The sequence below is a fragment of the Rhipicephalus microplus genome, chromosome X (genome assembly GCF_043290135.1).
Source record: "Rhipicephalus microplus isolate Deutch F79 chromosome X, USDA_Rmic, whole genome shotgun sequence".
Lineage (NCBI taxonomy): Eukaryota > Metazoa > Arthropoda > Arachnida > Ixodida > Ixodidae > Rhipicephalus > Rhipicephalus microplus.
This window is the reverse complement of record NC_134710.1, coordinates 330,566,110-330,638,198: the sequence shown is the minus strand read 5'-3', so window position 1 is coordinate 330,638,198 and position 72,089 is coordinate 330,566,110. Positions and strand designations below refer to the sequence as shown.

Here is a 72,089-nt window from a genome sequence, read left to right as displayed (position 1 = left end):
AGTCATTTCAGTTTTTGCACACTCGGAGTGATGTGGAAAGTTTGTTAAGCAGCACGATACAATGGTCAACCCATTCATTTGCACTGGACCACTTTTTATTCTTTTCGCTCTTGTTACGCGAAGCATCCCGCGAATGTGTTTTTCACTGTGTTCGCACCTTTCTAGCTGTTTGAACTCCCAGGCGAAGTACCATGATTGAACTTACTCAAGCAGTAATTTGGTCGACCGAGGTAGGCGTTCTGCGGGGACACGCACCGAGAAGCCCACGACTCGGTCGCTGACTGGCGAATGGTCCATGGATTTCTTGGCGTTTCGCCTGCAAAGGAATAAAAACAAGTAAAACAAACACGTCCATCAAAGACACGCCAGTGATATTGGCTTGGTTGTTTTTTAATGACCTCAAGAATATCTGACGAGCACAGTTAGCCACGATATAAATGTTAAAAAATATTCCTACAGTTATTTGCGTTAATTGCAGACTAGGAGTGATGTGAAACGTATTTTAAGCAGCACAATACGATGGCCAAGTCATTCATTTGCTCTTGACCATTTTTTCTTTATTTCGCTCTTGTTGCGCGAAGCATCCCGCGTGTGTGTTTGCACTCTATTCGCACCTTTCTAGCTGTTTGAACTCCCAGGCGAAGTACCATGATGGACCTTACTCAAGCAGTAATTTGGTCAACCGAGGTAGGCGTTCTGCGGTGAACCGCACCAAGATGCCCACGACTCGGTCGCTGACTGGCGAATGGTCCATGGATTTCTTGGCGTTTCGCCGGCAAATGAAAAAAAAACAGGTCAAACAAACACGTCAATCAAAAATACGCCAGTGATATTGGCTTGGTTGTTTTTTAATGCCCTCTAGAATGTCTGACGAGCACACTTAGCCACGATATAAATGTTACAAATATTCCTACAGTTATTTGCGTTAATTGCAGACTAGGAGTGATGTGAAACGTATTTTAAGCAGCACAATACGATGGCCAACTCATTCATTTGCTCTTGACCACTTTTTCTTTATTTCGCTCTTGTTGCGCGAAGCATCCCGCGTGTGTGTTTGCACTGTGTTCGCACCTTTTTAGCTGTTTGAACTCCCAGGCGAGATACCATGATGGAACTTACTCAAGCAGTAATTCGGTCGACCGACGTAGGTGTTCTGCGGTGAACCGCACCGAGATGCCCACGACTCGGTCGCTGACTGGCGAATGGTCCATGGATTTCTTGGCGTTTCGCCTGCAAAGGAAAAAAAACAAGTAAAACAAACACGTCAATCAAAGACACGCCAGTGTTATTGGCTTGGTTGTTTTTTAATGCCCTCAAAAATGTCTGACGAGCACAGTTAGCCACGATATAAATGTTACAAATATTCCTACAGTTATTTGCGTTAATTGCAGACTAGGAGTGATGTGAAACGTATTTTAAGCAGCACAATACGATTGCCAACTCATTCATTTGCTCTTGACCACTTTTTCTTTATTTCGCTCTTGTTGCGCGAAGCATCCCGCGTGTGTGTTTGCACTGTGTTCGCACCTTTTTAGCTGTTTGAACTCCCAGGCAAAGTACCATGATGGAACTTACTCAAGCAGTAATTTGGTCGACCGACGTAGGCGTTCTGCGGTGAACCGCACCGAGATGCCCACGACTCGGTCGCTGACTGGCGAATGGTCCATGGATTTCTTGGCGTTTCGCCTGCAAAGGAATAAAAACAAGTAAAACAAACACGTCCATCAAAGACACGCCAGTGATATTGGCTTGGTTGTTTTTTAATGACCTCAAGAATGTCTGACGAGCACAGTTAGCCACGATATAAATGTTACAAATATTCCTACAGTTATTTGCGTTAATTGCAGACTAGGAGTGATGTGAAACGTATTTTAAGCAGCACAATACGATGGCCAAGTCATTCATTTGCTCTTGACCATTTTTTCTTTATTTCGCTCTTGTTGCGCGAAGCATCCCGCGTGTGTGTTTGCACTGTGTTCGCACCTTTTTAGCTGTTTGAACTCCCAGGCAAAGTACCATGATGGAACTTACTCAAGCAGTAATTTGGTCGACCGACGTAGGCGTTCTGCGGTGAACCGCACCGAGATGCCCACGACTCGGTCGCTGACTGGCGAATGGTCCATGGATTTCTTGGCGTTTCGCCTGCAAAGGAATAAAAACAAGTAAAACAAACACGTCCATCAAAGACACGCCAGTGATATTGGCTTGGTTGTTTTTTAATGACCTCAAGAATGTCTGACGAGCACAGTTAGCCACGATATAAATGTTACAAATATTCCTACAGTTATGTGAGTTAATTGCAGACTAGGAGTGATGTGAAAAGTATACTAAGCAGCACAAAAACGATAACCAACCCATTCATTTGCGCTTGACTACTTTTTCTTCTTTTCGCTCTTGCTACGCGAAGCATCCCGAGATTGTGTTTGCACTTTATTCGCACCTTTCTAGGTGTTTGAACTCCCAGGCAAAGTACCATGATGGAACTTACTCAAGCAGTAATTTGGTCGACCGAGGTAGGCGTTCTGCGGGGAAACGCACCGAGAAGCCCACGACTCGGTCGCTGACTGGCGAATGGTCCGTGGATTTCCTGGCGTTTCGCCTGCAAATGAAAAAAAAAATAGGTAAACCAAACACGTCCATCAAAAACGTGCCAGTGATATTTGTTCGCTTGTTTTTTAATGCCCTCTAGATTATCTGACGAGCACACTTAGCCACGATATATTTGTTACAATTCTTCCTACAGTCATTTGAGTTAATTGCAGACTAGGAGTGATGTGAAAAGTTTGTAAAGCAGCACGATACAATGGCCAACCCATTCATTTGCGCTTGACCACTTTTTCTTCTTTTTGCTCTTGTTACACGAAGCATCCCGCGATTGTGTTTGCACTCTATTCGCACCTTTCTAGCTGTTTGAACTCCCAGGCGAAGTACCATGATGGACCTTACTCAAGCAGTAATTTGGTTGACCGAGGAAGGCGTTCTGCGGGGAAACGCACCGAGAAACCCACGACTCGGTCACTGACTGGCGAATGGTCCGTGGATTTCCTGGCGTTTCGCCGGCAAATGAAAAAAAAACACGTCAAACAAACACGTCAATCAAAAACACGCCAGTAATATTGGTTTGGTTGTTTTTATTGCCCTCTATATTGTCTGACGAGCACACTTAGCCAAGATTTAAATGTTACAATTATTCCTACAGTCATTTGAGTTTTTTGCAGACTCTGAGTGATGTGAAAAGTTTGTTAAGCAGCACGATACAATGGTCAATCTATTCATTTGCACTTGACCACTTTTTCTTCTTTTCGCTCTTGTTACGCGAAGCATCCCGCGGATGTGTTTGCACTGTATTCGCACCTTTCTAGCTGTCTGAACTCCCAGGCGAAGTACCATGATGGAACTTACTCAAGCAGTAATTTGGTCGACCGAGGAAGGCGTTCTGCGGGGAAACGCACCGAGAAGCCCACGACTCGGTCGCTGACTGGCGAATGGTCCGTGGATTTCCTGGCGTTTCGCCGGCAAATGAAAAAAAACACGTCAAACAAACACATCAATCAAAAACACGCCAGTAATAATGGTTTGGTTGTTTTTAATGCCCTCTATATTGTTTGATGAGCACACTTAGCCACAATATGAATGTTACAATTATTCCTACAGTCATTTGAGTTTTTTGCAGACTCGGAGTGATGTGGAAAGTTTGTTAAGCAGCACGATACAATGGTCAACCCATTCATTTGCACTTGACCACTTTTTCTTCTTTTCGCTCTTGTTACGCGAAGCATCCCGCGAATGTGTTTTTCAGTGTGTTCGCACCTTTCTAGCTGTTTGAACTCCCAGGCGAAGTACCATGATTGAACTTACTCAAGCAGTAATTTGGTCGACCGAGGAAGGCGTTCTGCGGGGAAACGCACCATGAAGCCCACGACTTGATCCTGACTGGCGAATGGTCCGTGGATTTCCTGGCATTTCACCGGCAAATGAAAAAAAAAACACGTCAAACAAACACGTCAATCAAAAACACGCCAATAATATTGGTTTGGTTGTTTTTAATGCCCTCTGTATTGTCTGACGAGCACACTTAGCCACGATTTAAATGTTACATTTATTCTTACAGTCATTTGAGTTTTTTGCAGACTCGGAGTGATGTGGAAAGTTTGTTAAGCAGCACAATACGATGACCAACTCATTCATTTGCTCTTGACCACTTTTTCTTTATTTCGCTCTTGTTGCGCAAAGCATCCCGCGTGTGTGTTTGCACTGTGTTCGCACCTTTTTAGCTGTTTGAACTCCCAGGCGAGATACCGTGATGGAAATTACTCAAGCAGTAATTTGGTCGACCGACGTAGGCGTTCTGCGGTGAACCGCACCGAGATGCCCACGACTCGGTCGCTGACTGGCGAATGGTCCATGGATTTCTTGGCGTTTCGCCTGCAAAGGAATAAAAACAAGTAAAACAAACACGTCAATCAAAGACACGCCAGTGATATTGGCTTGGTTGTTTTTTAATGACCTCAAGAATGTCTGACGAGCACAGTTAGCCACGATATAAATGTTACAAATATTCCTACAGTTATTTGCGTTAATTGCAGACTAGGAGTGATGTGAAACGTATTTTAAGCAGCACAATACGATGGCCAAGTCATTCATTTGCTCTTGACCATTTTTTCTTTATTTCGCTCTTGTTGCGCGAAGCATCCCGCGTGTGTGTTTGCACTGTGTTCGCACCTTTTTAGCTGTTTGAACTCCCAGGCAAAGTACCATGATGGAACTTACTCAAGCAGTAATTTGGTCGACCGACGTAGGCGTTCTGCGGTAAACCGCACCGAGATGCCCACGACTCGGTCGCTGACTGGCGAATGGTCCATGGATTTCTTGGCGTTTCGCCTGCAATGGAATAAAAACAAGTAAAACAAACACGTCAATCAAAGACACGCCAGTGATATTGGCTTGGTTGTTTTTTAATGACCTCAAGAATGTCTGACGAGCACAGTTAGCCACGATATAAATGGTACAAATATTCCTACAGTTATTTGCGTTAATTGCAGACTAGGAGTGATGTGAAACGTATTTTAAGCAGCACAATACGATGGCCAAGTCATTCATTTGCTCTTGACCATTTTTTCTTTATTTCGCTCTTGTTGCGCGAAGCATCCCGCGTGTGTGTTTGCACTGTGTTCGCACATTTTTGCTGTTTGAACTCCCAGGCAAAGTACCATGATGGAACTTACTCAAGCAGTAATTTGGTCGACCGACGTAGGCGTTCTGCGGTGAACCGCACCGAGATGCCCACGACTCGGTCGCTGACTGGCGAATGGTCCAAGGATTTCTTGGCATTTTGCCTGCAAATGAAAAAAAAAACAAGTAAAACAAACACGTCAATAAAGATACGGCAGTGATATTGGCTTGGTTGTTTTTTAATGACCTCAAGAATGTCTGACGAGCACAGTTAGCCACGATGTAAATGTTACAATTATTCCTACAGTTATGTGAGTTAATTGCAGACTAGGAGTGATGTGAAAAGTATACTAAGCAGCACAAAAACGATAACCAACCCATTCATTTGCGCTTGACTACTTTTTCTTCTTTTCGCTCTTGCTACGCGAAGCATCCCGAGATTGTGTTTGCACTCTATTCGCACCTTTCTAGGTGTTTGAACTCCCAGGCAAAGTACCATGATGGAACTTACTGAAGCAGTAATTTGGTCGACCGACGTAGGCGTTCTGCGGTGAACCGCACCGAGATGCCCACGACTCGGTCGCTGACTGGCGAATGGTCCATGGATTTCTTGGCGTTTCGCCTGCAAAGGAATAAAAACAAGTAAAACAAACACGTCCATCAAAGACACGCCAGTGATATTGGCTTGGTTGTTTTTTAATGACCTCAAGAATGTCTGACGAGCACAGTTAGCCACGATATAAATGTTACAAATATTCCTACAGTTATGTGAGTTAATTGCAGACTAGGAGTGATGTGAAAAGTATACTAAGCAGCACAAAAACGATAACCAACCCATTCATTTGCGCTTGACTACTTTTTCTTCTTTTCGCTCTTGCTACGCGAAGCATCCCGAGATTGTGTTTGCACTTTATTCGCACCTTTCTAGGTGTTTGAACTCCCAGGCAAAGTACCATGATGGAACTTACTCAAGCAGTAATTTGGTCGACCGAGGTAGGCGTTCTGCGGGGAAACGCACCGAGAAGCCCACGACTCGGTCGCTGACTGGCGAATGGTCCGTGGATTTCCTGGCGTTTCGCCTGCAAATGAAAAAAAAATAGGTAAACCAAACACGTCCATCAAAAACGTGCCAGTGATATTTGTTCGCTTGTTTTTTAATGCCCTCTAGATTATCTGACGAGCACACTCAGCCACGATATATTTGTTACAATTCTTCCTACAGTCATTTGAGTTAATTGCAGACTAGGAGTGATGTGAAAAGTTTGTAAAGCAGCACGATACAATGGCCAACCCATTCATTTGCGCTTGACCACTTTTTCTTCTTTTTGCTCTTGTTACACGAAGCATCCCGCGATTGTGTTTGCACTCTATTCGCACCTTTCTAGCTGTTTGAACTCCCAGGCGAAGTACCATGATGGACCTTACTCAAGCAGTAATTTGGTTGACCGAGGAAGGCGTTCTGCGGGGAAACGCACCGAGAAACCCACGACTCGGTCACTGACTGGCGAATGGTCCGTGGATTTCCTGGCGTTTCGCCGGCAAATGAAAAAAAAACACGTCAAACAAACACGTCAATCAAAAACACGCCAGTAATATTGGTTTGGTTGTTTTTATTGCCCTCTATATTGTCTGACGAGCACACTTAGCCAAGATTTAAATGTTACAATTATTCCTACAGTCATTTGAGTTTTTTGCAGACTCTGAGTGATGTGGAAAGTTTGTTAAGCAGCACGATACAATGGTCAATCTATTCATTTGCACTTGACCACTTTTTCTTCTTTTCGCTCTTGTTACGCGAAGCATCCCGCGGATGTGTTTGCACTGTATTCGCACCTTTCTAGCTGTCTGAACTCCCAGGCGAAGTACCATGATGGAACTTACTCAAGCAGTAATTTGGTCGACCGAGGAAGGCGTTCTGCGGGGAAACGCACCGAGAAGCCCACGACTCGGTCGCTGACTGGCGAATGGTCCGTGGATTTCCTGGCGTTTCGCCGGCAAATGAAAAAAAAACACGTCAAACAAACACGTCAATCAAGAACACGCCAGTAATAATGGTTTGGTTGTTTTTAATACCCTCTGTATTGTCTGACGAGCACACTTAGCCACAATATGAATGTTACAATTATTCCTACAATCATTTGAGTTTTTTGCAGACTCGGAGTGATGTGGAAAGTTTGTTAAGCAGCACGATACAATGGTCAACCCATTCATTTGCACTTGACCACTTTTTCTTCTTTTCGCTCTTGTTACGCGAAGCATCCCGCGAATGTGTTTTTCACTGTGTTCGCACCTTTCTAGCTGTTTGAACTCCCAGGGGAAGTACCATGATTGAACTTACTCAAGCAGTAATTTGGTCGACCGAGGTAGGCGTTCTGCGGGGAAACGCACCGAGAAGCCCACGACTCGGTCGCTGACTGGCGAATGGTCCGTGGAATTCCTGGCGTTTCGCCGGCAAATGAAAAAAAAACAGGTCAAACAAACACGTCAATCAAAAACACGCCAGTAATATTGGTTTGGTTGTTTTTATTGCCCTCTATAATGTCTGACGAGCACACTTAGCCACGATATAAATGTTACAATTATTCCTACAGTCATTTCAGTTTTTGCACACTCGGAGTGATGTGGAAAGTTTGTTAAGCAGCACGATACAATGGTCAACCCATTCATTTGCACTGGACCACTTTTTCTTCTTTTCGCTCTTGTTACGCGAAGCATCCCGCGAATGTGTTTTTCACTGTGTTCGCACCTTTCTAGCTGTTTGAACTCCCAGGCGAAGTACCATGATTGAACTTACTCAAGCAGTAATTTGGTCGACCGAGGTAGGCGTTCTGCGGGGACACGCACCGAGAAGCCCACGACTCGGTCGCTGACTGGCGAATGGTCCATGGATTTCTTGGCGTTTCGCCTGCAAAGGAATAAAAACAAGTAAAACAAACACGTCCATCAAAGACACGCCAGTGATATTGGCTTGGTTGTTTTTTAATGACCTCAAGAATATCTGACGAGCACAGTTAGCCACGATATAAATGTTAAAAAATATTCCTACAGTTATTTGCGTTAATTGCAGACTAGGAGTGATGTGAAACGTATTTTAAGCAGCACAATACGATGGCCAAGTCATTCATTTGCTCTTGACCATTTTTTCTTTATTTCGCTCTTGTTGCGCGAAGCATCCCGCGTGTGTGTTTGCACTCTATTCGCACCTTTCTAGCTGTTTGAACTCCCAGGCGAAGTACCATGATGGACCTTACTCAAGCAGTAATTTGGTCAACCGAGGTAGGCGTTCTGCGGTGAACCGCACCGAGATGCCCACGACTCGGTCGCTGACTGGCGAATGGTCCATGGATTTCTTGGCGTTTCGCCGGCAAATGAAAAAAAAAACAGGTCAAACAAACACGTCAATCAAAAATACGCCAGTGATATTGGCTTGGTTGTTTTTTAATGCCCTCTAGAATGTCTGACGAGCACACTTAGCCACGATATAAATGTTACAAATATTCCTACAGTTATTTGCGTTAATTGCAGACTAGGAGTGATGTGAAACGTATTTTAAGCAGCACAATACGATGGCCAAGTCATTCATTTGCTCTTGACCATTTTTTCTTTATTTCGCTCTTGTTGCGCGAAGCATCCCGCGTGTGTGTTTGCACTGTGTTCGCACCTTTTTAGCTGTTTGAACTCCCAGGCAAAGTACCATGATGGAACTTACTCAAGCAGTAATTTGGTCGACCGACGTAGGCGTTCTGCGGTGAACCGCACCGAGATGCCCACGACTCGGTCGCTGACTGGCGAATGGTCCATGGATTTCTTGGCGTTTCGCCTGCAAAGGAATAAAAACAAGTAAAACAAACACGTCCATCAAAGACACGCCAGTGATATTGGCTTGGTTGTTTTTTAATGACCTCAAGAATATCTGACGAGCACAGTTAGCCACGATATAAATGTTAAAAAATATTCCTACAGTTATTTGCGTTAATTGCAGACTAGGAGTGATGTGAAACGTATTTTAAGCAGCACAATACGATGGCCAAGTCATTCATTTGCTCTTGACCATTTTTTCTTTATTTCGCTCTTGTTGCGCGAAGCATCCCGCGTGTGTGTTTGCACTCTATTCGCACCTTTCTAGCTGTTTGAACTCCCAGGCGAAGTACCATGATGGACCTTACTCAAGCAGTAATTTGGTCAACCGAGGTAGGCGTTCTGCGGTGAACCGCACCGAGATGCCCACGACTCGGTCGCTGACTGGCGAATGGTCCATGGATTTCTTGGCGTTTCGCCTGCAAAGGAATAAAAACAAGTAAAACAAACACGTCAATCAAAGACACGCCAGTGATATTGGCTTGGTTGTTTTTAATGACCTCAAGAATGTCTGACGAGCACAGTTAGCCACGATATAAATGTTACAAATATTCCTACAGTTATTTGCGTTAATTGCAGACTAGGAGTGATGTGAAACGTATTTTAAGCAGCACAATACGATGGCCAAGTCATTCATTTGCTCTTGACCATTTTTTCTTTATTTCGCTCTTGTTGCGCGAAGCATCCCGCGTGTGTGTTTGCACTGTGTTCGCACCTTTTTAGCTGTTTGAACTCCCAGGCAAAGTACCATGATGGAACTTACTCAAGCAGTAATTTGGTCGACCGACGTAGGCGTTCTGCGGTGAACCGCACCGAGATGCCCACGACTCGGTCGCTGACTGGCGAATGGTCCATGGATTTCTTGGCGTTTCGCCTGCAAAGGAATAAAAACAAGTGAAACAAACACGTCCATCAAAGACACGCCAGTGATATTGGCTTGGTTGTTTTTTAATGACCTCAAGAATATCTGACGAGCACAGTTAGCCACGATATAAATGTTAAAAAATATTCCTACAGTTATTTGCGTTAATTGCAGACTAGGAGTGATGTGAAACGTATTTTAAGCAGCACAATACGATGGCCAAGTCATTCATTTGCTCTTGACCATTTTTTCTTTATTTCGCTCTTGTTGCGCGAAGCATCCCGCGTGTGTGTTTGCACTCTATTCGCACCTTTCTAGCTGTTTGAACTCCCAGGCGAAGTACCATGATGGACCTTACTCAAGCAGTAATTTGGTCAACCGAGGTAGGCGTTCTGCGGTGAACCGCACCGAGATGCCCACGACTCGGTCGCTGACTGGCGAATGGTCCATGGATTTCTTGGCGTTTCGCCGGCAAATGAAAAAAAAACAGGTCAAACAAACACGTCAATCAAAAATACGCCAGTGATATTGGCTTGGTTGTTTTTTAATGCCCTCTAGAATGTCTGACGAGCACACTTAGCCACGATATAAATGTTACAAATATTCCTACAGTTATTTGCGGTAATTGCAGACTAGGAGTGATGTGAAACGTATTTTAAGCAGCACAATACGATGGCCAACTCATTCATTTGCTCTTGACCATTTTTTCTTTATTTCGCTCTTGTTGCGCGAAGCATCCCGCGTGTGTGTTTGCACTCTATTCGCACCTTTCTAGCTGTTTGAACTCCCAGGCGAAGTACCATGATGGACCTTACTCAAGCAGTAATTTGGTCAACCGAGGTAGGCGTTCTGCGGTGAACCGCACCGAGATGCCCACGACTCGGTCGCTGACTGGCGAATGGTCCATGGATTTCTTGGCGTTTCGCCGGCAAATGAAAAAAAAACAGGTCAAACAAACACGTCAATCAAAAATACGCCAGTGATATTGGCTTGGTTGTTTTTTAATGCCCTCTAGAATGTCTGACGAGCACACTTAGCCACGATATAAATGTTACAAATATTCCTACAGTTATTTGCGGTAATTGCAGACTAGGAGTGATGTGAAACGTATTTTAAGCAGCACAATACGATGGCCAACTCATTCATTTGCTCTTGACCACTTTTTCTTTATTTCGCTCTTGTTGCGCGAAGCATCCCGCGTGTGTGTTTGCACTGTGTTCGCACCTTTTTAGCTGTTTGAACTCCCAGGCGAGATACCATGATGGAACTTACTCAAGCAGTAATTCGGTCGACCGACGTAGGTGTTCTGCGGTGAACCGCACCGAGATGCCCACGACTCGGTCGCTGACTGGCGAATGGTCCATGGATTTCTTGGCGTTTCGCCTGCAAAGGAAAAAAAAACAAGTAAAACAAACACGTCAATCAAAGACACGCCAGTGTTATTGGCTTGGTTGTTTTTTAATGACCTCAAGAATATCTGACGAGCACAGTTAGCCACGATATAAATGTTAAAAAATATTCCTACAGTTATTTGCGTTAATTGCAGACTAGGAGTGATGTGAAACGTATTTTAAGCAGCACAATACGATGGCCAAGTCATTCATTTGCTCTTGACCATTTTTTCTTTATTTCGCTCTTGTTGCGCGAAGCATCCCGCGTGTGTGTTTGCACTCTATTCGCACCTTTCTAGCTGTTTGAACTCCCAGGCGAAGTACCATGATGGACCTTACTCAAGCAGTAATTTGGTCAACCGAGGTAGGCGTTCTGCGGTGAACCGCACCGAGATGCCCACGACTCGGTCGCTGACTGGCGAATGGTCCATGGATTTCTTGGCGTTTCGCCTGCAAAGGAATAAAAACAAGTAAAACAAACACGTCAATCAAAGACACGCCAGTGATATTGGCTTGGTTGTTTTTTAATGACCTCAAGAATGTCTGACGAGCACAGTTAGCCACGATATAAATGTTACAAATATTCCTACAGTTATTTGCGTTAATTGCAGACTAGGAGTGATGTGAAACGTATTTTAAGCAGCACAATACGATGGCCAAGTCATTCATTTGCTCTTGACCATTTTTTCTTTATTTCGCTCTTGTTGCGCGAAGCATCCCGCGTGTGTGTTTGCACTGTGTTCGCACCTTTTTAGCTGTTTGAACTCCCAGGCAAAGTACCATGATGGAACTTACTCAAGCAGTAATTTGGTCGACCGACGTAGGCGTTCTGCGGTGAACCGCACCGAGATGCCCACGACTCGGTCGCTGACTGGCGAATGGTCCATGGATTTCTTGGCGTTTCGCCTGCAAAGGAATAAAAACAAGTAAAACAAACACGTCCATCAAAGACACGCCAGTGATATTGGCTTGGTTGTTTTTTAATGACCTCAAGAATGTCTGACGAGCACAGTTAGCCACGATATAAATGTTACAAATATTCCTACAGTTATGTGAGTTAATTGCAGACTAGGAGTGATGTGAAAAGTATACTAAGCAGCACAAAAACGATAACCAACCCATTCATTTGCGCTTGACTGCTTTTTCTTCTTTTCGCTCTTGCTACGCGAAGCATCCCGAGATTGTGTTTGCACTTTATTCGCACCTTTCTAGGTGTTTGAACTCCCAGGCAAAGTACCATGATGGAACTTACTCAAGCAGTAATTTGGTCGACCGAGGTAGGCGTTCTGCGGGGAAACGCACCGAGAAGCCCACGACTCGGTCGCTGACTGGCGAATGGTCCGTGGATTTCCTGGCGTTTCGCCTGCAAATGAAAAAAAAAATAGGTAAACCAAACACGTCCATCAAAAACGTGCCAGTGATATTTGTTCGCTTGTTTTTTAATGCCCTCTAGATTATCTGACGAGCACACTTAGCCACGATATATTTGTTACAATTCTTCCTACAGTCATTTGAGTTAATTGCAGACTAGGAGTGATGTGAAAAGTTTGTAAAGCAGCACGATACAATGGCCAACCCATTCATTTGCGCTTGACCACTTTTTCTTCTTTTTGCTCTTGTTACACGAAGCATCCCGCGATTGTGTTTGCACTCTATTCGCACCTTTCTAGCTGTTTGAACTCCCAGGCGAAGTACCATGATGGACCTTACTCAAGCAGTAATTTGGTTGACCGAGGAAGGCGTTCTGCGGGGAAACGCACCGAGAAACCCACGACTCGGTCACTGACTGGCGAATGGTCCGTGGATTTCCTGGCGTTTCGCCGGCAAATGAAAAAAAAACACGTCAAACAAACACGTCAATCAAAAACACGCCAGTAATATTGGTTTGGTTGTTTTTATTGCCCTCTATATTGTCTGACGAGCACACTTAGCCAAGATTTAAATGTTACAATTATTCCTACAGTCATTTGAGTTTTTTGCAGACTCTGAGTGATGTGGAAAGTTTGTTAAGCAGCACGATACAATGGTCAATCTATTCATTTGCACTTGACCACTTTTTCTTCTTTTCGCTCTTGTTACGCGAAGCATCCCGCGGATGTGTTTGCACTGTATTCGCACCTTTCTAGCTGTCTGAACTCCCAGGCGAAGTACCATGATGGAACTTACTCAAGCAGTAATTTGGTCGACCGAGGAAGGCGTTCTGCGGGGAAACGCACCGAGAAGCCCACGACTCGGTCGCTGACTGGCGAATGGTCCGTGGATTTCCTGGCGTTTCGCCGGCAAATGAAAAAAAACACGTCAAACAAACACATCAATCAAAAACACGCCAGTAATAATGGTTTGGTTGTTTTTAATGCCCTCTATATTGTTTGATGAGCACACTTAGCCACAATATGAATGTTACAATTATTCCTACAGTCATTTGAGTTTTTTGCAGACTCGGAGTGATGTGGAAAGTTTGTTAAGCAGCACGATACAATGGTCAACCCATTCATTTGCACTTGACCACTTTTTCTTCTTTTCGCTCTTGTTACGCGAAGCATCCCGCGAATGTGTTTTTCAGTGTGTTCGCACCTTTCTAGCTGTTTGAACTCCCAGGCGAAGTACCATGATTGAACTTACTCAAGCAGTAATTTGGTCGACCGAGGAAGGCGTTCTGCGGGGAAACGCACCAAGAAGCCCACGACTTGGTCGCTGACTGGCGAATGGTCCGTGGATTTCCTGGCATTTCGCCGGCAAATGAAAAAAAACACGTCAAACAAACACGTCAATCAAAAACACGCCAATAATATTGGTTTGGTTGTTTTTAATGCCCTCTGTATTGTCTGACGAGCACACTTAGCCACGATTTAAATGTTACATTTATTCTTACAGTCATTTGAGTTTTTTGCAGACTCGGAGTGATGTGGAAAGTTTGTTAAGCAGCTCAATACGATGACCAACTCATTCATTTGCTCTTGACCACTTTTTCTTTATTTCGCTCTTGTTGCGCAAAGCATCCCGCGTGTGTGTTTGCACTGTGTTCGCACCTTTTTAGCTGTTTGAACTCCCAGGCGAGATACCGTGATGGAAATTACTCAAGCAGTAATTTGGTCGACCGACGTAGGCGTTCTGCGGTGAAACGCACCGAGATGCCCACGACTCGGTCGCTGACTGGCGAATGGTCCATGGATTTCTTGGCGTTTCGCCTGCAAAGGAATAAAAACAAGTAAAACAAACACGTCAATCAAAGACACGCCAGTGATATTGGCTTGGTTGTTTTTTAATGACCTCAAGAATGTCTGACGAGCACAGTTATCCACGATATAAATGTTACAAATATTCCTACAGTTATTTGCGTTAATTGCAGACTAGGAGTGATGTGAAACGTATTTTAAGCAGCACAATACGATGGCCAAGTCATTCATTTGCTCTTGACCATTTTTTCTTTATTTCGCTCTTGTTGCGCGAAGCATCCCGCGTGTGTGTTTGCACTGTGTTCGCACCTTTTTAGCTGTTTGAACTCCCAGGCAAAGTACCATGATGGAACTTACTCAAGCAGTAATTTGGTCGACCGACGTAGGCGTTCTGCGGTAAACCGCACCGAGATGCCCACGACTCGGTCGCTGACTGGCGAATGGTCCATGGATTTCTTGGCGTTTCGCCTGCAATGGAATAAAAACAAGTAAAACAAACACGTCAATCAAAGACACGCCAGTGATATTGGCTTGGTTGTTTTTTAATGACCTCAAGAATGTCTGACGAGCACAGTTAGCCACGATATAAATGTTACAAATATTCCTACAGTTATTTGCGTTAATTGCAGACTAGGAGTGATGTGAAACGTATTTTAAGCAGCACAATACGATGGTCAAGTCATTCATTTGCTCTTGACCATTTTTTCTTTATTTCGCTCTTGTTGCGCGAAGCATCCCGCGTGTGTGTTTGCACTGTGTTCGCACATTTTTGCTGTTTGAACTCCCAGGCAAAGTACCATGATGGAACTTACTCAAGCAGTAATTTGGTCGACCGACGTAGGCGTTCTGCGGTGAACCGCACCGAGATGGCCACGACTCGGTCGCTGACTGGCGAATGGTCCAAGGATTTCTTGGCATTTTGCCTGCAAATGAAAAAAAAACAAGTAAAACAAACACGTCAATAAAGATACGGCAGTGATATTGGCTTGGTTGTTTTTTAATGACCTCAAGAATGTCTGACGAGCACAGTTAGCCACGATGTAAATGTTACAATTATTCCTACAGTTATGTGAGTTAATTGCAGACTAGGAGTGATGTGAAAAGTATACTAAGCAGCACAAAAACGATAACCAACCCATTCATTTGCGCTTGACTACTTTTTCTTCTTTTCGCTCTTGCTACGCGAAGCATCCCGAGATTGTGTTTGCACTCTATTCGCACCTTTCTAGGTGTTTGAACTCCCAGGCAAAGTACCATGATGGAACTTACTCAAGCAGTAATTTGGTCGACCGACGTAGGCGTTCTGCGGTGAACCGCACCGAGATGCCCACGACTCGGTCGCTGATTGGCGAATGGTCCATGGATTTCTTGGCGTTTCGCCTGCAAAGGAATAAAAACAAGTAAAACAAACACGTCCATCAAAGACACGCCAGTGATATTGGCTTGGTTGTTTTTTAATGACCTCAAGAATGTCTGACGAGCACAGTTAGCCACGATATAAATGTTACAAATATTCCTACAGTTATGTGAGTTAATTGCAGACTAGGAGTGATGTGAAAAGTATACTAAGCAGCACAAAAACGATAACCAACCCATTCATTTGCGCTTGACTACTTTTTCTTCTTTTCGCTCTTGCTACGCGAAGCATCCCGAGATTGTGTTTGCACTTTATTCGCACCTTTCTAGGTGTTTGAACTCCCAGGCAAAGTACCATGATGGAACTTACTCAAGCAGTAATTTGGTCGACCGAGGTAGGCGTTCTGCGGGGAAACGCACCGAGAAGCCCACGACTCGGTCGCTGACTGGCGAATGGTCCGTGGATTTCCTGGCGTTTCGCCTGCAAATGAAAAAAAAAATAGGTAAACCAAACACGTCCATCAAAAACGTGCCAGTGATATTTGTTCGCTTGTTTTTTAATGCCCTCTAGATTATCTGACGAGCACACTTAGCCACGATATATTTGTTACAATTCTTCCTACAGTCATTTGAGTTAATTGCAGACTAGGAGTGATGTGAAAAGTTTGTAAAGCAGCACGATACAATGGCCAACCCATTCATTTGCGCTTGACCACTTTTTCTTCTTTTTGCTCTTGTTACACGAAGCATCCCGCGATTGTGTTTGCACTCTATTCGCACCTTTCTAGCTGTTTGAACTCCCAGGCGAAGTACCATGATGGACCTTACTCAAGCAGTAATTTGGTTGACCGAGGAAGGCGTTCTGCGGGGAAACGCACCGAGAAACCCACGACTCGGTCACTGACTGGCGAATGGTCCGTGGATTTCCTGGCGTTTCGCCGGCAAATGAAAAAAAAACACGTCAAACAAACACGTCAATCAAAAACACGCCAGTAATATTGGTTTGGTTGTTTTTATTGCCCTCTATATTGTCTGACGAGCACACTTAGCCAAGATTTAAATGTTACAATTATTCCTACAGTCATTTGAGTTTTTTGCAGACTCTGAGTGATGTGGAAAGTTTGTTAAGCAGCACGATACAATGGTCAATCTATTCATTTGCACTTGACCACTTTTTCTTCTTTTCGCTCTTGTTACGCGAAGCATCCCGCGGATGTGTTTGCACTGTATTCGCACCTTTCTAGCTGTCTGAACTCCCAGGCGAAGTACCATGATGGAACTTACTCAAGCAGTAATTTGGTCGACCGAGGAAGGCGTTCTGCGGGGAAACGCACCGAGAAGCCCACGACTCGGTCGCTGACTGGCGAATGGTCCGTGGATTTCCTGGCGTTTCGCCGGCAAATGAAAAAAAATACGTCAAACAAACACGTCAATCAAAAACACGCCAGTAATAATGGTTTGGTTGTTTTTAATACCCTCTATATTGTTTGATGAGCACACTTAGCCACAATATGAATGTTACAATTATTCCTACAGTCATTTGAGTTTTTTGCAGACTCGGAGTGATGTGGAAAGTTTGTTAAGCAGCACGATACAATGGTCAACCCATTCATTTGCACTTGACCACTTTTTCTTCTTTTCGCTCTTGTTACGCGAAGCATCCCGCGAATGTGTTTTTCAGTGTGTTCGCACCTTTCTAGCTGTTTGAACTCCCAGGCGAAGTACCATGATTGAACTTACTCAAGCAGTAATTTGGTCGACCGAGGAAGGCGTTCTGCGGGGAAACGCACCAAGAAGCCCACGACTTGGTCGCTGACTGGCGAATGGTCCGTGGATTTCCTGGCATTTCGCCGGCAAATGAAAAAAAAACATGTCAAACAAACACGTCAATCAAAAACACGCCAATAATATTGGTTTGGTTGTTTTTAATGCCCTCTGTATTGTCTGACGAGCACACTTAGCCACGATTTAAATGTTACATTTATTCTTACAGTCATTTGAGTTTTTTGCAGACTCGGAGTGATGTGGAAAGTTTGTTAAGCAGCACAATACGATGACCAACTCATTCATTTGCTCTTGACCACTTTTTCTTTATTTCGCTCTTGTTGCGCAAAGCATCCCGCGTGTGTGTTTGCACTGTGTTCGCACCTTTTTAGCTGTTTGAACTCCCAGGCGAGATACCGTGATGGAAATTACTCAAGCAGTAATTTGGTCGACCGACGTAGGCGTTCTGCGGTGAACCGCACCGAGATGCCCACGACTCGGTCGCTGACTGGCGAATGGTCCATGGATTTCTTGGCGTTTCGCCTGCAAAGGAATAAAAACAAGTAAAACAAACACGTCAATCAAAGACACGCCAGTGATATTGGCTTGGTTGTTTTTTAATGACCTCAAGAATGTCTGACGAGCACAGTTAGCCACGATATAAATGTTACAAATATTCCTACAGTTATTTGCGTTAATTGCAGACTAGGAGTGATGTGAAACGTATTTTAAGCAGCACAATACGATGGCCAAGTCATTCATTTGCTCTTGACCATTTTTTCTTTATTTCGCTCTTGTTGCGCGAAGCATCCCGCGTGTGTGTTTGCACTGTGTTCGCACCTTTTTAGCTGTTTGAACTCCCAGGCAAAGTACCATGATGGAACTTACTCAAGCAGTAATTTGGTCGACCGACGTAGGCGTTCTGCGGTAAACCGCACCGAGATGCCCACGACTCGGTCGCTGACTGGCGAATGGTCCATGGATTTCTTCTCGTTTCGCCTGCAATGGAATAAAAACAAGTAAAACAAACACGTCAATCAAAGACACGCCAGTGATATTGGCTTGGTTGTTTTTAATGACCTCAAGAATGTCTGACGAGCACAGTTAGCCACGATATAAATTTTACAAATATTCCTACAGTTATTTGCGTTAATTGCAGACTAGGAGTGATGTGAAACGTATTTTAAGCAGCACAATACGATGGCCAAGTCATTCATTTGCTCTTGACCATTTTTTCTTTATTTCGCTCTTGTTGCGCGAAGCATCCCGCGTGTGTGTTTGCACTGTGTTCGCACATTTTTGCTGTTTGAACTCCCAGGCAAAGTACCATGATGGAACTTACTCAAGCAGTAATTTGGTCGACCGACGTAGGCGTTCTGCGGTGAACCGCACCGAGATGCCCACGACTCGGTCGCTGACTGGCGAATGGTCCAAGGATTTCTTGGCATTTTGCCTGCAAATGAAAAAAAAACAAGTAAAACAAACACGTCAATAAAGATACGGCAGTGATATTGGCTTGGTTGTTTTTTAATGCCCTCTAGAATGTCTGACGAGCACAGTTAGCCACGATGTAAATGTTACAATTATTCCTACAGTTATGTGAGTTAATTGCAGACTAGGAGTGATGTGAAAAGTATACTAAGCAGCACAAAAACGATAACCAACCCATTCATTTGCGCTTGACTACTTTTTCTTCTTTTCGCTCTTGCTACGCGAAGCATCCCGAGATTGTGTTTGCACTCTATTCGCACCTTTCTAGGTGTTTGAACTCCCAGGCAAAGTACCATGATGGAACTTACTCAAGCAGTAATTTGGTCGACCGACGTAGACGTTCTGCGGTGAACCGCACCGAGATGCCCACGACTCGGTCGCTGACTGGCGAATGGTCCATGGATTTCTTGGCGTTTCGCCTGCAAAGGAATAAAAACAAGTAAAACAAACACGTCCATCAAAGACACGCCAGTGATATTGGCTTGGTTGTTTTTTAATGACCTCAAGAATGTCTGACGAGCACAGTTAGCCACGATATAAATGTTACAAATCTTCCTACAGTTATGTGAGTTAATTGCAGACTAGGAGTGATGTGAAAAGTATACTAAGCAGCACAAAAACGATAACCAACCCATTCATTTGCGCTTGACTACTTTTTCTTCTTTTCGCTCTTGCTACGCGAAGCATCCCGAGATTGTGTTTGCACTCTATTCGCACCTTTCTAGGTGTTTGAACTCCCAGGCAAAGTACCATGATGGAACTTACTCAAGCAGTAATTTGGTCGACCGAGGTAGGCGTTCTGCGCGGAAACGCACCGAGAAGCCCACGACTCGGTCGCTGACTGGCGAATGGTCCGTGGATTTCCTGGCGTTTCGCCTGCAAATGAAAAAAAAAATAGGTAAACCAAACACGTCCATCAAAAACGTGCCAGTGATATTTGTTCGCTTGTTTTTTAATGCCCTCTAGATTATCTGACGAGCACACTTAGCCACGATATATTTGTTACAATTCTTCCTACAGTCATTTGAGTTAATTGCAGACTAGGAGTGATGTGAAAAGTTTGTAAAGCAGCACGATAAAATGGCCAACCCATTCATTTGCGCTTGACCACTTTTTCTTCTTTTTGCTCTTGTTACACGAAGCATCCCGCGATTGTATTTGCACTCTATTCGCACCTTTCTAGCTGTTTGAACTCCCAGGCGAAGTACCATGATGGACCTTACTCAAGCAGTAATTTGGTTGACCGAGGAAGGCGTTCTGCGGGGAAACGCACCGAGAAACCCACGACTCGGTCACTGACTGGCGAATGGTCCGTGGATTTCCTGGCGTTTCGCCGGCAAATGAAAAAAAAACACGTCAAACAAACACGTCAATCAAAAACACGCCAGTAATATTGGTTTGGTTGTTTTTATTGCCCTCTATATTGTCTGACGAGCACACTTAGCCAAGATTTAAATGTTACAATTATTCCTACAGTCATTTGAGTTTTTTGCAGACTCTGAGTGATGTGGAAAGTTTGTTAAGCAGCACGATACAATGGTCAATCTATTCATTTGCACTTGTCCACTTTTTCTTCTTTTCGCTCTTGTTACGCGAAGCATCCCGCGGATGTGTTTGCACTGTATTCGCACCTTTCTAGCTGTCTGAACTCCCAGGCGAAGTACCATGATGGAACTTACTCAAGCAGTAATTTGGTCGACCGAGGAAGGCGTTCTGCGGGGAAACGCACCGAGAAGCCCACGACTCGGTCGCTGACTGGCGAATGGTCCGTGGATTTCCTGGCGTTTCGCCGGCAAATGAAAAAAAAACACGTCAAACAAACACGTCAATCAAAAACACGCCAGTAATAATGGTTTGGTTGTTTTTAATGCCCTCTATATTGTTTGATGAGCACACTTAGCCACAATATGAATGTTACAATTATTCCTACAGTCATTTGAGTTTTTTGCAGACTCGGAGTGATGTGGAAAGTTTGTTAAGCAGCACGATACAATGGTCAACCCATTCATTTGCACTTGACCACTTTTTCTTCTTTTCGCTCTTGTTACGCGAAGCATCCCGCGAATGTGTTTTTCAGTGTGTTCGCACCTTTCTAGCTGTTTGAACTCCCAGGCGAAGTACCATGATTGAACTTACTCAAGCAGTAATTTGGTCGACCGAGGAAGGCGTTCTGCGGGGAAACGCACCAAGAAGCCCACGACTTGGTCGCTGACTGGCGAATGGTCCATGGATTTCCTGGCATTTCGCCGGCAAATGAAAAAAAAACACGTCAAACAAACACGTCAATCAAAAACACGCCAATAATATTGGTTTGGTTGTTTTTAATGCCCTCTGTATTGTCTGACGAGCACACTTAGCCACGATTTAAATGTTACATTTATTCTTACAGTCATTTGAGTTTTTTGCAGACTCGGAGTGATGTGGAAAGTTTGTTAAGCAGCACAATACGATGGCCAACTCATTCATTTGCTCTTGACCACTTTTTCTTTATTTCGCTCTTGTTGCGCAAAGCATACCGCGTGTGTGTTTGCACTGTGTTCGCACCTTTTTAGCTGTTTGAACTCCCAGGCGAGATACCATGATGGAAATTACTCAAGCAGTAATTTGGTCGACCGACGTAGGCGTTCTGCGGTGAACCGCACCGAGATGCCCACGACTCGGTCGCTGACTGGCGAATGGTCCATGGATTTCTTGGCGTTTCGCCTGCAAAGAAATAAAAACAAGTAAAACAAACACGTCAATCAAAGACACGCCAGTGATATTGGCTTGGTTGTTTTTTAATGCTCTCAAAAATGTCTGACGAGCACAGTTAGCCACGATATAAATGTTACAAATATTCCTACATTTATTTGCGTTAATTGCAGACTAGGAGTGATGTGAAACGTATTTTAAGCAGCACAATACGATGGCCAACTCATTCATTTGCTCTTGACCACTTTTTCTTTATTTCGCTCTTGTTGCGCGAAGCATCCCGCATGTGTGTTTGCACTGTGTTCGCACCTTTTTAGCTGTTTGAACTCCCAGGCAAAGTACCAGGATGGAACTTACTCAAGCAGTAATTTGGTCGACCGACGTAGGCGTTCTGCGTTGAACCGCACCGAGATGCCCACGACTCGGTCGCTGACTGGCGAATGGTCCATGGATTTCTTGGCGTTTCGCCTGCAAAGGAATAAAAACAAGTAAAACAAACACGTCAATCAAAGACACGCCAGTGATATTGGCTTGGTTGTTTTTTAATGACCTCAAGAATGTCTGACGAGCACAGTTAGCCACGATATAAATGTTAAAAAATATTCCTACAGTTATTTGCGTTAATTCCAGACTAGGAGTGATGTGAAACGTATTTTAAGCAGCACAATACGATGGCCAAGTCATTCATTTGCTCTTGACCATTTTTTCTTTATTTCGCTCTTGTTGCGCGAAGCATCCCGCGTGTGTGTTTGCACTGTGTTCGCACCTTTTTAGCTGTTTGAACTCCCAGGCAAAGTACCATGATGGAACTTACTCAAGCAGTAATTTGGTCGACCGACGTAGGCGTTCTGCGGTAAACCGCACCGAGATGCCCACGACTCGGTCGCTGACTGGCGAATGGTCCATGGATTTCTTGGCGTTTCGCCTGCAATGGAATAAAAACAAGTAAAACAAACACGTCAATCAAAGACACGCCAGTGATATTGGCTTGGTTGTTTTTTAATGACCTCAAGAATGTCTGACGAGCACAGTTAGCCACGATATAAATGTTACAAATATTCCTACAGTTATTTGCGTTAATTGCAGACTAGGAGTGATGTGAAACGTATTTTAAGCAGCACAATACGATGGCCAAGTCATTCATTTGCTCTTGACCATTTTTTCTTTATTTCGCTCTTGTTGCGCGAAGCATCCCGCGTGTGTGTTTGCACTGTGTTCGCACATTTTTGCTGTTTGAACTCCCAGGCAAAGTACCATGATGGAACTTACTCAAGCAGTAATTTGGTCGACCGACGTAGGCGTTCTGCGGTGAACCGCACCGAGATGCCCACGACTCGGTCGCTGACTGGCGAATGGTCCAAGGATTTCTTGGCGTTTTGCCTGCAAATGAAAAAAAAACAAGTAAAACAAACACGTCAATCAAAGATACGGCAGTGATATTGGCTTGGTTGTTTTTTAATGCCCTCTAGAATGTCTGACGAGCACAGTTAGCCACGATGTAAATGTTACAATTATTCCTACAGTTATGTGAGTTAATTGCAGACTAGGAGTGATGTGAAAAGTATACTAAGCAGCACAAAAATGATAACCAACCCATTCATTTGCGCTTGACTACTTTTTCTTCTTTTCGCTCTTGCTACGCGAAGCATCCCGAGATTGTGTTTGCACTCTATTCGCACCTTTCTAGGTGTTTGAACTCCCAGGCAAAGTACCATGATGGAACTTACTCAAGCAGTAATTTGGTCGACCGACGTAGGCGTTCTGCGGTGAACCGCACCGAGATGCCCACGACTCGGTCGCTGACTGGCGATTGGTCCATGGATTTCTTGGCGTTTCGCCTGCAAAGGAATAAAAACAAGTAAAACAAACACGTCCATCAAAGACACGCCAGTGATATTGTCTTGGTTGTTTTTTAATGACCTCAAGAATGTCTGACGAGCACAGTTAGCCACGATATAAATGTTACAAATATTCCTACAGTTATGTGAGTTAATTGCAGACTAGGAGTGATGTGAAAAGTATACTAAGCAGCACAAAAACGATAACCAACCCATTCATTTGCGCTTGACTACTTTTTCTTCTTTTCGCTCTTGCTACGCGAAGCATCCCGAGATTGTGTTTGCACTCTATTCGCACCTTTCTAGGTGTTTGAACTCCCAGGCAAAGTACCATGATGGAACTTACTCAAGCAGTAATTTGGTCGACCGAGGTAGGCGTTCTGCGGGGAAACGCACCGAGAAGCCCACGACTCGGTCGCTGACTGGCGAATGGTCCGTGGATTTCCTGGCGTTTCACCTGCAAATGAAAAAAAAATAGGTAAACCAAACACGTCCATCAAAAACGTGCCAGTGATATTTGTTCGCCTGTTTTTTAATGCCCTCTAGATTATCTGACGAGCACACTTAGCCACGATATATTTGTTACAATTCTTCCTACAGTCATTTGAGTTAATTGCAGACTAGGAGTGATGTGAAGAGTTTGTAAAGCAGCACGATACAATGGCCAACCCATTCATTTGCGCTTGACCACTTTTTCTTCTTTTTGCTCTTGTTACACGAAGCATCCCGCGATTGTGTTTGCACTCTATTCGCACCTTTCTAGCTGTTTGAACTCCCAGGCGAAGTACCATGATGGACCTTACTCAAGCAGTAATTTGGTTGATCGAGGAAGGCGTTCTGCGGGGAAACGCACCGAGAAACCAACGACTCGGTCACTGACTGGCGAATGGTCCGTGGATTTCCTGGCGTTTCGCCAGCAAATGAAAAAAAAAACGTCAAACAAACACGTCAATCAAAAACACGCCAGTAATATTGGTTTGGTGGTTTTTATTGCCCTCTATATTGTCTGACGAGCACACTTAGCCAAGATTTAAATGTTACAATTATTCCTACAGTCATTTGAGTTTTTTGCAGACTCTGAGTGATGTGGAAAGTTTGTTAAGCAGCACGATACAATGGTCAATCTATTCATTTGCACTTGACCACTTTTTCTTCTTTTCGCTCTTGTTACGCGAAGCATCCCGCGGATGTGTTTGCACTGTATTCGCACCTTTCTAGCTGTCTGAACTCCCAGGCGAAGTACCATGATGGAACTTACTCAAGCAGTAATTTGGTCGACCGAGGAAGGCGTTCTGCGGGGAAACGCACCGAGAAGCCCACGACTCGGTCGCTGACTGGCGAATGGTCCGTGGATTTCCTGGCGTTTCGCCGGCAAATGAAAAAAAAAACACGTCAAACAAACACGTCAATCAAAAACACGCCAGTAATAATGGTTTGGTTGTTTTTAATGCCCTCTATATTGTTTGATGAGCACACTTAGCCACAATATGAATGTTACAATTATTCCTACAGTCATTTGAGTTTTTTGCAGACTCGGAGTGATGTGGAAAGTTTGTTAAGCAGCACGATACAATGGTCAACCCATTCATTTGCACTTGACCACTTTTTCTTCTTTTCGCTCTTGTTACGCGAAGCATCCCGCGAATGTGTTTTTCAGTGTGTTCGCACCTTTCTAGCTGTTTGAACTCCCAGGCGAAGTACCATGATTGAACTTACTCAAGAAGTAATTTGGTCGACCGAGGAAGGCGTTCTGCGGGGAAACGCACCAAGAAGCCCACGACTTGGTCGCTGACTGGCGAATGGTCCGTGGATTTCCTGGCATTTCGCCGGCAAATGAAAAAAAAAACACGTCAAACAAACACGTCAATCAAAAACACGCCAATAATATTGGTTTGGTTGTTTTTAATGCCCTCTGTATTGTCTGACGAGCACACTTAGCCACGATTTAAATGTTACATTTATTCTTACAGTCATTTGAGTTTTTTGCAGACTCGGAGTGATGTGGAAAGTTTGTTAAGCAGCACAATACGATGGCCAACTCATTCATTTGCTCTTGACCACTTTTTCTTTATTTCGCTCTTGTTGCGCAAAGCATCCCGCGTGTGTGTTTGCACTGTGTTCGCACCTTTTTAGCTGTTTGAACTCCCAGGCGAGATACCATGATGGAAATTACTCAAGCAGTAATTTGGTCGACCGACGTAGGCGTTCTGCGGTGAACCGCACCGAGATGCCCACGACTCGGTCGCTGACTGGCGAATGGTCCATGGATTTCTTGGCGTTTCGCCTGCAAAGAAATAAAAACAAGTAAAACAAACACGTCAATCAAAGACACGCCAGTGATATTGGCTTGGTTGTTTTTTAATGCTCTCAAAAATGTCTGACGAGCACAGTTAGCCACGATATAAATGTTACAAATATTCCTACAGTTATTTGCGTTAATTGCAGACTAGGAGTGATGTGAAACGTATTTTAAGCAGCACAATACGATGGCCAACTCATTCATTTGCTCTTGACCACTTTTTCTTTATTTCGCTCTTGTTGCGCGAAGCATCCCGCGTGTGTGTTTGCACTGTGTTCGCACCTTTTTAGCTGTTTGAACTCCCAGGCAAAGTACCATGATGGAACTTACTCAAGCAGTAATTTGGTCGACCGACGTAGGCGTTCTGCGTTGAACCGCACCGAGATGCCCACGACTCGGTCGCTGACTGGCGAATGGTCCATGGATTTCTTGACGTTTCGCCTGCAAAGGAATAAAAACAAGTAAAACAAACACGTCAATCAAAGACACGCCAGTGATATTGGCTTGGTTGTTTTTTAATGACCTCAAGAATGTCTGACGAGCACAGTTAGCCACGATATAAATGTTACAAATATCCCTACAGTTATTCGCGTTAATTGCAGACTAGGAGTGATGTGAAACGTATTTTAAGCAGCACAATACGATGGCCAAGTCATTCATTTGCTCTTGACCATTTTTTCTTTATTTCGCTCTTGTTGCGCGAAGCATCCCGCGTGTGTGTTTGCACTGTGTTCGCACCTTTTTAGCTGTTTGAACTTCCAGGCAAAGTACCATGATGGAACTTACTCAAGCAGTAATTTGGTCGACCGACGTAGGCGTTCTGCGTTGAACCGCACCGAGATGCCCACGACTCGGTCGCTGACTGGCGAATGGTCCATGGATTTCTTGGCGTTTCGCCTGCAAAGGAATAAAAACAAGTAAAACAAACATGTCAATCAAAGACACGCCAGTGATATTGGCTTGGTTGTTTTTTAATGGCCTCAAGAATGTCTGACGAGCACAGTTAGCCACGATATAAATGTTAAAAAATATTCCTACAGTTATTTGCGTTAATTGCAGACTAGGAGTGATGTGAAACGTATTTTAAGCAGCACAATACGATGGCCAAGTCATTCATTTGCTCTTGACCATTTTTTCTTTATTTCGCTCTTGTTGCGCGAAGCATCCCGCGTGTGTGTTTGCACTGTGTTCGCACATTTTTGCTGTTTGAACTCCCAGGCAAAGTACCATGATGGAACTTACTCAAGCAGTAATTTGGTCGACCGACGTAGGCGTTCTGCGGTGAACCGCACCGAGATGCCCACGACTCGGTCGCTGACTGGCGAATGGTCCAAGGATTTCTTGGCGTTTTGCCTGCAAATGAAAAAAAAACAAGTAAAACAAACACGTCAATCAAAGATACGGCAGTGATATTGGCTTGGTTGTTTTTTAATGCCCTCTAGAATGTCTGACGAGCACAGTTAGCCACGATGTAAATGTTACAATTATTCCTACAGTTATGTGAGTTAATTGCAGACTAGGAGTGATGTGAAAAGTATACTAAGCAGCACAAAAACGATAACCAACCCATTCATTTGTGCTTGACTACTTTTTCTTCTTTTCGCTCTTGCTACGCGAAGCATCCCGAGATTGTGTTTGCACTCTATTCGCACCTTTCTAGGTGTTTGAACTCCCAGGCAAAGTACCATGATGGAACTTACTCAAGCAGTAATTTGGTCGACCGAGGTAGGCGTTCGGCGGGGAAACGCACCGAGAAGCCCACGACTCGGTCGCTGACTGGCGAATGGTCCGTGGATTTCCTGGCGTTTCGCCTGCAAATGAAAAAAAATAGGTAAACCAAACACGTCAATCAAAAACGTGCCAGTGATATTTGTTCGGTTGTTTTTTAATGCCCTCTAGATTATCTGACGAGCACACTTAGCCACGATATATTTGTTACAACTCTTCCTACAGTCATTTGAGTTAATTGCAGACTAGGAGTGATGTGAAAAGTTTGTAAAGCAGCACGATACAATGGCCAACCCATTCATTTGCGCTTGACCACTTTTTCTTTTTTTTGCTCTTGTTACACGAAGCATCCCGCGATTGTGTTTGCACTCTATTCTCACCATTCTAGCTGTTTGAACTCCCAGGCGAAGTACCATGATGGACCTTACTCAAGCAGTAATTTGGTTGACCGAGGAAGGCGTTCTGCGGGGAAACGCACCGAGAAACCCACGACTCGGTCACTGACTGGCGAATGGTCCGTGGATTTCCTGGCGTTTCGCCGGCAAATGAAAAAAAAAAACACGTCAAACAAACACGTCAATCAAAAACACGCCAGTAATATTGGCTTGGTTGTTTTTATTGCCCTCTATATTGTCTGACGAGCACACTTAGCCAAGATTTAAATGTTACAATTATTCCTACAGTCATTTGAGTTTTTTGCAGACTCGGAGTGATGTGGAAAGTTTGTTAAGCAGCACGATACAATGGTCAATCCATTCATTTGCACTTGACCACTTTTTCTTCTTTTCGCTCTTGTTACGCGAAGCATCCCGCGGATGTGTTTGCACTGTATTCGCACCTTTCTAGCTGTCTGAACTCCCAGGCGAAGTACCATGATGGAACTTACTCAAGCAGTAATTTGGTCGACCGAGGAAGGCGTTCTGCGGGGAAACGCACCGAGAAGCCCACGACTCGGTCGCTGACTGGCGAATGATCAGTGGATTTCCTGGCGTTTCGCCGGCAAATGAAAAAAAACACGTCAAACAAACACGTCAATCAAAAACACGCCAGTAATAATGGTTTGGTTGTTTTTAATGCCCTCTATATTGTCTGATGAGCACACTTAGCCACAATATGAATGTTACAATTATTCCTACAGTCATTTGAGTTTTTTGCAGACTCGGAGTGATGTGGAAAGTTTGTTAAGCAGCACGATACAATGGTCAACCCATTCATTTGCACTTGACCACTTTTTCTTCTTTTCGCTCTTGTTACGCGAAGCATCCCGCGAATGTGTTTTTCAGTGTGTTCGCACCTTTTTAGCTGTTTGAACTCCCAGGCGAAGTACCATGATTGAACTTACTCAAGCAGTAATTTGGTCGACCGAGGAAGGCGTTCTGCAGGGAAACGCACCAAGAAGCCCACGACTCGGTCGCTGACTGGCGAATGGTCCGTGGATTTCCTGGCATTTCGCCGGCAAATGAAAAAAAAAACACGTCAAACAAACACGTCAATCAAAAACACGCCAATAATATTGGTTTGGTTGTTTTTAATGCCCTCTGTATTGTCTGACGAGCACACTTAGCCACGATTTAAATGATACAATTATTCTTACAGTCATTTGTGTTTTTTGCAGACTCGGAGTGATGTGGAAAGTTTGTTAAGCAGCACGATACAATGGTCAACCCATTCATTTGCACTTCACCACTTTTTCTTCTTTTCGCTCTTGTTACGCGAAGCATCCCGCGAATGTGTTTTTCACTGTGTTCGCACCTTTCCAGCTGTTTGAACTCCCAGGCGAAGTACCATGATTGAACTTACTCAAGCAGTAATTTGGTCGACCGAGGTAGGCGTTCTGCGGTGAACCGCACCGAGATGCCCACGACTCGGTCGCTGACTGGCGAATGGTCCATGGATTTCTTGGCGTTTCGCCTGCAAAGAAATAAAAACAAGTAAAACAAACACGTCAATCAAAGACACGCCAGTGTATTGGCTTGGTTGTTTTTTAATGCCCTCAAGAATGTCTGACGAGCACAGTTAGCCACGATATAAATGTTACAAATATTCCTACAGTTATTTGCGTTAATTGGAGACTAGGAGTGATGTGAAACGTATTTTAAGCAGCACAATACGATGGCCAACTCATTCATTTGCTCTTGACCACTTTTTCTTTATTTCGCTCTTTTTGCGCGGAGCATCCCGCGTGTGTGTTTGCACTGTGTTCGCACCTTTTTAGCTGTTTGAACTCCCAGGCAAAGTACCATGATGGAACTTACTCAAGCAGTAATTTGGTCGACCGACGTAGGCGTTCTGCGGTGAAACGCACCGACATGCCCACGACTCGGTCACTGACTGGCGAATGGTCCATGGATTTCTTGGCGTTTTGCCTGCAAATGAAAAAAAACAAGTAAAACAAACACGTCAATCAAAGATACGCCAGTGATATTAGCTTGGTTGTTTTTAATGCACTCTAGAATGTCTGACGAGCACAGTTAGCCACGATGTAAATGTTACAATTATTCCTACAGTTATGTGAGTTAATTGCAGACTAGGAGTGATGTGAAAAGTATACTAAGCAGCACAAAAACGATAACCAACCCATTCATTTGCGCTTGACTACTTTTTCTTCTTTTCGCTCTTGCTACGCGAAGCATCCCGCGATTGTGTTTGCACTCTATTCGCACCTTTCTAGCTGTTTGAACTCCCAGGCGAAGTACCATGATGGAACTTACTCAAGCAGTAATTTGGTCGACCGAGGTAGGCGTTCTGCGGTGAACCGCACCGACATGCCCACGACTCGGTCACTGACTGGCGAATGGTCCGTGGATTTCCTGGTGTTTCGCCGGCAAATGAAAAAAAAACACGTCAAACAAACACGTCAATCAAAAACACGCCAGTAATATTGGTTTGGTTGTTCTTAGTGCCCTCTATATTGTCTGACAAGCACACTTAGCCACGATTTAAATGTTACAATTATTCCTACAGTCATTTGAGTTTTTTGCAGACTCGGAGTGATGTGGAAAGTTTGTTAAGCAGCACGATACAATGGTCAATCCATTCATTTGCACTTGACCACTTTTTCTTCTTTTCGCTCTTGTTACGCGAAGCATCCCGCGGATGTGTTTCACTGTATTCGCACCTTTCTAGCTGTCTGAACTCCCAGGCGAAGTACCATGATGGAACTTACTCAAGCAGTAATTTGGTCGACCGAGGAAGGCGTTCTGCGGGGAAACGCACCGAGAAGCCCACGACTCGGTCGCTGACTGGCGAATGGTCCGTGGATTTCCTGGCATTTCGCCGGCAAATGAAAAAAAAAACACGTCAAACAAACACGTCAATCAAAAACACGCCAATAATATTGGTTTGCTTGTTTTTATTACCCTCTGTATTGTCTGACGAGCACACTTAGCCACGATTTAAATGTTACAATTATTCTTACAGTCATTTGAGTTTTTTGCAGACTCGGAGTGATGTGGAAAGTTTGTTAAGCAGCACGATACAATGGTCAACCCATTCCTTTGCACTTGACCCCTTTTTCTTCTTTTCGCTCTTGTTACGCGAAGCATCCCGCGAATGTGTTTTTCACTGTGTTCGCACCTTTCTAGCTGTTTGAACTCCCAGGGGAAGTACCATGATTGAACTTACTCAAGCAGTAATTTGGTCGACCGAGGTAGGCGTTCTGCGGGGAAACGCAACGAGAAGCCAATGACTCAGTCGCTGACTGGCGAATGGTCCGTGGATTTCCTGGCGTTTCGCCTGCAAATGAAAAAAAAAATAGGTAAACCAAACACGTCAATCACAAACGTGCCGGTGATATTTGTTCGGTTGTTTTTTATTGCCCTCTAGATTATCTGACGAGCACACTTAGCCACGATATATTTGTTACAATTGTTCCTACAGTCATTTGAGTTAATTGCAGACTAGGAGTGATGTGAAAAGTTTGTTAAGCAGCACGATACAATGGCCAACCCATTCATTTGCGCTTGATCACTTTTTCTTCTTTTTGCTCTTGTTACGCGAAGCATCCCGCGATTGTGTTTGCACTCTATTCGCACCTTTCTAGCTGTTTGAACTCCCAGGCGAAGTACCAGGATGGAACTTACTCAAGCAGTAATTTGGTCGAACGAGGAAGGCGTTCTGCGGGGAAACGTTCCGAGAAGCCCACGACTCGGTCACTGACTGGCGAATGGTCCGTGAATTTCCTGGCGTTTCGCCGGCAAATGAAAAAAAACACGTCAAACAAACATGTCAATCAAAAAAACGCCAGTAATATTGGTTTGGTTGTTTTTAATGCCCTCTATATTGTCTGACGAGCACACTTAGCCACGATTTAAATGTTACAATTATTCCTACAGTCATTTGAGTTTTTTGCAGACTCGGAGTGATGTGGAAAGTTTGTTAAGCAGCACGATACAATGGTCAACCCATTCATTTGCACTTGACCACTTTTTGTTCTTTTCGCTCTTGTTACGCGAAGCATCCTGCGAATGTGTTTTTCACTGTGTTCGCACCTTTCTAGCTGTTTGAACTCCCAGGCGAAGTACCATGATTGAACTTACTCAAGCAGTAATTTGGTCGACCGAGGTAGGCGTTCTGCGGTGAACCGCACCGAGATGCCCACGACTCGGTCGCTGACTGGCGAATGGTCCATGGATTTCTTGGCGTTTCGCCTGCAAAGAAATAAAAACAAGTAAAACAAACACGTCAATCAAAGACACGCCAGTGTATTGGCTTGGTTGTTTTTTAATGCCCTCAAGAATGTCTGACGAGCACAGTTAGCCACGATATAAATGTTACAAATATTCCTACAGTTATTTGCGTTAATTGGAGACTAGGAGTGATGTGAAACGTATTTTAAGCAGCACAATACGATGGCCAACTCATTCATTTGCTCTTGACCACTTTTTCTTTATTTCGCTCTTTTTGCGCGGAGCATCCCGCGTGTGTGTTTGCACTGTGTTCGCACCTTTTTAGCTGTTTGAACTCCCAGGCAAAGTACCATGATGGAACTTACTCAAGCAGTAATTTGGTCGACCGACGTAGGCGTTCTGCGGTGAAACGCACCGACATGCCCACGACTCGGTCACTGACTGGCGAATGGTCCATGGATTTCTTGGCGTTTTGCCTGCAAATGAAAAAAAACAAGTAAAACAAACACGTCAATCAAAGATACGCCAGTGATATTAGCTTGGTTGTTTTTAATGCACTCTAGAATGTCTGACGAGCACAGTTAGCCACGATGTAAATGTTACAATTATTCCTACAGTTATGTGAGTTAATTGCAGACTAGGAGTGATGTGAAAAGTATACTAAGCAGCACAAAAACGATAACCAACCCATTCATTTGCGCTTGACTACTTTTTCTTCTTTTCGCTCTTGCTACGCGAAGCATCCCGCGATTGTGTTTGCACTCTATTCGCACCTTTCTAGCTGTTTGAACTCCCAGGCGAAGTACCATGATGGAACTTACTCAAGCAGTAATTTGGTCGACCGAGGTAGGCGTTCTGCGGTGAACCGCACCGACATGCCCACGACTCGGTCACTGACTGGCGAATGGTCCGTGGATTTCCTGGTGTTTCGCCGGCAAATGAAAAAAAAAACACATCAAACAAACACGTCAATCAAAAACACGCCAGTAATATTGGTTTGGTTGTTCTTAGTGCCCTCTATATTGTCTGACAAGCACACTTAGCCACGATTTAAATGTTACAATTATTCCTACAGTCATTTGAGTTTTTTGCAGACTCGGAGTGATGTGGAAAGTTTGTTAAGCAGCACGATACAATGGTCAATCCATTCATTTGCACTTGACCACTTTTTCTTCTTTTCGCTCTTGTTACGCGAAGCATCCCGCGGATGTGTTTGCACTGTATTCGCACCTTTCTAGCTGTCTGAACTCCCAGGCGAAGTACCATGATGGAACTTACTCAAGCAGTAATTTGGTCGACCGAGGAAGGCGTTCTGCGGGGAAACGCACCGAGAAGCCCACGACTCGGTCGCTGACTGGCGAATGGTCCGTGGATTTCCTGGCATTTCGCCGGCAAATGAAAAAAAAAACACGTCAAACAAACACGTCAATCAAAAACACGCCAATAATATTGGTTTGCTTGTTTTTATTACCCTCTGTATTGTCTGACGAGCACACTTAGCCACGATTTAAATGTTACAATTATTCTTACAGTCATTTGAGTTTTTTGCAGACTCGGAGTGATGTGGAAAGTTTGTTAAGCAGCACGATACAATGGTCAACCCATTCCTTTGCACTTGACCCCTTTTTCTTCTTTTCGCTCTTGTTACGCGAAGCATCCCGCGAATGTGTTTTTCACTGTGTTCGCACCTTTCTAGCTGTTTGAACTCCCAGGGGAAGTACCATGATTGAACTTACTCAAGCAGTAATTTGGTCGACCGAGGTAGGCGTTCTGCGGGGAAACGCAACGAGAAGCCAATGACTCAGTCGCTGACTGGCGAATGGTCCGTGGATTTCCTGGCGTTTCGCCTGCAAATGAAAAAAAAAATAGGTAAACCAAACACGTCAATCACAAACGTGCCGGTGATATTTGTTCGGTTGTTTTTTATTGCCCTCTAGATTATATGACGAGCACACTTAGCCACGATATATTTGTTACAATTGTTCCTACAGTCATTTGAGTTAATTGCAGACTAGGAGTGATGTGAAAAGTTTGTTAAGCAGCACGATACAATGGCCAACCCATTCATTTGCGCTTGATCACTTTTTCTTCTTTTTGCTCTTGTTACGCGAAGCATCCCGCGATTGTGTTTGCACTCTATTCGCACCTTTCTAGCTGTTTGAACTCCCAGGCGAAGTACCAGGATGGAACTTACTCAAGCAGTAATTTGGTCGAACGAGGAAGGCGTTCTGCGGGGAAACGTTCCGAGAAGCCCACGACTCGGTCACTGACTGGCGAATGGTCCGTGAATTTCCTGGCGTTTCGCCGGCAAATGAAAAAAAAACACGTCAAACAAACATGTCAATCAAAAAAACGCCAGTAATATTGGTTTGGTTGTTTTTAATGCCCTCTATATTGTCTGACGAGCACACTTAGCCACGATTTAAATGTTACAATTATTCCTACAGTCATTTGAGTTTTTTGCAGACTCGGAGTGATGTGGAAAGTTTGTTAAGCAGCACGATACAATGGTCAACCCATTCATTTGCACTTGACCACTTTTTGTTCTTTTCGCTCTTGTTACGCGAAGCATCCTGCGAATGTGTTTTTCACTGTGTTCGCACCTTTCTAGCTGTTTGAACTCCCAGGCGAAGTACCATGATTGAACTTACTCAAGCAGTAATTTAGTCGACCGAGGTAGGCGTTCTGCGGGGAAACGCACCGAGAAGCCCACGACTTGGTCGCTGACTGGCGAATGGTCCGTGGATTTCCTGGCGTTTCGCCGGCAAATGAAAAAAAAAAACAGGTCAAACAAACACGTCAATCAAGAACACGCCAGTAATATTGGTTTGGTTGTTTTTTAATGCCCTCTATATTGTCTGACGAGCACACTAAGCCACGATATAAATGTTACAATTATTCCTACAGTCATTTCAGTTTTTTGCAGACTCGGAGTGATGTGGAAAGTTTGGTAAGCAGCACGATACAATGGTCAACCCATTCATTTGCACTTGACCACTTTTTCTTCTTTTCGCTCTTGTTACGCGAAGCATCCCGCGGTTGTGTTTGCACTGTATTCGCACCTTTCTAGCTGTCTGAACTCCCAGGCGAAGTACCATGATGGAACTTACTCAAGCAGTAATTTGGTCGACCGAGGAAGGCGTTCTGCGGGGAAACGCACCGAGAAGCCCACGACTCGGTCGCTGACTGGCGAATGATCCGTGGATTTCCTGGCGTTTCGCCGGCAAATGAAAAAAAACACGTCAAACAAACACGTCAATCAAAAACACGCCAGTAATAATGGTTTGGTTGTTTTTAATGCCCTCTATAATGTCTGACAAGCACACTTAGCCACGATATAAATGTTACAATTATTCCTACAGTCATTTGAGTTTTTGCACACTCGGAGTGATGTGGAAAGTTTGTTAAGCAGCACGATACAATGGTCAACCCATTCATTTGCACTTGACCACTTTTTCTTCTTTTCGCTCTTGTTACGCGAAGCATCCCGCGAATGTGTTTTTCACTGTGTTCGCACCTTTCTAGCTGTTTGAACTCCCAGGCGAAGTACCATGATTGAACTTACTCAAGCAGTAATTTAGTCGACCGAGGTAGGCGTTCTGCGGGGAAACGCACCGAGAAGCCCACGACTTGGTCGCTGACTTGCGAATGGTCCGTGGATTTCCTGGCGTTTCGCCGGCAATTGAAAAAAAAAAACAGGTCAAACAAACACGTCAATCAAGAACACGCCAGTAATATTGGTTTGGTAGTTTTTTAATGCCCTCTATATTGTCTGACGAGCACACTAAGCCACGATATAAATGTTACAATTATTCCTACAGTCATTTCAGTTTTTTGCAGACTCGGAGTGATGTGGAAAGTTTGGTAAGCAGCACGATACAATGGTCAACCCATTCATTTGCACTTGACCACTTTTTCTTCTTTTCGCTCTTGTTACGCGAAGCATCCCGCGGTTGTGTTTGCACTGTATTCGCACCTTTCTAGCTGTCTGAACTCCCAGGCGAAGTACCATGATGGAACTTACTCAAGCAGTAATTTGGTCGACCGAGGAAGGCGTTCTGCGGGGAAACGCACCGAGAAGCCCACGACTCGGTCGCTGACTGGCGAATGGTCCGTGGATTTCCTGGCGTTTCGCCGGCAAATGAAAAAAAAACACGTCAAACAAACACGTCAATCAAAAACACGCCAGTAATAATGGTTTGGTGTTTTTTAATGCCCTCTATAATGTCTGACGAGCACACTTAGCCACGATATAAATGTTACAATTATTCCTACAGTCATTTGAGTTTTTGCACGCTCGGAGTGATGTGGAAAGTTTGTTAAGCAGCACGATACAATGGTCAACCCATTCATTTGCACTTGACCACTTTTTCTTCTTTTCGCTCTTGTTACGCGAAGCATCCCGCGAATGTGTTTTTCAGTGTGTTCGCACCTTTCTAGCTGTTTGAACTCCCAGGATAAGTACCATGATTGAACTTACTCAAGCAGTAATTTGGTCGACCGAGGAAGGCGTTCTGCAGGGAAACGCACCGAGAAGCCCACGACTCGGTCGCTGACTGGCGAATGGTCCGTGGATTTCCTGGCATTTCACCGGCAAATGAAAAAAAAACACGTCAAACAAACACGTCAATCAAAAACACGCCAATAATATTGGTTTGGTTGTTTTTAATGCCCTCTACAAAGTCTGACGAGCACACTTAGCCACGATATAAATGTTACAATTATTCCTACAGTCGAGGTTTTTCAGACTCGGAGTGATGTGGAAAGTTTGTTAAGCAGCACGATACAATGGTCAACCCATTCATTTGCACTTGACCACTTTTTCTTCTTTTCGCTCTTGTTACGCGAAGCATCCCGCGGATCTGTTTGCACTGTATTCGCACCTTTCTAGCTGTTTGAACTCCCAGGCGAAGTACCATAATGGAACTTACTCAAGCAGTAATTTGGTCGATCGAGGTAGGCGTTCTGCGGGGAAACGCACCGAGAAGCCCAAGACTCGGTCGCTGACTGGCGAATGGTCCGTGGATTTCCTGGCGTTTCGCCGGCAAATAAAAAAAAACAGGTCAAACAAACACGTCAATCAAAAACACGCCAGTAATATTGGTTTGGTTGTTTTTAATGCCCTCTATATTGTCTGACGAGCACACTTAGCCACGATATAAATGTTACAATTATTCCTACAGTCATTTGAGTTTTTTGCAGACTCTGAGTGATGTGGAAAGTTTGTTAAGCAGCACGATACAATGGTCAACCCATTCATTTGCACTTGACAACTTTTTCTTCTTTTCGCTCTTGTTAAGCGAAGCATCCCGCGTGTGTGTTTGCACTCTATTCGCACCTTTCTAGCTGTTTGAACTCCCAGGCGAAGTATCTTGATGGAACTTACTCAAGCAGTAATTTTGTCGACCGACGTAGGCGTTCTGCGGTGAAACGCACTGAGATGCCGACGATTCGGTCGCTGGCTGGCAAGTGGCCCGTGGACTTTTTGACGTTTCGCCTGCGAAAGAAATAAAAAAACATGTCGGTTCTTCATATTCATGAAAAGTTGAGAGAAAAAAAGAATAAAGAAAAACTTCAATTATTAATCTATAACTGAAGCTATTGTCACTTTTCGCGTATATTTATCTTTGCTGAGGCTGTCTCTGCACACCTGTCTCTTGCTATCGCGCTGAAGGCGAGCGGCCGAGAGGTAACGTTTCGATGTGCGAGAAAGGCCGCGTGCAAATTCACAGCAACACCTCGCCCTAGTTTTCAGCCTGTAACCGGTAGACCGTGAGAAAAAAAAGAGTTTTTTTTAATTTGTTAATAAGTTCGCGTGACCTAAAATTATTGCAGTATTCATTTCAGTTAATTGCTGACTAGGGTTGGTCTGAAAAATATTGACACAATGTGACTTCAAATTACGCACGCTAGCAAATGCTTGTGCTTTCTAGATGATTTGCGACGCACGAGCCTGTGGGACCCAGCTGCGCGCGAACCGTGTTGGAAAAAAAGACGAACGTAGAAGAAGAGGCAGAAGGGAATCCTCGAGACAATCTAGCTGTGCTATTATTCTCGGGCACAAGTTCACCCAGCGTACGTTAGCGTATTAAAAGAGTTTATTGAAGAGTGCGTTACAAATCTGGTGGAGGTGCTGGGTATGATGCCAATCCCCTCTCGAGTGACGGAGCACAGTCCAGAACCACAGCGATTTCGACCCAATGAGCTGACGCCTGTTCATCAGCGCTGCAGTCGATGCCTACGTGGTGAGGGTCCTGAATTTTCACCTTTATCGACTTCGCTTGGAACATCAACGGCTGTGAACGGGTACGCAACTGACATGACAGCTCAGGTCACTCCAGCCAACATTGTAGTAAACCAGCCAATGCTACCAAAGCCTTTCCACGGCGAAAGCTACGAGGACGCAGAGGACTGGCTTGAGCACTTTGAACGCGTCGCAAAGGCTAACGGATATGCGGAAGAGCGCAAACTTGGAAGTGTTTACTTCGCACTGGAAGATAGCGCACGAACGTGGTATGAAAACCATGAAGCCACCTTCCGGTCATGGAATGATTTTCGACGGGAGCTGCTCGCTGCTTTCCCAAACACAGACCGCAAAGAGTGAGCTGAAGCTGCGCTCCAGACAACAAATCAGCGCAATAACGAAACTGTCGCCATGTATGTGGAAGACATGTCTCGCTTATTCCACCGAGCGGATTCAAATATGAGCGAAGACAGGAAGCTGTGCCATCTGATGCGAGGCGTGAAGCAAGAACTCTTTGCCGGACTAATTCGAAGCCTGCCGCGCACCGTCGCCGAGTTTCGTTCCGAGGCTACTACAATGGAAAGGAAGCTACAACAGCGAGCAAGGTTATACAACCGGGATGCGATCGTCACTTCCTTGGACATGTTGCCACCAGCCTTCGCTAACGGCATGGAAGCACTACGCGAGCTGGTGCGGTCTGTTGTGCGAGAAGAGTTGCAGAGGCAGCGTCTTGACCAGAACGCTCCAATGCTTTCGTCTCTGACCGATGTGATCCGTGAGGAGGTCAGGCAGGTGGTACGCGAACCTTCGAGCAACGCACAGCCAGGGCTGCCACTACAACAGAAGACGAGAATGACGTATGCTGATGTGCTGTTACGAGGACCTCCAGGACGTGCGGACGTCGCGGCGGCTACACCTATGCAGTACCCGAAGCCGCCGAGCACCCTGCAGCCAATGCAAGAGAGGAGACTAAGGAAGAGCGATGTCTGGCGCACCCCCGACAGGATACCGCTGTGTTACCACTGTGGGGAGCCTGGTCATCTCTACCGAACGTGCCACTACCGCCAGGCAGGACTACGTGGTTTTCCTGTTAATGCACCTCGACCACGAAATGGTGAACGTCCCTTCGAAATTGAAGAATACCTGTCAGGTCGTCAAACCCCAAGTGGCTTCCAACGACACCGACCTCGGGCAACGACAACGGGGAGGTATAGATCGCCTAGCCCCCGACATCCAGCAAGCTCCCCAAGGTCTCGTTCCCCAAGCCCACGTCGGGAAAACTAGAGTCAGCGACCTGTGGAGGCAAGGCCGCTGTCGACGCTAATGCAAAAAAACCTCCAGTGCTGACTCTCAACGACGACCGATTCAGAAACCGATGCTTCGATAGTGACGTTGCTTCCGATTTAATGTGTGTTCGTTGACGGCTATGAAGTCATCGGACTGGTAGATACCGGCGCAGATTATTCAGTGATGAGTAGCGGACTTTCTAAAATACTAAAGAAAGTGCTGACTCCTTGGAAGGGACCACAAGTTCGCACAGCAGGAGGGCACCTCATCGACCCTACTGGAATATGCACAGCAAGAATCGGAATACGGGGTTTCACGTACGTCGCCACTTTTATTGTGCTGCCGGAATGCTCAAGAGACTTGATTATCGGCATGGACTTCTTACGAGCTAATGGCGCTATAATTAACTTGCGAGAATCTTCCGTCTCATTCTCGACTAGGCACGCAATTGCTACCTTTAAAACGGAAGAAAACGTATATGACCTTTGTATTGCAGATGATGGCCTCATGGTGCCGCCAAGATCGAGCATATCTGTCGCAGTAAACAACAAAGCATTCAGTGAATTCGAAGGATTTGCTGACAACAACACTGCCTTACTACTCCAAAAAGGGATCTGCATGGCACGAGGCCTTCTTAAGTTACGTGACGGATGTGCAAACATTCTACTCACAAACTTTGGAAATGAGGTGCAGCATGTTGCAAGAGGAACCGTCATCGCCAGTCTGAATGATTTCGTCCAGGTTACGGAGCTGCGAACTTTTGAAACCAATGATTCTGATTTAGAAGACGTGGAGTCTGTCCTTGCAGCCATCGACATCGAGCCAGGCCTACTACCGAGCGAAAAAGAGCAAATAGAGGGTCTTTTAAGGGAATTCGCCGAATGTTTCTCGTTGTCATCTAAGGTTCGACGCACTCCTGTCGCCAAACATCGCATCATTGTCGACGAGTCAGTGAGGCCAATACACCAGCATCCCTACCGAGTGTCACCAAGAGAAAGAGAAGCTATTGGTAATCAGGTTAAAGAAATGCTCAAAGACGATGTAGTTCAGCCTTCATCAAGTCCATGGGCGTCACCTGTTGTTCTTGTGAAGAAAAAAGACCAAACCTTACGTTTCTGTGTTGATTATCGGAAGCTGAATGCCGTCACCAAACGGGATGTTTATCCTCTGCCAAGAATTGATGACACTCTGGATAGGCTGCGAAATGCCAGGTATTTTTCCTCATTGGATCTTAAAAGTGGGTATTGGCAGATAGAAGTTGACGAAAGAGATCGCGAAAAGACAGCGTTTGTGACACCTGACGGTTTATACGAGTTCAAGGTACTCCCTTTTGGCCTTTGTTCAGCACCCGCCACATTCCAACGGATGATGGACACAGTGCTCTGTGGTCTTAAATGGCAGTCATGTCTGGTTTATCTCGACGATGTTGTAGTTTTCTCTGCTACCTTTGAGCAACATTTGGAAAGGCTCCGGGCCGTGCTCACTGCTATCAAATCAGCGGGCTTGACGATAAAACCGCAGAAATGTCATTTCGGCTTCCGTGAGCTCCTTTTTCTCGGCCATGTCATCAGTGCAGAAGGCGTCCGCCCAGACCCTGCAAAAACTGAGGCCGTAGCAAGATTTCCGAAGCCAACAGACAAAAAGGCTGTTAGGTGATTTTTAGGTCTCTGCACCTATTATCGACGGTTCGTTAAAAATTTTTCACGAATTGCTGAACCACTGACACGGCTGACAGACGAGGAAATGCCTTTCGTATGGCTTGCCGAACAAGAGGATGCCTTCAATGAACTACGAAAGTGCCTTCAAAGCCATACTGTTCTGGCGCATTTTGACAAGGAAGCGGAAACCGATATCCACACAGATGCAAGCAATTTAGGTCTTGGGGCCGTGCTCATCCAATGGCAAAACGGACAAGAACGAGTCATTGCGTATGCCAGTCGCTCTCTTTCGAAAGCTGAGGTGAACTACTCAGCGACTGAGAAAGAATGCCTTGCCGTGGTATGGGCTATCAGCAAGTTTCGACCATATTTATATTGTAGGCCTTTTCGGGATATAAGCGACCATCATTCGCTATGATGCCTGGCTAATCTCAAGGACCCATGTGGACGGCTTGCACGATGGAGCTTGCGATTACAGGAGTATGATATCACGCTTGTGTACAAGTCAGGTCGCAAGCACAGTGATGCGGACTGCTTGTCACGTGCTCCGATTCAACCTGCTGCTTCTGCTTCCACCGAGGATGGTGAAGATTTTATTTTCTTGGGAGCTGTGACACCATCAGAGATGGCACTTCAGCAGCGATCCGACCCTGAGATACTCCTCTTGATCAAGTACCTACAAGGACAGTCTGTCGATGTTCCACGACCTTTTGTCCGTGGCTTGTCAGCGTTTGTCCTACGAAACAACATCCTGTATAAAAGGAACTTTGACAACAATACAGCGACATTCCTGCTTGTCGTCCCTTCACCTCTGCGACCAGAGATTTTGGAGGCTTGCCACGACGATCCATCAGCTGGACACTTAGGAGTGAGCAGAACGTTAGCACGCATCCTCACTAAATACTACTGGCCGAAGTTGCTTAGCTCTGTACGACACTATGTCAGAACCTGCCGGGACTGCCAAAGACGTAAAACGCCACCGCTAAAACCAGCAGGTCTCCTTCAACCGATAGAACCACCAGAAGCCCCATTCACACAAGTGGGAATGGACTTACTGGGCCCATTTCCTACGTCGTCATCGGGAAAACGGTGGATAATAGTTGCCACCGACTATTTAACCAGATATGCCGAGACAGCTGCTCTTGTTAAAGGATCAACCGTTGAAGTAGCCGAATTATTCGTCTCCAACATAGTACTGCGGCACGGAGCTCCAAAAGCGTTGATCACGGACCGAGGGACTGCATTTACGGCCGACCTGATGAAATGTATCATGAAATTGACGCACACCAGTCATAGAAAAACGACGGCATATCATCCTCAAGCAAATGGTCTTACGGAACGACTGAACAGGACGCTGGCTGATATGTTGTCAATGTACGTTGATATAGAACACCGTACTTGGGATAAAATATTACCCTATGCAACATTCGCCTATAACACTGCGATGCAAGAGACAACACGGATGACGCCATTCCAACTTGTTTTTGGCCGGACGGTAACGACACCTTTAGATGCAATGTTACCTATTGACGAGACGCCCGAGAATTACTATGACGTTCACGACTACATACAAAGAGCAGAAGAAGCCAGACAGCTGGCACGATATCGCATTCTCCAACAGCAGAAAACCGACACGCATCGATACAATCTGCGAAGAAGAGACGTCCAGTACGCACCAGGAGACAGAGTATGGGTGTGGATTCCTGTACGAATACGTGGCCTGTCAGAAAAACTGCTTCGCCGCTATTTCGGTCCGTACAGAGTGCTCCGTCGCGTCGGCTCGCTCAACTACGAAGTTATGCCAGAGGGACAGGATATTCAATCCCGACGGCGGCATCGCACGGAAATTGTGCATGTCGTCAGGATGAAACCATATCACGACAGTCAATGAAACGCTGAAGATACAACGTTCTTTGACGTTAACGACATCCCCGACGAGGGTTTGTGAATGACTGCTATGCGACCAGTTTGACACAAGCATCGGGACGATGCACTCTGGAAAGGGGGGCAATGACACAATGTGACTTCAAATTACGCACGCTAGCAAATACTTGTGCCTTCTAGATGATTTGCGACGCACGAGCCTGTGGGACCCAGCTGCGCGCGAACCGTGTTGGAAAAAAAGACGAACGTAGAAGAAGAGGCAGAAGGGAATCCTCGAGACAATCTAGCTGTGCTATTATTCTCGGGCACAAGTTCGCCCAGCGTACGTTAGCGTATTAAAAGAGTTTATTGAAGAGTGCGTTACAATATGCTATTGAGCACCATACTATCGCAAACCGATTTCGTTAAAGTTAACCACTTTTTTCTTACTTCTTCGCTCTTGTTACGCGAAACATCTTGCGTATGTATTGCACTGTGTTCATTCTTTTAGCTGTTTGATCTCCCAGGCAAAGAACCGTGACGGAACTTACTCTAGCAGTAATTTGGTTGACCGACCTAGGCGTTCTGCGATGAAACCCACCGAGATACCCACGGCCTGGCCGCAAGCAGGTAAGTGGCCCGAGGACTTTTTGATGTTTTGCTGCGAAAAAAAGAAACACGTCAATTGGTCGGGTGAATATTCAAAGAGCAAGCGTCCGTGAAACCATGATTGTCTTCGGATGTCATGATTATACCAGCCACAGCAAATATCAATCCTCATTAAAAAAGGGTATTGACAGGTTGGCTGTTGTACACGTACAGAGTTCTTGTTGACGGCTGGATATTGCCACTACTAACTGGGTTCAAGTTTAGTCCAGGTAACTATGCCTATTCGTAATGGAGAGAATAATTTCGTTTACTGAGGCTGGCTCAACTCTGGAGATGCTAGGCAGGGTCAGGGCAAACCCAATTAAGATCTCTGAACTTGGGCCTAAAAATCTACGGGACAGGTTATATCTTGTAATTCTCAGTGACACCTGACATGTGACATGGTCCTCTCAAGCCGCGTTAGGACGCACGTGATCCTTGTTCACAGTTTCATCCAAGACATCCGCACTTGGCCGCCTCTAATGACTAGAGAGAAATTCCAGCATGCCGTCAAGTGAGTACCGGCACACGTACGACTCCAGAGAATTACGCAAGCAGTCATCTGCTGGCAGAGTGCAAAGAAAGGTTCTGCACGCGGTATTTATATTTCTCCTCAATAAATCATTTGATTTTTGTAGCTATACAGACAGCCTAGATGTTCAGAATGGCAGAATGTTGAGCTAGTTGGCAGAAATTATAATTAAAAAAAGGTCTGCTGGAACACGCAGGAGTTACCACGGAAGCTTGTGCTTTAGACCTTGGCATAAGCTGTTTGAGGACGATAATATTTCAATAGTTGGCGGTTTAATGGTCGAATTACTGCCATGCCTGCTTTCCGATTCAAAAGGCAAGCTGCAGAGGATACATAGTTTGACCATTCTGGCACTCCTTTGTTTAAAATATCAACGTAGAAATAAGGCTATGGGCATATTTCGACAAACGAGGCACATAGGAGTGTGTCTGCTACTATCAGTGCTATGAAAGCACCAGGGCTGTTCAGGTCATAAGAAAAGTCGTAGCCAGGCCAATAACCAGGATGAATTGTGACACAGCCTATTGTAATTAGTTGCAGACTTAAGCCGCTCTCTCTTTACGCTGTTTACTATAACATGACACCTGCTCTGAACTAAGCAATTTAAAAGCTGCAGCTTGTACAGCGGGCTGTACTCGTGACTCCTTGCATAATGGTAAACATTTTCTGTTGCGCCTAATGATGGCGTATCGTGATTTTAACTGCAAGTACATTGCTGTTGAGATGCGCAGTCAAAATATTGTCACGTTACACCGTAACTGTAACCTGTAGATAATGGCACACAAGGACGTCAAACTGATTCGAACAACGGCAGTATGACTATTGTTTTTTTCTCTGCACGCGCATCTTTGTCCTCTTCTGAACAGCGGCACATACAAGCATGCCAGCATCTGTGGAAATAATACTTTCAGAGCTTGTACTAGTGGCATTACCCCCCTTCCCAAAGGACATCGTCCCGATGTCATAAGATAATTACCAGATGAAAAGAAAACACGTACGATAAGCAGTACACAAGGGGGGGTTCACAATCACTGTAAGTCTACTCAAGGGAGTGTGACGAATAGTCAGCGTTGGTAAAATGGTTTCATCCTCGAAACATGGACGACGTGTGGCTGTTGTGAACGGCGGGATTTACGAGCCATGTCTTCGTCAAGAGCCTAGTAGTTCACTTCGCTGAGACGACGGAGAACTCTATAGGGACCAAAATAGCGGCGTAACAACTTTTCCGACCGGCCCCGTTGTCGAATGGGAGTCCACAACCATACTCGTTCTCCGGGTTGGTAACAGACATCGCGACGACGAGTGTTGTACCGCAGTGAGTCGATGCATTGTTGCTTATGGATTCGTTCGACTGCAAGCTTACGAGCCGCGTCTGCCAGTCTGAAAAATTCGTTCGTCTTGACACTAATCTTGTGTCTGTCTGGTAGAAGCATGGCATCCAGCATCGTAGTGACCTCCCTGCCGTGAAGCAGCCGGAATGGTGTGAAATCAGTTGTTTCTTGCACAGCGGTGTTGTAAGCAAACGTGACGTAAGGGAGGATGTCATCCCAGTTTTTGTGGTCTTCGTCAACGTACACGGATAGCATGTCGGCGATCGTCTTGTTTAGTCGCTCTGTAAGGCCGTTGCTTTGGGGGTGGTATGCAGTAGTTTTCCGATGTACTGTGCCGCTAAGCTGCATGACGTCTTGTATCATCCGGGCGGTAAAAGCTGTGCCACGATCAGTTATGACAACTGTTGGTGCTCCATGTCGGAGGACAATGTTTTTCATAAAAAAGTGGGCAGTCTCAATGGCGGTGCCACGTTGTAATGCCTTCGTTTCGCAGTAGCGCGTCATGTAATCAGTAGCGACTACAATCCAGCGGTTGCCGTCACGAGACTTGGCAAAAAAGGTCCGAGTAGATCCATGCCAATTTGTTGGAATGGTTGTGTCGGAGGAGCGACGGGCTTCAAAAAGCCGGCTGGGCGCTAATGTGGTGCTTTACGGCGCTGGCACTCGTGACACGTCTTCACGTAATGCTCCACGTCTCGACTGAGCTTAGGCCAGTAGTAGTATTGGCGAATCCGGGCCAAGGTACGTGTGAATCCCAAGTGGCCTGAGGAAGACTCATCTTGACAGGCGGACAAGACATCGGCTCGTAACACTGGCGGGACAACGCGCAGGTACTCAGTCGCGTAAGGGTCGAAGTTTCTTTTATAGAGGATATTTCTGCGGATGCAGGACGATGATGACGAGCGGGCGAATGCTCGTGGTGGATGCGGCGTACGGCCTTCGAGATATTCGATGAATTGTTGAAGCTCGGAATCGTTCTTCGGCTGTTCAGCCAAGTCGCATACACTAACGGCGCAGATAAAACGGCTGTCGAGATCTTGATCACCTGACGCTGTCTTAAGAGGAGCTCAGAAAAGGCAGTCCGCGTCAGTATGCTTCCGGCCAGACTTGTACACGACTGTCAAATCGAACTCCTGAAGGCGTAAGCTCCACCTGGCCAGACGTCCAGAAGGGTGTTTAAGGTTCGCCAACCAGCGGAGCGCATGATGATCGGTAACAACTCTGAACGGGCGACCATACAGGTACGGTCTGAATTTATCTATTGCCCAGACAACAGCTAGGCACTCCTTTTCAGTTGTTGTGTAATTCACCTCCGCAGATGATAAAATCCGGCTCGCATAAGATATAGGACGTTCGACGCCGCCTTGCCACTGGACGAGGACTGCACCAAGGCCGATGTTACTGGCGTCTGTGTGTAGTTCAGTGTCGGCATATTCGTCGTAGTGTCCGAGTAAGGGCTCAGACTGGAGACGCTGCTGGAGCTCGGAGAAAGCGCGTGTTTGCTCAAGGCCCCACACGAAGGGAACGTCGTCTTTTGTCAGACGAGTGAGGGGTTCGGCAATGTTTGCGAAATTTGCGAAGTTTGCGAAACAAACATCACGTTTGTTGGTAGGTGGTGGAAAATCTGCGACAGCCAATGTTTTGTCTGGGTCCGGCCGAATACCATCAGGGCTAACAAGGTGACCGAGGAACTTTATTTCGCTGTAACCAAAATGACCTTTTTCTGGTTTCAGTGATAGGCCTACCATGCGAATTGCAGCAAGCACAGATCTAAGTCGCTGCAAATGCTGCTCAAACATTTGGGAGAAGACGACGACGTCGTCTAAGTAAACAAGATATGCTTCCTACTTGAGACCGGAGAGCACTGTATCCATCATCCTCTGGAATGTCGCAGGGGCAGAACACAGACCGAAGGGCAGCACCTTGAATTTGTACAGACCATCAGGCGTTATGAATGCTGTTTTCTCTCGGTCGCGTTCATAAACTTAAATCTGCCAGTAGTTACTGCATAAATCCATAGAGGAGAAGTATCGGGCGCGTCGGAGGCGGTCTAGTGAGTCGTCGATGCGCGGAAGCGGATAAACGTCTTTCTTTGTTACTTTGTTGAGTTTGCGGTAATCGACGCAAAATCGGAGAGTGCCGTCCTTCTTTTTACTAGTACGACGGGGGACGACCATGGACTGTTCGAGGGTTGGATTACGCCATCTTCGAGCATCTCCTTCACTTGAGAACGTATAAGCTCTTGTTCCTTTTATGATACTCGGTAGGCGTGCTGACGTATGGGTCGCTCAGCATGGTCAGTGACAATGCGGTGCTTTACGGTTGGCGTTTGTTTTATCTTGGATGTAGACGCGAAACAGTCGCTAAACATGCGGAGGATACAGCGGATTTGCTCTTTCTGCGCACATGACAGCTTCGGATTGACATCGACTGCATCGGCTACCGCGGTGCCACTTTCAACGGCTGCAGAAATTGGGGATATCGTCGTACACGCTTCATCGTAAATGGATTCGAAATGAGCGATAGTTAATCGCTTGGCCAAATGTTGGTATGCTCCATTAAAATTGGTGACCAAATACTCAGTCATCCAACGTTTAAATTATATTATGCTGCGGGCAACGCAGATTTGCTGAGACAAAAGCGCTGAAAGGTTGGCTTCAGCGATACCACTACTGTCATGGTCTATGTCGCCCTGTACAATAACGAACATACTGGTGCGTGGCGGAAGTGTGACGGTGTCGTCGACAATGTGAAGCGCAGTCTTCTGCGGATTGGTATCTCTAGGCTTCGGGCCATAGTCGCCAGCAAACGTTACGAGGCAGTCTCGAAGATTTATAACAGCGCCGTGCTCACGAAGGAAATCCATGCCAAGGATAACTTTCCGGGAGCATTGGGGAAGAACAACGAAAAAAGCAATGAACGTCGACTCACAGATTTGCAGCCTTGCGGTGCATCTCCCGATTGGTGTCAAGAGATGACCACCGGCTGTCCGAAGGTTTGGTCCATGCCCCCAAGTAGTCGTGACTTTCCTGAGTTCAGCCACAAGTTCAGCGCTAATAACTGAGTAGTCGGCGCCGGTGTCGACCAGAGCAGTCACTGGATGGTTGTCGACACGAACGGCAATGTCAGCAGAAACGGGTTCATCAGCGATGTGAGGTGTCGGCTGAAAGGAATCGTCGAAGGTCGGCGGATGGGTCAGAGGAGGCTGTTTTGACGATAGCTTAACAGCGGTCGCACCACCGGAGGCCACTGATTCTAGTTTCCCCGGCGTGGATTTGGGGACCTAGCGGATCGTCCTGCAACATCGGCGAAAGTGGAGTATTGATTCGCGGATGTAGAGCGTCGAGGAGACGGAGAGCGTGATTGGCGTCGCTGAAGATTCGGAGACGGTAGACTTGCCAAGTATTCTGCGATGGCGCGGGGTCGTTCACCGTCCCTGGGCCGACGAGCGTCTGGCCGAAATCCAGGTAGGCCCTTCTGTCTGTACGAGCACTCCCGGTACAAGTGACCTGGCTCCCCACAGTGGTAGCATAGTGGCCGATTGTCGGAAGCGCGCCACACGCTAGATTTGCGCAAATTAGGTCGTGGATTCTCATAGTGTGGTGGGCCCGAGAAGTACTGCGGCATCTGCAGGCAAGTCGGTCGGTGGTTTTCGTTGTGCGGCAGGCCCGAGAAGTGCTGCGGTGTCGGCAGGCTGGTCGGTCGTTGGTTTTCATAGCGTGGCCCGCCCGAGAAGTGCTGTGGCGTCTGTAGGCTAGTCAGTCGGGGGAAATAGCTGGCTGCTGGTGCAGGAGTACGTACAGCTTCCGCATACGTTAGCAGAGGAGCTTCGGTTGGAGGTGGCGCTAATGGTCCTACCATCTGCCGCTCCTCTTCACGGACGACGTCTGTCAGAGCAGCCACTTAAGGCTGTGAAGGCACTGCGTGAAGCTTTTGCAGCTCGTCGCGTACAATGCTACGAACTAGCTCAGCAAGGTCTCTCACGCTCGTGACATCGGGTGTTATCAAGGGTGCTGACAGACATGCAAGGTTGTCGGACCACTCATACTGCGAAGAACGCTGTCTTAGCATTCGCTTCATTGTCGTCGCTTCACGGAGGAATTCCGCTACGGTAGCTGGTGGGTTTCGTACAAGTCCTGCAAACAGCTGCTCCTTGCCACCCCGCATAAAAATGCGTACCTTTTTGTCTTCCGTCATTGCAGAATCCGCTCAACGGAACAGACGAGACATCTTCTCAACGAACATGGTCACGCTTTCGTTTGATCTTTGCGAGAATTGAGGAGATGTTCAGCTTGTTCTTTCTGGCCGGCGCTACCATACGTGTTCCGCAGCTGAGTGCAAAACACCGGCCAGGCTGTCAGGGCGGCCTCGTGGTTCTCGAACCAAATACGCGCCGAATCCTCCAGGTAGAAATAGACATACCGCAGTTTCCGGTGCTCGTCCCACTCGTTGGCGACGGCGACTCGATCGTATTCGTCCAGCCAGTCTTCAACGTCTTCGTAGGGCAGGTAGCACGCAGATACCTCCTTTCTGCTATTTTTCAATATTAGTGGGCACACATTTTGAAGCAAACTGTATCGATGCGTGCGTTTGCGCACGCTATAGTTCTCGGCGCTTGCGTTGCACCCGTTTCAGTCGTTGCGTGCCGTATACCAGCGGATCTCTCGGGAGGGGTCGACGCGCCGAGAGCAACACAGAGGGGGTCGCGACCGACAGCACCCCGTAGCATGCATGCACGGGTGTAGTAACAGCAAGCGAGGTATACGTGCATTTTGGCATTGCGTTTCACTTAGAACTTACGCGTGTAGTTTCAACCCAAACGGTAAACCGGAACAGCGGACTGCCCCAGCCTCCAAGCCAGGGTGCACCTCACCCCGACCAGGCACCGTTGGTTCAGGAGCGCGAGATGTTAAACGGCTCCTGCAAAGAAACAAGAACCCAATCGTTACGTGAAACCCCGCAACGTATTGTGCATGGGGCGTCGTGTATATAATCACTTTTATCTGTGCGGCTTGCTACGTGGCTCAAGCCGGCAGATGTCTGAATGATCACCTACAAGAGCATGTCAAATGTTGAAAACGAATGTAGAGTTTTAGTCATGGATTGTAGTGCGCATGGATGCACTTTATTGTTCCACCGAGATAAGTTGATTTTCTCTTGCATGAACTACCTTCCCGCGCACTCTTATTGTGTAAGCAGCTGACACGGCCCGTACAATGTCCGTGAATAAATAAGAGAGCTGGCGTTCCTAGAAGATGAACGTATTTTTCCCTTTATCTCCTTGTGCATCTCGCTCTTTGTTGTCATCGCCTCTTTCTTCCTGTAATGTGTCTGCAGAAAACAAATTTTCAATTAGCGGTAAGCGCTCGTCTTCGCCATCTCTGCGTCCCTCGCTCAACCAGTCGAAGTACGACATGACAAAAAAGCGAGTATTTGTGGAGTACCTTACTCAGTTGCCGTCCACCTCACGTACTTTACTTGCTATAACGCCACAGTTCCGGCACTTCACAATCATGAAGGGCTCGCGTGTTATCAGCGTGACATGGCACTCTTGATAGGAAAGGGGGAAAGCATAGAGTTTCTTAATTATACACTAGAGAGAACTCTGGCGTTAGTGTCTATGGGAGCTGCAACGTACGGCGCTTCAGTGAGCATGGGAATGATGGGTATATAGTACACACATTTGTCTAATCTTCATACTTCTGGCACCGTGTGTGTTCGTGTGGCTTAGAGCTGTTTTCTCGCGAAACAAAAATTGGCGAATGTTCAGTGGTTGCGCAGCACCATCCCATTCTTTTAGGCTTACCATTTCTAATCGTGTCACAAAGGTCAAAAGGGTTCGTTCTTTCCTTCAAAAGAAAACCAAAACATAGACATAAACAAAGCCACAATTGCAATTCCCGCCCTTACGTACGAAGACTAGGCAAATGTGTGTACTGCCCATCATTCCCATGGTCACTGAATGATCGCAGCGCCAGAGTCCCCTCTAGTTAACTTTAGGAAAGTCTATGGAAGCAGGATCTTGTTATTTAAGAAGAAAAATGCGGACAATCCGGATGACAATAATAGTTTTGTGCCATAAATACTCTTGAAATACTCGACTTTTACTGTGAAACCGTTAAGCTTTTCGTTATGCTTCGAAGGCGTGTCCGGAATACTGGCGTCATGAACCGGCACTTGCTCTCATCATCTGCTTCGCTAACAAAACTCATGGGCATATTTGTCCGGCGAGGGATGCAGCGAGTCTGATGGGTGAAAGAACGATTACAGGGACAGAGACAGAAATAAACAGAAGCAGATAAATATAGAGGAAAAAAGAAAGAGAAACATCTATAGAGAGAAAGGTAAAGATAGGGAAATGGCTGGGGGAAAAAAGCGTACACAAAAAACTGATACAAAAACAAGGAGAAACACAGATAGAGAAAAGAAAGTGATAAGAGGTTGAAAGAAAGCGGAAGCGAAATAGAGAGGTAAATGAAGGGAACGACGAAAATTGAGAGAAAGGGATACAAATAAACAGGCAAAAACAGAAACAACCAAAGAAACAGGACAAGACGACGAAAGAGAGAAATAAGGAGAAACAAGGCAGATCGCCCATCTACGCACTTTCTTTGAGCTTGGCACCACTTCACTCTGTAAGAAAAAATCAAGTAATGAATGGTGTCGTTTTGTCTCACAACAATAATCGTCATCTATCATGCGTTTTCTTCCTTGCGTTATTAATGCGTGTCCCGGTACTGCCAGGAAACGAATGACATGCGCGTTATCAGTGTTACACAGCTTTTTTTTTAATTACGATAGTTTTTCTTGTGTCACTTCAACGCAAAAAGTTTTGTCTATCTGTCCCTCTGTTTCTGTCTGTCGCTCGATACAACAACCAGAGCGAGAGTTTGGCCCCTTGCGGAACGGCCAGCTGGCTTTATCTCCAGGCTGCGTTCATACTAGTGAACACTGTCAATCGGAAAACAAATATTACGCATATTCAAATCAAATCAAATTAGACTTTATTTCGTCTACAGGTTTGTGTGTTCTGAAACACAAGGACTCGAGAAAGTCAATATACCCACTTGAGCAGCCTCAAGCCCCCGCTTTACAGGGCATACAGCGAGGAGATACAATACTTATACACTATTTATAGAACATAATACGAATACTAATGTCATAGAACAATACAATAGCTGCAAAATGTATTATTTCTTACAATACTTATACAATGTCTTGTGATAAATTCTTCTCAAAATCAGCACAAGGAAAGCGTGTGCTCTTTAACACCATTTTTAGTTGAACAAAAAAAAGAAAGGGCAAAAAAAGTAAATTTTGGAAATGTGTCGAACGTAAGCTGTACTCTTTGCAAGAAGGAAATTCACTCATTCTTCGCGATGAAAAACGCTTTGATCGCACAGTTTTCAGTTGTGTTTGAATCAATACCATATTTATGGAGTTCACTTAACAGTTTTGGAAGTGTGTGTCGAAGCATCTGTTTCGTTAGCATGGTGCGTGAAAACGGCATTTTCCAGGTGTCAGTATTGCAGGAATCATATGGCCTTGTAAGCGGTGTCAATTCATATACCTCTTACAAGGCCGATATTCGGGCGCAACATCAGTATGGGAGCATTAGGTAGTCTGTTACTTTATTTTTAAGATGCATATATGCGTTATTCTAAAGACCGCAGTGCTTATTTCGCGGCGTTACGACGTTATGGCCGAAAAAAAAACGGGTATTTCCTACCTTTCACTAAAACTACATGGCGCTGCTACCTACGAGTGGATTTGCATTCTATAGAAACTTAGTTTATTCAAATCTCTGCTAGATGGCGCCCATATCTTAAGCAGCACCTACTAGCTAAATTTTTCGCGCAGAACGTAAAATATACCTCTTATTATCTCTCTCCCCAGACAGAAAACTATCGCCTTTCGGTGACCTTTGCCAGCAGAGAACGCAGATACACCGGCATTTTGTTTCTTGATAGAAAAGGGGCAAGCGCCGAGTTTTCCAGAAAGCAAGCGCAAGCTAGCCGCATGAAGATTATTGTTGCACATGTTGTTGTAGGACAAAAGAGACACCATTTCTGCTTTTATTTTCTTTACAGTGAGCGAAGCTGCCTGACTTTAATATGTTTTTTTTTGCACTCAACAAAAATGCCGAGTAAAAAGGATGTCCTTTTTTTTTGTCTCACAACAATAATTGTGATCTCGCCTGCTTGCATTTTCTTCTTTGAAGGCTCAGCCATACTCTTTGGCCCAGCGATTGCACCTATATATCTTATCAAGAATGTTGTGTTACTCTGGCAATGCGCATGCTGTTTGTGATCTGAACAGCCGCGTGCGCAGTGGTAATGCAAGGAAGTGATTGATGTGTGTAGTTGAAAGTCTCAAAACCACCATATGATTATGAGAGACGCCGTAGTGGAGGGCTCCACAAATTTCGACCACCTGGGGTTCTTTAACGTGCACCCAAATGTGAACACACGGGCCTACAACATTTTCGCCTCCATCAAAAATGCAGCCGCTGAAGCCGGGATTTGATCCTGCGACTTGCTGGTTAGCAGCCGAGTGCCGCAGCCACTAGACCACCGCTGCGGGGCAGGTAATTCAAGGAAAGACATCCACGTACATGGTCGTTGCTGTGTATCAGAAAGACACCCTTCTTATTGGCTCTTTTTATTTCTTCTTTTTTTAGACTGATTGCTCATCGTCGAAAGAGCTTGGCTTGTCTCGTGCCTCGGCTTGTGTGTCCACCGAAATGAGTTATTGCAGTTTCTTCCATCGCGGCGCGAATAAACAGTCAAAAGACAGATGCAGTCCACGTTTCGAACATGGAGCACGGTAAGCATAGCTGTAGGTGGCCGCCTCAAATATAGCGCACGCAGTGCGCCACATGTTGCACGCGTATAAAGTTTTCTACGCTGAAGTGAAAGACACGTCGGATCGCACGCTTCGTAGGCATCGGTTTCACACGAATCAGTCAACAAGTGTTCCACGAGTTCAGGCAGCCAAGGACACATTTTTTTTCTCCTTTGAGTCGAACGTTATGAGGTAGATCGGCGTGCTTGTGAAAATAGAGTAGTTTGAATAGGCTTTATTGTAGTTTACTTGGTCATAAGAGCGGCAGCTTGTCATAAAATTGCCTAGCCAACGCGATAACCGCGATTTACTTGTTACCAACATGACACCCTCGTAGGGTATTTTTCGAAAGCTTTTCCAAGACCCGGAGTGGCGCCGGGGTATTCGCTGATCTGTAAAAGAAAGAATTATGACGCAGTTGGCATTTCGCAACAGTACTTGCCGTAGAAATTCTAGAGAAGTTCTAAGCTCTCACTGCTATTCGCACAGATGTTCCTTTATATGCGCCATCGTTGGAGGCCATGATCACGGGGGTCTATTACTTCATGCGCTCTGTAAGTGAAGCAAGGCTCAAGGGCGTTCTGCAACTTCCTTTTATTAATCCTCTCTGGTTGAAACTTAAGCCACTTTTAGGGGAAACAGTTATAACCAACGCAACTGTTACAAGCCATACACAAAGGGGGGAAAAAGTGTCATCTATAGCTGCAACTCAAAGATGGGTGTTTTGATTTTCAAGCGGGCATTCTACTTTTACATCAGTTCCGTGCAGGCGCTTGCAGCTCTGAAATAGCCACGCAAAATATTCCGATCGTTGGGCATCACAAGTGTTCTGACTCTGTCTCGGGTCCTTTTTTTCAACTTTGTTCTGGCTGTGCTCTACCTTCGCATCAGACGTGGGATCGAATTCTGCCCGCGGTGACCACATTTCGAGGGTCGGCAAAAGGCACGAGAGCCCGTGTTCTTATACCTGCAGCCTAAACAATATCAAATGGTGAAGAAAAAAAGATTCTTGAGAATTCTGGAGCCCTCCACTACAGCATGCCGCATAATTGTATTGTACTTATCAGATGTCAGAATCCTGATATTACATTAATATTGCCTTCGCATGAAAGGATCTCATAATCATCGGAGAATATATTTCTTTGAAAGCGAAGTTTTTCAAGGTGACCGTAACGTGTGCTTCATCAAAAAAAAAACTATCGTTGTAATCAGCTGGCACGCGCTGTCTTCGTTCTCCTTACAGTGCATTTGTTTTAAGCTATCGGTAACTTGCGCTCTGTTCCGCAAAACGAAAGTGGGCATGCGCGACACGAATCGAGCCAGCCCTACTGTACAGCCGTCAGCACTTTTAACACGAATGCTCCTCCGCGTGTTCTGCAGCGCTTTTATTGACGCTGACAGCACTACGTTTGGGTTCTATTGCCAAGATGCTAACCATACATGCCGACATGCTATCCAAGCCTACCGAGGTATTATCTCGGCAAAAGCGTCCAGCATTTCACGGCTGGCAGCAATCAAACTAGCCCTGGCCGCGCATAGGAGCGTTCGCGTTAAAGGCGCTGACTGCTGTACCATGTATACAGCAGGTGCCAGTGGCAAGCGAAACCGAAGTAGCAAAATGGGCTAGTTTGAACATACTCATCACGCTCAGCGCACGAAAAGGATAAAAACACAAGAAAGCTCATGATACAAGCGCTTCATGTGCACTCATTGTGGTGAGTATGTTCGAACTAGCCCATTTTGCTACTTCACTTCATAACTAGTTCAACGGGCTCTTTTTATTACGCTAACCTGGATCAGCGCTTGTGTCGTGCACTTTCTTGTGTTTTTGTCTTTTTTGTGCGCTGATCGTGATGGGAAACAAAAACGAACAAAGGAAAAAAATAAAGAAACAAAGAAGGAGATGGGAAATGAAGAGAAAGGCAGAAGAAAATCAAAATGGAGATAAATAAAAAATAAAGCCATAAAACGAAAAAAGGCACAATAACATAGCGAAAATACGCAGATAGAGAATAGAGAAAACAGAAGGAAGAAAAAAAAACAGACACGAAACAGAGAATAATAATAGCGGGGGTTTCACGTCCCAAACCCACTATATGAATATGAGAGACGCCGTCGTGAAGGGCTCTGGAAATTTCAACCACCTTGGAAACTTTAACCTGCACCTAAATGTAAGCAGACGGACCTCAAACATTTCCGCCTTCATCAAAAATGCAGCTGCTGCAGCGGGGATTCGATGCCGCGACCTTCGCGGTTAGCAGTCGAATGCCTCAGCCACTAGACCACCGTGGAGGGGCGAACACGAAACAGAAAAAAAGAGCAGAAAAGAGAGATAAGAAACAGGTAGAAAAAGGTGTAGAATGAAAGAGATGCGAAAAAGACGAAAATCAGTGAGCAAGAAAAAAGAAAAGACAGTAAGAGAAATAAAGATATAAAAAGTGAGGAAGAAATAGAGAGAGAAGAAGAAGAAACGGAAAAGAATAAACCGAAAGAAACGAATACAGAAGGAGACGTTACATATAAATAAAGCATAGAATAAAGGGAAAAAAATAAAGACAAAATGGAAAGCCAGCCAGCCGCGCTCTTCTGTCTGGCCAATTAAGACTTATAGCACTATCAAGGTGAAGTAACTCTTCTCAAAACCATGTCACAATTTAAATTTGTCACCTTCGATGCGTTAAGCCAAGTGTGAATAAGCCAAGTCGCGGTGCATCTATATCGGATAATCTACTCGGCCACTGACCCGCAGGTGGCGGGATCAAACCCCGGCTGCGGCGGCTGCATTTTCGATGGAGGCGAAAATGCTGTATAGGTCCGTGTGCTCAGATTTGGGTGCACGTTAAAGAACCCCAGGTGGCCGAAATTTCCGGAGCCCTCACCATACGGCGTCTCCCATGATCATATGGTTGTTTTGGGGTGCTAAACCTCACACATCAATCAAATCTGTGGACACCGTAAACGGGTGGGGTGCCGCAGACATTCGGTAAGTCTCCACCACTCACCGTACTGATCCAGAAAAAAACGATGCCAAAGCCCACCAAATGGGCACGTTCCCCAAAAAGTCTGCGTCCACCTGACTCTGATGATAGCCATTTGCACTGAAAAAGGAGGAAAGCAACAGTTAGCCGAAGAAATGGCGCGTGTGTTACCATAGTCACGCCACTGTCACGTGATTACTGGTGGTTATAAAAGGTGGTGGCTACACTACCACCTAAAAGTTAAACGAAAAACTTTCGATAAAGAGCAGCACTAATACATGTCGAAGCATCCCATGTAAAGTCTTCTTTGTAATTCTGTATATTAGAGTGCTGCGATCAAGATGCCATAAAGCTGCCCCCCTCGAAGCTTAATGAAGTGTTTATTAACCATTTATAAAATATATCTACACACTTGCAAAATATACGAATGCGCTAGACTTACAGAGGGAAAGATACCAACTTCGCTGTTTTATCGGTGTCCGTGAAGCGGAGCTGGTTGAATTTTTTTTAGTTATTACTCCCGACATTTGCTACCGGCGTCGGCAGCGCCACCGGACAGCAACGCCGCATCCCATATCCACTTACGCTGGAAAAGTAGGACCACTGCTGACGCGAATGTGGACGAGTGCAGGGGAACGAACACCGTCCGTCATCAATTGATAGGCCCCACCTTGTCAGAAGAAGACTGGGACACAAAAATTGTGTACTATTGAAGCTCGTGTTGTACGTGTATTTGCGTTTCAACAAACGTTAACTGTTTCTTAAGTTGAACAAAGGATTGCTCCCCAGTCATACAAAGCGCACGGAAGCGCCCGAAAATTGTGACCCTGATTTCGGAAGGAGGTGGCAATTTGCCTATCCTTTTGAATCGAACGCCGCGAAAGCAGTCCAAAGCAGACACGAGCATCAGTTGAAACTGAACGGATTCAAATTATGAACGGCGACAGCTCGATTGTTATAAAGCAGGTGACTCAAGAGAGCTATCACGTTTTTCTACTAAACCACCTTTTCGAGCGTATCAGCGGACCTATTGCACGGACGTTGCCCTACGTGCCTCAGTATGTAGACGGCACCTACACCTGTTTACAAACATAAGATAGGTCTTTAGCAATATATTGTCACGTAATACAAGAGGGGAAACACACACACAATGATTTATTGCGGGCGAACTTGTGCCCAGAAAAGTAGCTATGTCACGAAGGAGAGTCTGCTAAAAGCGTTCCGCCTACGTGTCCCTTTCTGAACAACAACTAGGTCAGTCTCCCCAGCTTGTGCTCGTACACCAAAGGCATGCGCTGCTCTGCGCCAAGATGTGTGAGCACGAGCGAGGCATTGTAGACGCCAACATAGCGTCTAGTTGGTTGTGAGGCACTGTAGACGCTTACATAGCGTTCCATTGGTTCTCTTCGTAAAATGATTCGTAGGAGCAATCTCTGTGGCAATATGTACCATATATACTCGTGCAATGGCCACAGCCAAGTAACAGCAGGCCTACATAGAACTCTGGTAAAGAGTTCCTCCCTATACCCCCAGAAAAAAAATATATTTGAAAATCACCCATGCCACACCCTTAACTTTTGAGAAGACTAGCAGTGTCATCCGCTTTGATGTGTGATGATTCCTGAGCTTTCTTCCTTTTCTTTTTTCTCAGGGCAAAACAAAGCAGCCATGCCTAATTTTCCATGCATCGTGATCGCGAATTAACAGCCTGCGAGCTTGAGCGGCTGGCTGTATAGGGCGCAGCCGTCCCCCAAACAGCACCGACTGGACGGCTGAATTCTGCATCTTGTAGCTGTGTACCGCTGGATTTTCGAAGGGTGGAGTTCGTTCACGGCGATAGTGCAAGGCTTGAGGGTCAACGGAAATCTAGCACGAATACGATGGAACAGTGGAAGACCGTATTTGAAAGCGAGGCTAGCATCGGGATGTGACGAGTAAGGAGCATGACGAGCACAAGGAGTAGTATTCCTGCAACCGCGTAAACATGGCATGGTTCTTCATCACTTCTCCCGGTAGAACCGAATACCGTATTTCAATAAAGGCAAGTTGTGCTAAAATATGTACGAAAGAAAAGACAGCTGTATATCTTTCTCTGTGTAATGGCCCAAAATCTAAAATAAATCACCGACCACTACAAAAACATATACGTTATAGAGGGTAGACAAAGCGCACAAAACTGACGCCGAATCTTACGCATGCACTGTTGGGCAACATAATTAATCTTCACACATCACAAACTATAGATACAGAACCGTGGGGGTCGATCTACTAAATGCAACGCATTTGTCAGCGAACAAAATGCACTTTGATTGCGCCGCCCACGAATGGGTGCTCTCGCGGTCGTCTTCTCAACTTGGTACACAGCAAAACTGACACAGAAAAATATGAGTGCATGACGAACACGATAAGCAGGTCATGGCGTGAATGACGTAAAATACCCGCAGCTCGCATCAAGCGCTTCTCCTCAGTCATGTGCGGTGCATACCCGCATACGAAGACCCGTATATAGAATGCGGCCATTTCGCCACAACTGCCTCACCCTCGCATTCCTAACGAATTGAACTGCACAGCGCAGAATTAGGGACGAAAGACACAGAAGCACACACGTACAGCTATGTTCGCGTGTGCTTATACGTCATGTATTCTGCACTGTGAAACTGAATTCATTAGGAGTCAAGACTAACTAGCGTGGCTGTCCGTTTATATCACGGATAACAAAAGCAGACTTTAGAAATCTTACCGCAATGGTGCGATGGACCAGCCCGTGTTGCAGAAAATCTGGTGCCAGCCTGGGCGGAGTTGTCGGTGAGCGATAAATACCGATAGACGCAAATGAAAGCACGCTTCGGTCCAGAATCAAACACAGGTATTCTAAATGGCAGACAAGCATTCCACAGAGCCCCATCAGGGCTCGAGACTTCTACACAACGGGGTACTATACAGACGCCTAGATCAGGTACCTTCAATGGTGGTGCAGTGGTGGCTTTTGTAACAAAATAATAAGCATTACATCTGTTCTGATACCCACCGAGATCATCTATAGCCGCTCTGCATGGTGTTACACTGCTGACCCAAAGGTAGCGGGATAAGATCGCGGCCATGGCGGCCGCCTTTCGATCTAAGCGGAATGCGAGAGGTCTGCTCGCTTTGATCAAGAAACACGTTCAGAAACACCACTTGGTAGAAATTTCCGCAGCCCTCCAGTACAGCATCCCTTGTAAGTTTTCGCCCGCCCCTTTGCCCCATTGAACGAACTCACTTGCCGTGGGTGCTCGGCCCGAGCAAAAAAATACAGCCCCCCACCCCTGAATACATCTAAATATGCAATACTTGATAACACAAAAAACAGTCTGACTAACTGTAGACAACGGAGAACAACATGCATTTAGTCGCGGCGTAATTGCGTCGTATATATATATATTCCAAAAGTGCGTGAGATATATTTGAAGGAACTTTTTCAAATTGCATGCTCCTTCGTACATCAGCCAGTCTCCGCCACGATAGATTAGCATAAAATTGGTATAAATAAAAAAAGCCTTGGTGCTCTAGTGGTTACGATGCTCGGCTGCTGACTCGAAGGTTGCGGGAGCGAATACCGGCAGTCTCGTCCGCATTTCGATGAAGGCGAAATGCTGGAGGCCTGCGTACTTTCATTTATGGGCACTTCAAGGAACTCCACGTGGTGAAAAATTTCTAGAACCTTGCACTGCCGCATCCCTCATAATCATATCGTGGTTTTGGGACGTACGTCATCAACAATTGTTAGTATTCACATCTGTCAGTATTTCGACCATGCGGACCTACAACCAACAAAACCAACTGTCGAAGAACGCAGTCTGCGAATATTAAACAATATAAAATTTGCACAATAAACCGTCTTAGTTTAACGTACAACTGCATTTCACCGAGAACGAAAAATGAATGCTTTTTCTTGAAACTAATACCTAAGCTGTGTCCCCTATTCCATTCGCACGACTACCCGTGGACACCTATTACACAATGGATTCGCTTTAAGCGTGTATACGAACCCGGAGGAGGTGGAGCGCCGGGCCCGTTCGGAGGGCGCCATGGTGGACCAACTCCGAACCGTAGGAATCCCGGAATGAAGCTTGGAATCTGGCCGTTTTGGACAGCCCGGATCACGGCTTCGGCCTGTGCGTGAATCTGAGCCACTTCCTGCGTATGGCGCTCATACTCTTGCTGCACCTGATGCAGCACCTGTTGTCGCTGCACATGCTGCTGCTGCAGCAATTCCTCCCGTTGTTGGTGTTGATGAGCGACCAAGGCAGCCTCGACAGCAGCTGCTGACGCTTGAAACTGGTGCCGTCGCTGATGCACTTCCTGAGTAGCAGCCTGCATGATATTCTGGGCGGCCGCGAAAGCCATCTGCTGCTGGTAGCCCGGGCTGCTGACCGGAGAGCTCGACCCGGAGAACGCCTCAAAACCTGGTGCCGTCACATCCCAAAACCATGACATTACTACGAGTGTTATTCGGGTGTGCTGAGATTTCACCCACCAAGACTGTTTAAAATGTTCGGCGCAGACCACGCCACGATGTTTCAGAAGATTCACGATTTAAGGTTGCGCGCAGCACGAACATAACCTAGTTTATTCTGGATCTAACGTGGCCACTAGCGATCAGGCTTGAATTTTTGATGACGCATGCCCGCAGGTCACGACATCGAATCCCGGCTGCAGCAGCTGCACTTTTGATGGAGGTGAAAACGCTGTAGGCCCATGTGCTCGGATTTGGGTGCATGTCAAAAAACACGAGGTTATCGAAATTTCCATAGCTCTCCACTACGGCGTCTCTCATAATTATATGATAATTCTGGGACGTTAAAGCAAACATATTCATCGATGATGCATAGAGTACAGTGGTGAGCACTGTTAGGGCGAACAAATGAGCGCGTTACCGGTGGCCCTATCAATGACGCGCAACACCCATCGTCGAAAACAGAATATATGTGCTCTGCGATGCACTCTTTCCACCACGCGGACCACCTTGTGGATACGCTTGTTAGTCTTCTGCTTGCCACATTGGTGTCTGCTAAGCTGATGAATCCTGCTTTTCAAGTTACTTCCTTCTTTGCTGTTTTCTTGAGCAAATAGTTCAACTTTAAACTGCTTCGTACTAATTTTTGCGTTCTCGCACCAGTTTTTATTGAGATGGACCTTGAAATGCAGGACACACCAGCTTAGCCGACAAAAACGAAGCTAGAAGACGATGAGCGAGCGTATATCCCTGACGTGATGCGTGTGGTGGAAATAGAGCGTCGCAGAGCACATGTTGTGCATGTGAAATGTTTCGGGCGATGGGTGTGACGCGGCCCCAAACATGATGTTGGCCATGCACTCGCGTATTCACCCTAACGGGGCTTATCACAGTACAAAAGCCCACGCGTCTTACCGCTGATCAGTTTCATCGACGACCGACGCTCTGTTCGCTGCAATCAGTGTACTGTGCAATGTGCATTTTGCTACAGTTAGAGTTTTCGTTTCATGGCCTCAGGTTGACACGAATGAAGACTTTTCCGCCGAAAACCCCAACTGCTGCCTCCGTCAACGTCACCACCACATAAAAGTATAGTATTAGGGGAGCCGCAGTGCGGTATTCGGGAAATTTTGAGCATCATATCTTGTTTACCGTTCATCAAAGTGCAAATACTGGGGCCACTAGCACTTCGCCTCTATTGAAATGCGGCCGCTACATACATGATTCAATTCCAGCACTTTCGTGTCAGCAGTAAAGCGCCACGACCACTACACCATTGTAGCGGCTTCAATTTCATCTCTGAATCTTCAGTATAAAAATTAACATCCAGTGTTTTTTGTGCCAAAAGCAAGATGTGAATACGAGAGACGTCGTACTGGGCGGCTCTCAACATTTCGACCATCTGCTGTTCTTTGACGTGCACTGACATCGCACAGAACATGGCTGCCTGCAGATTCGTCTCTACCGAAATGCGAACCCAGCAGCCGAGATCGAACCAGGAACCTTCGGGTCTAGCATAACGCCTCCACTGGAATGACCGTTGCGGCTGAAATTTGATGCCGTGATTTTCTGGTCAGCAGTGATGCACTACAACCACTAGACCACACCGGTGGGTGGTTGCTTGCGAGTAGGTGTGTGTGAAGTGTATGTTCGGATGTACAGCATTGTAAGTGTCGACAAAGCTGAGAAGTTCATCCTCGCTGTGGGTCCAAATAAGAAAGATGTCGTCTATGTATCTTCTGTATAACAGTGTTTTCAAGGAACTTTGTGCAAGAAACTTCGATTCTAGCTTTCCCATAAATATGTTGGCATAATAGGGTGCCATTTTGGTGCCCATAGCGGTCTCTATGCCATGGGGAAAAAATTCGGGGGGCCGGTGTCCAACCCCTAGCTACGCCCCTGTACTCATGTAACTGGGTAAGTTCAAGTGAAACGTTGCTCGACACCAGAGAAATACGCGAACTACCACTACTATCATACCGTTGCACCATAGCATGTACGTCTTCAAGATAATATTAACATCAACTATGCTCTAACCTAAACTATACTGACGCGACATCTAACCATGAGGTATTCTTTAGGCACCAGTGTAATCTAGGTGTCTAATATACCCCCTGGTGCCTAACAACCAAATTTTAAAATGCTTGCCCAACCAAATTTGTCCCACCAAGAGCCAGCAGTGATAACACAACGCATAAGTTCCATACCTTCCTGTCCCACTAAAGGAACTCGGAACCGCTTCTCTTGAGCATCCCCGCCCCCCCCCCCAAGCAATAAACTACGGGCACCACCATTGAATACACCATATATATATTGTAGTGACAAAAATATGGGCTTGCTAGAGACGACGAAGAAGACGTTTGTTGTGGCAGAGGCTCGTGCTGCTGCAGCTGCTGCTGAAACCGCTGGCTGCTGTGTCGCTGCTGTTCAGCCCATTAAACGGTTGCATCACCCCGGCGTGGCGTATAAGAGTATTCTTACATTTGGTGGAGAGTGCTGGTGGTCTCAAACTGGAACTCCGTTCCCGGACTCTACCTCAACCCCCCGCATCGCCAACGCCTGACGACATGACCCAGCCACCTGCAGTCATAATCCCATCCGTCACCTGTTCCGGAATGCCACGACAGCGAGATCCAGTAATTTTCAACGCGACCGACGACCAAGACGCCGAAGACTGGCTGTCCCAGTATGAAGCGGTAAGCGCCCACAATAAGTGGGATGACACCGACAATCTCGCTTACGTAACTTTATTTCTATCTGGCGGGTGCGGCAAAACTGTGGTTTAACAACCACAAAGCGGAAATACCCTCTTGGTTAACCTTCAAGGTGCGCTTTGCAGAAGTCTTTGGCCGACCCACTGTTCGCAAAGCTCCGCGCCGAACAGCGCTTGCGCGGCCGCGCACAGCACTCTGGCGAGACCTTTACCTCGTATATTGAGGATATTCTGGACCTCTGCCGTCGTATCGATTACCACATGTCTGACACTGACGAAATACGGCACATGATGAAAGGTATCGATGACGACGCCTTCCACATGGCGTTGCGAAAACCCCGCCAACCGTCGCCCAGCCTATTCAACACTGTCAGAGTTTCGACGAGCTGCGGAGAGAGTGCATTTCTACTCGACGTCCAAACCTCGACACGAGTTCTACATCTGCGTTAACCATTGGCGCTGTTTCATCCGAACAAAGCACCTTGATGCAGCAAATTCAGCAGGTCGTCCGAGAAGGAGTGGCGCGCCAATTGTCTTTTGTGCCGCACGTTCCGGCCAGTGCGCACACGCTGACCCCAACGCTCCGCAAGATAATCGAAGAGCAAGTTTCTGATGCCCTGTCTCCCACATACCATCCTTCGCCTATCTCCGCCCCTCTCACTTAGGCTGAGGCCGCCAGACGATCGCCGCCGTCACTACCAAACGCCACGGATCTTGCTAGACAGCCCCGTCCCATGTACGCAGCAAGTCCCCCTGTCCGTCCCCACCCACCTCCTGTTCGCCTCCCCGCGCTACCATCAACTAACCCTTGGCACACTCCGGACAACAGGCCAATTTGCTATTTTTGCCACCTTCCCGGTCATGTAGCACGCTACTGCCGTCGTCGGGATTATAACCGAACTGCTGGTGAGGCGACTTACGGCTATCGTCCAGAGCCACCACAGTCGTCTTCGTTCCCCCACACGTCGGAACAGTCGCCGCCACGTCGCCGCAGCTTCGAAGGGGGATCGGTCGCCCTCACCACGGTGCCGTTCGATTTCTCCTATGCTTCCTCGATCAGCACCCATCCAAACGGAAAACTGACCATCGCAGTTCCCGAGGCAAGAGCTGAGCATATATCGAAACTTTCAAGGCCTCCGTTTCTACCTGCTAATGAAATAACTGTGCATATTGATGGTGTACCGGTGCAAGCGCTCGTTGATACTGGTGCTGCCATGTCTGTGCTAAGTGGTGAACTGTGTCGCAAGTTGAAGAAGCTTACACTGCCACTTTCCAATGTCTCTCTCCGCATGGCCACTGCGCATCACGTCCAACCTTCTGCGGCGTGCACAGCTCGACTGGTCATCCAAAATATTTTGTATGTAGTCGAATTCGTTGTGTTTTCCCCATGTTCACATGATATCATCTTAGGCTGGGACTTCCTCTGCGCTCATCCTGCCGTCGTTCACTGTGCGCGTGCCGAACTAGAGTTATCGACGATGTCTGAACTGCCCCTATGTGAAGCGCCGACGTCTAAAAGACCTTTCAAGCCGCTATCTTCCCGAGTCACTATGGCCACGGACACTCCCATCCCTCCTCTATACTGTATTCTTGTGCCACTTTTCTGCGACGATGTGCCCTCTATCACCACCCTCTTTTACCCCTCCGACGCCTTTGGCTCTCGCAAAAGCTTCCCTCTCCCTATCGCAGTTGTCACCGTAGAAAAACTCCCGTGGCTCCATTTATATAACGAACTCGCTTCCTTACCCAGCCATATTATTCCGTGGCGAAGTCCTCGGTCACCTAGAAGAAATTGATTCTGTTTCGACAGTCACCTACCTGATGACTTGTCATTATCTCACTTAAACACCATTACCTCTGATACAACTCCCACTTCATCTCCAGACGCTTTTTTCCCATCGATTGACCCTAAACTTCCCGCTGCTCAGCGCACCCAACTCCTGGCTCTGCTAGATCGCTTCGAGATGTCATTTGACCATAGCCAAACATCTTTGGGTCGCACATCTGCAATCGTTCACCAAATCGACACCGGTAGCCATGCACCTTCGCACCGGTGCCCATATCGAGTTTTTCACGCTGAACGCCGTGCCATTGATGATCAGGTGAACGATATGCTTCGACGTGGCGTAATACAACCTTCAAACAGCCCTTGGGCCTCTCCGGTTGTACTGGTAAAAAAAGAAGGATGGTAGCATCAGATTTTGCGTTGATTACAAGCGTCTTAATAAGATCACGAGAAAAGATGTTTATCCGCTGCCAAGAATTGATGACGCCCTCGATTGCCTACAAGAAGCAGAGTTCTTTTCTTCTTTAGACCTTCGATCGGGCTACTGGCAGGTTTCTATGAAGGAAGCCGACCACCCCAAAACTGCGTTTGTAACGCCTGACGGGTTGTATGAATTTAACGTGATGCCATTCGGCCTCTGTAACGCGCCTGCCACCTTCGAGCGTCTCATGGACAACATCCTTAGAGGCTTTAAATGGAACACATGCCTGTGCTATTTCGATGACGTCGTCGTTTTCTCGAAGGACTTCGAATCCCACCTCCGCCGCCTCACAAGCGTCCTGACTTGTCTTTTGGACGCTGGACTGCAGCTGAATTTGAAGAAATGCCACTTCGCTGCCCGCCAGCTTACCATATTAGGGCATGTTGTTAGCAAGCATGGTGTTCGTCCTGATCCAGCCAAGCTTAGCGCTGTCGCCGACTTTCCAGGCCAACTACACTAAAAGAACTCCGCAGCTTCATCGGCCTCTGCTCATACTTTCGCTGTTTCGTGCGCAATTTCGCCACCATAATCGCACCCCTGACGCAGCTACTTGCCGACAACCAAGACATCCCGGCGTGGTCCCCAGCATGTGATGAAGCATTCGCCTCGTTACGGCATCTTCTGACATCACCACCTATCTTACGCCACTTTGATGCAGACGCTCCAACCGAAATCCATACGGACGCTAGTGGAGTAGGCTTCGGCGCTATTCTTGCTCAGCGTAAACGTGGCTTCGATGAGTATGTTGTATCTTACGCTAGTCGCACCCTTACTAAAGCGGAAAAGAACTATTCAGTCACCGAGAAAGATTGCCTTGCCATTGTTTGGGCGATCACGAAATTCCGACCTTACGTATATGGCCGCCCATTTGACGTCATGACTGATCATCACGCATTGTGTTGGTTGTCGTCAATAAAAGACTCATCTGGTCGCCTAGCTCGCTGAGCACTACGTCTACAAGATTACGACATTCGTGTAATTTATCGGTCAGGCCGCAAGCATTCGGACGCCGACGCTCTTTCTCACTCGCCTCTTCCCCACGATTATGTTTCAGCGTCTGTTTCCCGCTACGAATGTTCTTCACTTGAACATGACGACATGTCCTCTGAGCAACACCAGGATCCAAGGATAGCGTCTCTCTTAGAGTACCTGTCTCAGACGTCTCCAAGTACCAACAACCGTTTACTTCGACGAACTGCTCGCCATTTTACCATCCGTGACGGTCTTCTGTACCGGCGAAACTACCTATCTGATGGCCGAAATGGTTGCTGGTGATACCTCGCCACTTACATTCTGACGTCTTTGCCTCTTTCCACGTGGATCCGCAATGCGCCCACGCAGGTGTAGGGAAGACGTGTGCTCGCCTACGAATTCGATATTACTGGCGCGGAATGTACCGCTTTGTTAGGCAGTACGTCCGTTTATGTACCTTGTGCTAACGCCGGAAGAGTTCCCCTCGCACAACCACAGGACCACTCCAGCCACTGCCGTGTCCTTCTCAGCCTTTCAGCCGCATCGGAATCGACTTGTACGGTCCCCTACCATACACACCAAATAAAAACCGCTGGGTCATCGTAGCCGTGGACCACCTTACGCGTTACGCCGAAACTTCGACGCTTCCCGAGGCCACTGCGCGTGAAGTCGGCTTGTTCATTCTGCACAACCTCGTCCTCCGGCATCGTGCACCCAGTGAGCTTCTTAGTGACCGTGGGTGTTCCTTCTTGTGGGGAGCTGTAGAAGCCCTCCTACGCGAATACAACATCGTGCATCAAACAACTACCGCATATCACCCCCAAACCAACGGGATGACTGAGCGATTTAATCGCACGCTGGGTGACATGCTCTCCATGTATGTTTCCGATAACCATACCAACTGGGACCGCGTTCTGCCATTCGTTACGTACGCTTACAACAGCGCAATTAGATCTACAACTGGATTCTCCCCGTTCTTTCTTCTTTATGGTCGGGAACCTTCATCGTTCTTGGACACTATCCTTCTGTACCGCCCAGACCCTTCAGAATCGACGACTTTGGCCGAAGCCGCCACATATGCCGAAAAATGTCGGCAGCTCGCACGTGCGCTTACTACGCACGATCAGGCTCGTCAGAAGGACTCCCATGACTAACGCTCATCTCCATCATCATACGCGCCTGAAACAATCGTGTGGCTCTGCGTGCCATCGTCTGCCCCAGGCCTTTGCTCAAAGTTCACACCCAAGTATGACGGTCCGTACAGGATCTTGCGCCAGACATCACCAGTCAACTACATGGTTGAATCTATTCAGCCACCTACAGATCAACGGCGCCACGGGCGTGAAACTGTGCACGTCGACCGTCTAAAACTTCACTACGACACACCAGTCGTGTCTGTGCCATAGATCGCCAGGATGGCTCCTTTTTCACCGGGGAGTCAATGTAGTGACAAAAATACGGGCTTGCTAGAGACGACGAAGAAGACGTTTGTTGTGGCAGAGGCTCGTGCTGCTGCAGCTGCTGCTGAAACCGCTCGCTGCTGTGTCGCTGCTGCTCGGCCCATTAAACGGTTGCATCACCCCGGCGTGGCGTCTAACAGTATTCTTACAATATATATATATATATATATATATATATATATATATATATATATATATATATATATATATATATATATGGGGGGTTGGAAGAAATTTGTCCAATATTCTTCGAAAATCAGCAAGAAACACGCTATTTGCTTGCTGTTTTCTCAATTGCTTTTCCTGTCGTGGAAGGCATCTCAAGAGGGTTGTAGGCATCATGTGTAAAAATGATTGAAAAAGTTACATTGATTAACTTTCTATATAGTAGATATAGGATGAAGGGTCAAAAGAAAGGATTGATGTCCTTGATGCAAATAATTTATTGCCGCTTTGAGATTTCGGAAATACGGCCTGTAGTAGAAAGTACGATATAATGAAATTCTCTTAAATTTTGCAGCGAAACTAAAGGCGAAGGACCGATGAGCACAACAAGCAGATGACTACAATGACGTCACAGTTCAAAAGAGTGAATAGAGTGGTGCATTTCTTTTCCGTTCGTTAACGTATGCGCGTCATGCGTGCTTTAATTGGGAACACAGCCCACACAACCTCACAACGAAGTCGGTTGATGGTTGACATAACAAAGCTTCCTCATTTCAGTTGCGCTCTTTTTCATTTTGGTTTTGGTTTCACCGCAGGATTGCCAAAAAATTTAATTACTCGTACTTACGACTACAGGACTCTTTTATAAAATCTCAAAGCAGCCATCGATTCTTCGTATAAAAAACTTGAATTCTGCCCTGTTACTTCACTGCTTAACTCCACTAATAAAAAGTTAGACAATTTACCTTCTATAATTACTGTTCTTCTGATTGATGTCTACAGCCCTCTTAAGATGCCTGCCGCTACAAAAAAAGGAACTCTAAAGACAGCAAGAAAAGTGAATCTCTTGCTGATTTCTTCAAACACCATATATATATATATATATATATATACTCCCGATGTGCGGGAGATTGATTGGCAAGAATTGTTTTGAAGTTGCATGCTGCTTCGCACGTCAGCCAGTACCCGTAACGATGGTCTAGTAAAATTTCAAAAAACACCTTGGTGCTCTAGTTGTTAGGATTCTCGGCTGCTGACTCGAAGGTTGCGGGAGCAAATACCGGCAGTGGCGTCCCCATTTCGATGAAGGCTAAATGCTGGAGGCCTGCGTACTTTCGTTTATGGGCACTTCAAGGAACTCTACGTGGTGAAAAATTTCTAGAACCTTGCACTGCCACATCTCTCATATACATATCGTGGTTTTGGGACGTACGTCATCAACAATTGTTAGTATTCACATCTGTCAGTATTTTGACCATGCGGACGTACAACTAACAAAACCAACTGTATAAGAACTCAGTCTGCGAATATTAAAGAATATAAAGTTTGCACAATAAATCGTCTCAGTTTAACGTACAACTGCATTTCACCGAGAACAAAAATTAATGCTTTGTCTTGAAGCTAATACCTAAGCTGTGTCCCCTATTCCATTCGCACGACTACCGGTGGACACTTATTACACAATGGATTTGCTTTAAGCGTGTATACGAACCTGGAGAAGGTGGAACGCCGGGCCCATTCGGAGGGCCCCACGGTGGACTGCCTCCGCACCCTTGGAAGCCCGGGGTGAAGCCTGGCGCCTGGCCGTTTTCGATGGCACGGATCATGGCTTCGGCCTGTGCCTGTATCTGGGCCACTTCCTGCGTGTGGCGTTCATACTCCAGCTGAAGCTGATGTAGCACCTGTTGTCGCTGCACATTCTGCTGCTGCAGCAGTTCCTCGCGTTGTTGCCGTTGGTGAGTAATCAAGGCTGCCTCGAGCGTGGAGGCTGATGACTGGAACTGCTGGCGCCGCTGATGTACTTCGTGCAATGTAGCGTGTATGATGTTGTTGACGCCGCCGAACGCCATCAGCGTGGTGTGCCTGATGTTGAGTAGCCCGGGTTGCAGAAAAGGGAGATCGTTCCGGCGGCCGCCTCAAACCCTGGAGCCGTCGGGCAACTCCTCCTCTCGCAATCTGAAACGTGCGAGAGAAAGGGTGTTCGGTATCCAAATTTACGCCCTAAAATTATGTCCGACAATAAGCCGAAACAAATAACAGATGAAATGCCATCTAGTTGCGCGGTTGTACACAACATAGGCTCATTCAGTAGATAACAAGGAAACTGTACGCACCTCCTTTATTGCAGTTCAAAATACATAACTTGCACATCAATGAGACTGAGCAACAAAGAAATCTGTGAAATCTGTAAATGGACGTTAAAGATCTTCCTGTTGCAAAGGGTGACTCGCTCAGGTGTGGTCACTATGGTCATGATATCTTCGCCGCTCTCGTTAGCTCCTACGCATGGGCACCGCCCCTTCGACGCGTCCTCTGACACCGTCTGCATCTTGTTCTCCCCTTCGTCTAAAATCTCATCGTTGCTGGTCTCGTTTGGT

General features: G+C 46.1%; 1 protein-coding gene across 1 annotated transcript; it reads right to left on the bottom strand.

Annotated features, from left to right (window-relative positions):
• Window positions 1–37,647: 37,647 nt before the first annotated feature.
• LOC142775327 (uncharacterized) lies at window positions 37,648–71,561 on the bottom strand. The gene is made up of 5 exons (XM_075876678.1): window positions 71,204–71,561; window positions 61,668–62,084; window positions 50,618–50,737; window positions 43,858–43,967; window positions 37,648–37,751 (listed from the first exon to the last, which is right to left on the bottom strand). The coding sequence occupies exons 1-3, from the start codon at window positions 71,559–71,561 to the stop codon at window positions 50,727–50,729; spliced, it is 786 nt and encodes a 261-aa protein (XP_075732793.1). The 3' UTR covers window positions 37,648–37,751; window positions 43,858–43,967; window positions 50,618–50,726.
• Window positions 71,562–72,089: the final 528 nt, after the last annotated feature.

Excerpts from the sequence above, each read along its gene's own strand:
- LOC142775327 (XM_075876678.1), bottom strand. The coding sequence starts at position 71,561 with ATGGCGTTCGGCGGCGTCAACAACATCATACACGCTACATTGCACGAA. Across the intron at positions 62,085-71,203 it reads CGGCGTTCCACCTTCTCCAG|GTTTTGAGGCGTTCTCCGGG; the intron begins GTTCGTATACAC and ends TGACGGCACCAG.